A 69,964-nucleotide genomic window follows, 5' to 3' on the forward strand; every position below is an offset into this window, starting at 1 on the left:
GTTCCAGAGACCATAAAAATGAGTGAGGCAGAGTTTTTTAAAAAGAATGTATAAACTGGTATGTTGAGCAAGTTTCCTGACTCTGCCTTATATTCATGGCTTCTAAGTTTTACTCAGATGTTTCTTTCTCAGAAATGCCTTTTCCTCATCTCTGCCATGAAAATATTGTCTGTCCTTCAAGATCCATTCAAATGTGGGAAGAATTGGGACCACATTCCCTATCAGCACCCTTCCAACCCCACATTCATTACACAACCCAATACTGTAGAATCCACCCTTACAATATGCACATCACCTCTCATCTCCTTTTTAGTCTCATCTCCCCCTCATTAGCTCACCTGAACCACTGAATGGCCTTTAAACTCATCCCTCCCGCTTCATCTGTCCTCCTAACTCCAATGTATTCTTTATGGTTCTTTTAATCTTGCACAGTTCAATTATAACTGTTTTCTCATATTGCAAATAAAAGTTTACTGTTTCCCCGTTACCGATAAATTAGGGATAAAAATGCTCCAGTCTAGTATTCAAACTTCTGTATCAATTAGACTTCCTTTCGTTGTAAGCAATAGAACCAACTCTGACTAATTTAAGCAGAAAAAAGGTATAGGCTAGTTCACAAAATTGAAGTTTCAATCATTTCCCTTCTTTGTATGATTCTTCTCAAAATTCTCATTCTTAGAGAATGATTAATTAGACATATTCCCAACTGTTATTAATAGAAACACAGGGAACACTGACTGAAAGACCACTTAACAATTATGCTCACTGGGTAAAGATAGTTCTTTGAAAACAAAATTAGGGTGCTGTCACCAAAAGGGAAAGTGAATGTTAGGATCAAAACCAAGACATGTCCACTACTCCCAAAATATGGCCCCAATCCAACTGAAGTAAAACTGACAATGACAGAAGTTCTGTGCTTTCCTTTTTGAGGAAAATGGGGAAAAAAGCAAGGCAGCTAATTCTTGGTAGTCTCAATGTTCTCAGGGTTGGAGGAGAAGAGGCTAGTGCTTTGAAGTAAATGTGTAAACAACGTGTGGAATGATTCAAGAAGTAATTATGAGTCATGAGGGTAAAGATAAACAGTTTTCATGTTTTCTGTCTGTGAACAAGCAATTTCTATAGAACTACAGTGTCCTTTGCCAAACAACCAATAGTATTTTTTGGAAAAATATGTTAACCACCATAATACAAGAACAGCCAGAATTTTATTAAGGAGAGAGTCAGTAGGGTAACAGTAACTTCTATAACTTTAGGAGGGTAACAAGTCTTCCACTTCCAAGTTCAAGAAAGGAGCAATTATCTCCCGTAGTTCCCACATTCTGCGGTGTCCAAGCATTGCTGGGAGCAAGCTTTCAAAGATAAATGTAGCATCAAAAAATAGTATGTAACATGAAAGTCCAGTGAAGGTGAGGACATAAAACATGATGAAAATCCTCAGTGCACGTTTCCTGCAAGGAAAGAGAACATCTGTGTTAAGAACATTCTGAAGAAAACCACACTGACGAGACTCCTGGTTCCTCCACCCAGTTAGTTCTATAATGTCAAGGAAGTAACTGAACTTCTCTTGACCTCAGTTGACATCCACAAAAGAAGGAGCTTGGACTAGTTGAGCACTTAAGTCCCTCCTACGGCTGGCATTGGAATTCTAAGGTTTTATAGCCATGAAACAATGAAACCCTGGAAATTATGAGACTCTTTCCTTTGAAATACTCTTCTCACACTCTAGCAGACTATTGACATCTTTTCCTCACTTGTGAGGTATATGACACAGATTTGGAGGGAAATAAAGGACCAGGCAGTTAGATTTTCTGGGGATATAAAATGCAATGTGACAAATGGAGTCTAGCTCTATCACTAGTTTTATTCTGGTACCAGACTTACCCTTTTAAAGTAATATAAACTTTCTCAAGTCTTTCAGGACTCCTCCTCCTAGGCTGGACCTATGATCTATTTCATTTATTTGCTTTTACATCCTTGCATTATTATTTTCTAATTATCAATGCAATACATGATTAGGGTAGAAGATCTGGAAGATCCAGAAAAACACAAAGAAGGAAAGAAATGCCACAGATAATCCAGCTACCTGGAGATAATGACCATCAATAACGTATTTTAGAAGAGAACATTTAGAGCACAGTTACACCTAGTTATGGATCTATTTTGTGATCCAACTCAGTGGATTCTGTAAACCTGAGCCAAGTTGTTTGGCATTATTGCCACTGCTTGTCTCTTGGTAGTTACACAAATAATTGCTTCTATTTCATACATTTTTTTAAAATTAAAGATTTATTTATTTATTTCAGAGAGAGAGGGGGAGAGAGAGAGAACATGAGCAGGAGGGGCAGAAGGAGAGGGAATCTCAAGCAGACTCTGCACTGAGTGTGGACCACCATGTGGAGCTCCATTCCACGACCCCAAGATCATAACCTGAGCTAAAACCAGGAATTGGTTGTTTAACCAACTACGCCACCCAGGTGCCCTATCACACATTTTATGAAAGAGCCAATGTTTTGAAAAATACTCTAGTCAGAAAAAGCTTTGAGGGCTGCTAAGATGAAGCAGAGATGCCCTGCCCTCAAGAAGTGCTAAATCTAGACGTGTTTTTTCTTATGAAAAGAAAAATGACTCACTACCAAAACATAGCTAGTAAATAAACACTGTTCTTCTTAAATTCTAAAATCAATCATCTTTGGAAATACCAAACTGGAACACTTTCAAAGAGAAACATTTTAACATTATGTTTTAAAGAGAAAAATAGTTTTTCTAAATTACAGATAATTTGGAAAACAGAGAAATGAAAAAATTATAATCTCATCACCCTAATACCATTAGCTCAGTTTTCTTTCTTTCTTTTTCTTTCTTTCTTTCTTTCTCTTTCTTTCTTTCTTTCTTTCTTTCTTTCTTCCTTCCTTCCTTCCTTCCTTTCTCTTTCTTTCTTTCTTTCTTTCTTTCTTTCTTTCTTTCTTTCATTTTGTATTAATTTTTTAAATTTTTTGTTTTGTTTTGTTTGCTTTGCTTTTGGCTTATAGTGTGCTCTTCCAGTTTTTTCTTTTCTTCACCGAACACTCTAGGTATGGTTGAGTTCAGATTTACGTATTTATTTATATTGACTTATCTTTCGGATTTATTTATTTTTTTTTTTATTTTTATTTTTTTTTAAATAATGTTTTTATTTAGTTATTCATGAGAGTCAGAGAGTGAGAGAGAGAGAGAGAGAGAGAGAGAGAGAGGCAGAGGGAGAAGCAGGCTCCCCGCCCAGCAGGGAGCCCGATGCGGGACTCGATCCCAGGAACCTGGGATCATGACCTGAGCCGAAGGCAGACGCTTAACCATCTGCGCCACCCAGGCGCCCCGGATTTATTTTTTAACACTACTGAGTCATTTGATTTTGATTTACAAGTCAATATAACTTAAAATATTTTTCAGATTTTCTATTATAAAGCAAAAGAACATGTGCAATATTTATTTTTTAAAGTGTAGACATTTTTCTTTGGAAAACATCATAGCTACTAATTCAAAATAATTTCTTTGAGGGATGCCTGGGTGGCTCAGTCAGTTAAGCATCTGCCTTTGGCTCAGGTCATGATCCCAGGGTCCTGGGATTGAGTCCCTCATCAGGCTCCCTGCTCAGTGGGGAGCCTGTTTCTCCTTCCCCCTGCTTGTGCTCTCTTTCTCAGACAAATAAATAAATAAAATCTTTGAAAAAAACAACAAAATAATTTCTTTCATATCACTTGTGTGGAACCAAATATTAGTGTCATTAAACATTTTATTCATTTTGAATTTACCTTCTTTAAAGAATAAAAATATTCCTTTGACTTTTTAAATACTGTTTATGTATCTATTTACATGTTTATTTTTCAAGATTAGCCATGCATAAAACCTTTAATCTTTTCCAAAATGTTCACATTATTTGTGGAAGGTCTATAAGGGAACTGTGGAATTGGGGATTATGACAGGAAGAGGTACCCTCTGAGCCTAAAAACAACAAAACCGATACGTAATGATTAACTAAGTCTGCAAGATAAACCTCCTCAAAAAGATAATGTATAAACCAGTACATTTCCAGTTCTTCGAAAGAAATTGGTCAAAGCCTTAGGCGGTCTTAACTAGAATATAATGATGTGATGAAAGATGGCCAACTGAACTGGATTGTAATCTGCCCATTTAACACAATCAAGTGATGATCAAGAGGCATTTACTTACTTGTTTGATTTTTGAGATATAATTTGCATGCCATAAAATTTACCCTTTAAAGTGTATAATTCCATGGCTTTTAGTTTATTCACAGGATTGTACAACCATCACCATTATCTAATTCCAGGAAATTGTCATCACCCCAAAAGGAAACCTGTACCCATGAACAGTTACTCCCTATTTCCCACTACCCTAAGGCCTTGCAACTATTCATTTACTTACTATCTACATGGATTTTCCTATTTTGGACATTTCACAGGAATGGAATCATGTAATAGGTGGCCTTTTGTGTCTGACTTTCTTTCATAATGTTTTCAAGGGTCATCCACATTGTAGCATTCATTAGCATTTTGTCCTTTTTTGTGGATGAACAATACTCCATTGTATGGATATACCACATTTTGTTTACCTATTCATTAGTTGATGTATATTTGTATTGTTTCTATTTTTATGAATAATGCTGCTATGAACATTCATGTACAAGTTTTTGTGTGGACATATATTTTCAATTCTTCTGGGTGCATACCTAGGAGTGGGTCAGATGGTAGTTCTATATTTAACATTTTCCAGAACTGCCAACCTGTTTTCCAAAATGGCTGCACCATTTTACAATCCCTCTAGCAATGTCTGAGGGTTCTAATTTCTCCACATCCTCTCCAATGTTTGCTATTGCCTGTCCTTTCAATTATAATTATCTTAAAGATGTAGAGTGGTAGCTCATGATTTTGATTTGTATTTCCCTAATGACTGATGGTGTTGACTATCTTTTCATGTGTTTGTTGGCCTTCTGTGTATCTTCTTTGAAGAAATGTCTATTCAAGTCTTTTGCTCATTTTAAAAGTTGGGTTGTTTCCTTTTCTGTTGTTGAGTTATAAGACTTCTTTATCTATTCTGGATACTAAATCCTTAATTTCCAGGGTTCTGAAAAAGTTGATTCTGACTATTTTTTTCAAGCTCTTTCATTGATTTTTATGGAGGAAGAAATTTTCTGGGGTTTTTACTCCACTATTTTCATTGACATCCCTCCTCACTTATTAATTTAATATCTGCTCAGCATGGTGAAGATGTTTTATATTTTAGGTCCCAAAATGATGAAGATACCTGCCGTCTGGTAGCTCATGGATTATTAGGAGGAGACAGATTTGAAATAATTTAATTGCAATAATATACTGTGGGTTCTATGTCAGGATTATGTGTAAGGTAGAGTGCACACACAAGAGAGGTTGCTGAACATTCTACTTGGATTGGTAGTTGGGGCTAAAGAACCAGAAAAGTTTTTTTAGAGGAGGGTATTACTCCAGGAATATATGATGGTGTGGCATCTTCAGAAAGGGATCCAAAGAGTCAGAATTTGCTAAGATGTATGTTTTTAATACCATACAAGTGAGAGGCATCCTGTCCAGTGAACAAAGGTTTTCAAATCTGCTTAGCAGGAAGGTTCCTTTGGTGGAGGTAAATGCATCATAGATTGCAGACACCATCTTTTAAGATTTATGTACACATAGTTACCTAAAGCAATAATAAAGAAATCTATATCTATATATCTAATGTAATAGATCTACAGCTAAAAATAATATGAAAAACACTATGACTCCAATAAACACATAGACTTTTAAAGAACAAGAAGAAATAATTTATAAAGGAAGGTAAAACAAATTTTTAGTCATTCCTTGAAGAAATTCATCATACTATGCTTCATACATTTTGGGGCCTTTGTCCAGCCCCAAAGTCCCCTTTCTCTGACTTACCACATTGTAATGCTGGCAGGAGTGTTCTGGACTAAAGGGGGTGGTGGAGCCTCAGGAAGCTGGGGCTCAATTTCTTCCATATCCATTTCTTCAGGACTCTGAAAGTCTGTTTTCCTTTCTTGCCCTTGGTACATTCCCAGCTTTGTACTCAGCAGAGTCATGTCTTTGTAAAAGTTCTGAAAAAAATAGCAATCAACTGTCACTTAAAAAAATGATTTTAGAGGTCTGCTAGTCTTATTGTAGATGATGCACGGTGCTTTTCCTCCAGAACACCTCAGGAGCCCACATTGCCAATCCCATGTGAGTCACATGAGGAGATCATTGGCAAGTGCATACTCACCTAGTAGAAAGAAACTTAAACATTCACAAAATAAGGTAGCAGCATGGTAGACCCACATGCTAATCTCTAACTACTGACTTATTCATGTAGGAAGATAATTATCCTTATATTGAATTCATCTGTTCAATTTGTTCATCTATGCAAAACATATTGATTCCCACCAGGCACTATTCTAGGATACTGTGGTTAACAAAATTGATAAGGAATGTGCATTCTATTACATGTGCATTTTCAAACCAAATGGATAAGGAATTACATGCACGTTTATAGGGACTGGGGGAAAAGCAATAAACGACTAAACATATATATATACACACACACACACACACACACACACACACACACACATTAGATATTATAGATTAGGATACATGCTAAAGAGAAAATAAATAAGATAATGATATAGAGTAGCTGAAGTTTGTTGGTGGGACACCTACATCAGATAGGTAGGACGATTAGGCACCTCTGAACAAGTGACAGGTTGACTCACTCATTCATTGCTTCTTTCACCCATTCACATTTACATCAACATATTGTGGGAGGAGTTCAGGTATGGAGTTATTTTTCTGGCTAGGGGAGATTATGGGAGGTCTGGAAGAGGAGATGACATTTGAGCTGAGCCTTGAAGAATACATAAACTGTCGACATAGAGGTTTAGCTGTAAATGGAGGAGATGTAGAAGCAGACCATGAGATGTTCTGTCCACCCAAAGCAGAGGGCCAGGAAGGGGAGAAAAAAGTGATAATGAAAGAGAAAGAAAACAGTAGGTGGAAAACCCTAACTTCTAGAAAAAGAATTATCCCTATATTTAGATTTTATCATTATTTGAACTTGAGTAACTGTGAAATCTTACCTTTATTCTTGCAATGAGTTTCTCCTTTAATTCATGAGCTTCATTACAAGCAGCTTCCTGAAAAGACACCCACAATTTTGGGTAAAATAGAAATATATTTTTCTGGTTTATACCATAAAACCTCACTCAGGTTGACACCACTTAGTTGTAAAGTGGCTTCTTTGAAGCTTACTTTTACTCAGTAAAATCTTTCCTCTTACAGCAAATTCATAATATAATCATGATAAATTGCAGGAGGAATAACTAAAAGATTAGTATAATTATTTTTAACACTTTAGAAGTATAAATTTATACAATAGCAGCTTATGATAAATCATCTTTTTCTCTATTCATTATTCTTTCCTTGTGCCTTAAAAAACTTCCAAGACACTAGGGGCTCCTGGGTGGCTCAGTTGGTTAAGCGTCTGACTCTTGATTTTGGCTCAGGTCATGATCTCAGAGTTGTAAAATTGAGCCCCATATTGGACTCCATGCTGGACGTGGAGCCTGCTTAAGATTCTCTCTCTCCCTCTCCTTCTCCCTCTGCCTCTCCCCACACCTGTGTGCATATGTGTGCTCCTTCTCTCTAAAAAGAAAACAATCTTCTAAGACACTAGCTGGACAAAAAGTATGTTTCAGAGAAAAAAAGAAAATTGTATTTCTTTTAAGTATTTTAAAATTTATAATATAAGTTCTTGTTATGTTAGTTTGAATATTTGGACTTTATAGTTTAGCAAAAGAGCTATCCACAAAAAATGTCTGGTTCCTCTTTTCTTCCCATCTCATGTAGGTCATCATCAGGTAGAGATAACAGATGGTTTTGGGTGGTTTCTATCAGTAAGTTCAAGAGCCAGGCTGAAAGCAAACTTTCTAAGACATGGATGCCAATTATACATATGTCAGGGGTAAATAACTCTTGTAAGGTTTTTGATTAATCATTCTATAATAGACCTGCAGGATACTTTGAAAGGCAAAACTATAGCAGGAAGAACAGTGTTCTGGGATTCAAGAAAGATGGGTGCTAGAGGTGCCATTTCTAGAAATTTTCCTTAAACAAGTACTTGCAAAAGCAAGCAAAGATATGGATTGGTGAGGCAAAATTTGTAATAGCACACATTTATTATAAAGCCCCAAATATGCAGTGAAATAAATTTAATAAATCCAAAAATCAAATCCTGCATTATATAAACAGTGAAAAGGTAAAATGGCAACTAGTGGCATAGAAAGTTGCTGAAGAAAAATGCTAAGGGAAAACAGCAAGTTGCAAAACAATATATATAATATAATCCTATTTAAATTATAACAACAACATGTAAGTACCTGTATAGGAAAATTTAGAAGAACATAAATATAATAAAATATTCACTGTGTTTATCATTGAGGAGTGGGATTATTTTTCATTTTCTAAATGAAATAGTTTTATGTTTTAATTATTAAAATAAGCATGCATTACTTTTGTTAGAAAAAATACACATATTTTCATTTTTTAATGGGAGAGCAAGAACAAGACTAGTCTTTTCATCTAGAAATATGGGCAAATCACGTCATGTTTTTGAGTTATGCTTTTCTCCTCTGAAAATGAGGGTATAGACTACAAGACAGTTCCCTGCTAGGTCTAAAACACTGAGTCTATCTTTCATCCAATTTTGGATTCCATTCACTAAAATTCCCTAGATCTGAGATTCCCTTGAAGAACTGGTTTTCTTCCTTAATTGTAACACCATTATGTCATTACCTGGACATATTTGTTATCTGTTTCTTCTATTTGCTTTTTAATTTCCATGATCTTCTCCTTTAAAACAAAAGGGCATAAATCAAAAGTTTTAATGAATGATGTGTGGAATTGAAACAAAGTGGAGATTTTTAGAGGAAAGCTCATTCATGATCAAAAAGTTTGAGATTTAATAGCAACTGTTTTTGTGTGTTTTTTTTTGATACTGCTCTGGGTATTGATCTCCAAAATCAACATTAAGTTGAATCAACAAGATACAGTTGTCCACATCCTACGTTAAGTGGCCCTTGAGCTAGGCATTGTGCTCGTTGGAAACATGTAATGAGCATTTGCCCTCAAACCGCTTCCAGAAAGGGGCACCTGGGTGGCTCAGATGGTTAAGCGTCTGCCTTCAACTCAGGTCATGATCTCTGGGTCCTGAGACCCGTGTTGGGCTCCCTGCTCAGTGGGGAGTCTGCTTCTCCCTCTCCTTCTGCCTCTCCCCCTGCTCATGCTCTCTCTCTGTATCTCTCTGTCTTAAATGAATAAATGAAATCTTAAAAAAAAAAAAAAGCTTCCAGAGAATGTATAGTTACACCCTTCTTTTACCAAGTTCATCCGTCACCAACCCCTGAATTGTGTGACTTAATTATTTAGAAAGGAGTTGTGATCTTCTAATCACATTTTACTTGGTACCCTGGTTTATTTATATAAAAATATCTTTACACGGTACTTATCTAAGATAATTGTATCAAAGATAATAGATAGGAGACAGTTGCAGAATGAAAGTCTGTCATTCATATCAAGTCATGTTGATATGGGGATCTCAGAAAGCTTCGTGAATTTGGGGGTTAAATATCAGGCAACAGCCAAAGGCCACCTCAAAGTCCTTTCCTCATCTTAAAATTCTTTAATTTTGTTTCTGCTGTGTGTGTATTTTTAAAGTGATTTTACCGATTTTTCCCTCCTCTCTCTTTCATTCCTTTCTGAGTCGTTCCATTTCTTCACAAGATATAAATGAGCCAATACATGTAGTTTTATTTTAACTTTATTAGCTTATTTCTCCTTTGCCCGCACCACACTTTGGTTGTTGTTTCCATATCTAAAACTCTCCATTTCCCTTTACCAGAGTGAACCTACAGCCATTCCTACTGACTTTGCTTCTGTAATACTTATATTTAAAATTTCTATTTTAGGGACGCCTGGGTGGCACAGTCAGTTAAGCGTCTGCCTTCGGCTCAGTTCATGATCCCAGGGTCCTGGGATCCAGTCCCGCATCCAGCTCCCTGCTCCATGGGGAGTCTGCTTCTCCCTCTGCCTGCTGCTCCCCCTGCTTGTGCGCTTGCTAGCTCTCTTTCTCTGACAAATAAATAAAATCTAAAAAAAATAATAAGTAAATGAAGTTTCTTATTATATTACTGCATTTGCTTTTATGTGGCCTTTCCCATCACCCTTTAGACTTATTGAGGACAGACCTTGTGTCCATTTTTAAAAAGTCATGTGTATTGAGGTATAATTTACATATAGTAAAACTCACTTTTTAAAGGTGTACTGTTCTATGAATTATGACATAATCAACAGAACAAGATATGTAATATTTCCATCATACCCCAAATTTCCTTGTGCCCCTTAGTCAATCCCCCGCTCCCTTTCCCCAGGCAATTCTAGCAACCACTAATCTCTTTTCTGTTCCTATAGTTTTGCCATTTTCAGAATGTTATGTAAATGCAATCATGAAGTATGCAATCTTCTGGATCTGGCTTGTTTCACTCAGCATAATGCGCTTGAAATTATTTCATGTTGTTGAATGAGTAAGAAGTCTATTCCTTCTTACCGATGAGTAGTATTCTATCATATAACATGTACCACAGTTTATCCACATACCTGTTGGTGGATATTTGGTGTGTTTATAATTTTTAAGTCATGCTGTTTTTTTTTTTTTTAAGTGCAAACAAAGCTGTGCATCTCCAGGCCAGAGAATCTCCATATCTATTTGTCATGCCTTCCCTTTTCATATTATCCCAAGCCTTTGTTGGTTTCTTTTTTAAATCCCATTTTCATTTATCTTTGTGCTCTTCTATCTTTCTCCTCATTCCTTTGATGCGCATTCCTCCCTAACCCTACCTTCTACTGAAATCCACATCCCTGTAACACAGCTGACTCTTGGAGAAATTTTCCAAGGCAGAATATTTCTTGGCCTTGTCCTCTTCCCTTTTCTCATAATTTGCAATTTCCAAAGCCCAAAGATAGTGAAAAAAACTCGTGACTTTTCATCCAGCTAAAAATGAGGTTGCTACTTCAAAATTTTGGACTAAATCATGGCTAAAAGTATTCCCCCTCCCCCCCCCCCCGTGTTAAATTTGTGCTGATCTGTAGTTGGCTTTTAGTATGTGAGGGGTCTAAGTAAACATTACCTTCCTGCAATAAAAGAGACATTTCTTCTTTATTTCCTCCAAAATTCACTTAATTTAAGCTTTTTGGCTTGAGCTAAAGCAGAGGAAGTAGATAGACACGGGTTTCTCCTTTCTTAGAGAATTGTTTTTCAAAGGCATGAAGTTTAGAAACACTGTCAGCCAGGGCTCTGAAGTCTAATTCTTATCCAAAGTTGGTCACTACCTTTCTAACATCCTATGACTCTTTAAAAAAGGGAAATTCAACCTTTCTCAGAAAAGAGTCTCTCGGCAGTGCAAGGCAAGAAAACAACAGAAAAACTGGAGATTGTGAAAACCAACACAAGAACTCTTCATGAAAGCATCAAAGATGAGCACAAATATATCTCTTACATTTTAAGGTTGCAGTTATTCATAAATATTTAATCCCTGGATATCTTCTTGAACTGTTAGGTGCTGGGATACAAAGATCAAGAAGAGAAGTCTTCTGTTAAGGTACTCATCATGGTCTTAAGATGGCATCAAGATATAAGCCTATCAAACTGAGTTTCTAGGTAGAATTAAGAACTTGTCTTTTTGCGTTGTCAGAGAATAGAAGTGGTGGGACCCACATGACAGGTGCTCAGACCTGACCACCAGAGAGCACTCCTCCTCATGACAAAAGATGGGTTTTAATTCTTATTACGGTCGGTTAAATAATAGAAGGGGTGGGAAATGGTGGCAGAGTCCCCACAACCTCCCCGATTATCTTTTCCAAGCCTCCAGCTTACCTCAATGTTTGCTCCCTGATCAGGGTCAAGGTCTTGGTGTGACTCCAGCTTTCCAATTTGGTCCTCCAGACACATCACCTCATTTAATAAGCTGCGAACAGATCAAGAGATGGACTAAGTCCTATGGATTAAGAAAAATCACCCAATAGACAATCTTTTTTGATTTTTCAAGAATGATAGCCTATTCTTACATAAGAGGACTCTTGCGTTGTGGTTGTGTTGGAATGGGATGTCACAAATGCAATGCAAGAAGGTAGAAAACACTAAATAATCTAGATAATAGTAAAGAAATGTAAGGCCTAATTGGATACAGGAGCAGAAAATTTAAATGATTAAAATGGAAGCTTAGCTAAATTTCTAGAAAAAAAAAACCCACAGAATATCTTTGGGACTTACGACTAGGCAAAGATTTCTTAGACTTGACACTAATAACATTACCTATAAGAGGGAACATTGATAAACTGGACCTCACCAAAATTCAAAGCTTTTGTTTGGCCAATGACTCTGTTAAATGGATTCACTTGTCAATATCTGGCAAAGGTCTTATATCTAGAATATATGAAAACTTCTTAAAACTCAACATTAAAAAACCAAACTATCCAATTCAGAAATGAGCAAAACACATGCACAGACATTTCACTAAGGAGATATATAAATGGCAAATAAAGACATGAAAGGATGCTCAGCACCATTAGCCATTAGAAAAATTCAAATTAAGACTATAATGATATATTACTACAAATTTATCAGAATAGCTAGGATGCAAAACAGTGATAATGCCAACTGCTAGTGAGGATGTGGAGAAATTGGATGACTCAGACATTGGTGGTGGGAATGTAAAATGGACAGCCGCTCCAGAAAATAGCTTGGCACTTCCTGTCAAAACTAAAAACAGACTTACCATGTGACCCAGAAATTTCATTCTTGGGCAATTATTCCAGAGAAATGAGGACTTATTTTCACACAGGAATTTGTACATGAATGTCCAAAGTAGCTTTATTCATAATAGTTGAAAATTAGGAATAACATACTCGTCCTTTGATGGGTGAATGGTTAACCAAACTCTCTCTCTATATATATATCCCCATACCATGGAATACTACTCAGCAACAAAAAGAAAGGAACTATTGATATACAGGCAACAACTTGGATGAACCTTAGGAAAATTATGCTGAGTGAAAAAAATAAATCTCAGAAGGTTACATAATGCATGATTTGATATAGCTAACCTTTATGAAATAACATAATTATAGACATGTGGAAATGATTTGTCATTGCTGGAGATTAGGGGTCAGCTTAGGTGTGGCTACAAAGGGCTAACACAAAGGAGTCTTGTGCAATGGTACAACTGAGATTCTTGATGTGGTGGTGGCTATGTAAGGCTACCCATATAGTAAAATTGCACAGAACTATACACACACTCCCATGCACAAGTGAGAATACATATAACTGGTAAAATCTAAATAAGCTCTATTCATAGTGCCAAGGTCAGTTTCTTGGTTTTGATGGTGCACTAGAGTTGGATAAGATATTACCATTTGGAAAAGCTGAAGGAAGATGAAATGGGCAAATTCCTCAAAAAATACAATCTACCACTAACATATACCCAACGGTTCAGTAGCCTGAATGGCCCTATATATCATTAAAGAAATTAACTTTGTAGTTAAAAGTTTTACTCTAATGAAATATCCAGGCAATATGGCTTTGCTGGTGAGTTCAATCAAACATTTAAGGAAGAAATTATGCCAGTTCTACACAAATTCATCCAGAAAATAGAACAAGTGGGAAAATGCCCCAATTTTTACTATAAGGCAAGTTTTCTGATACTAATACATTACAAGAAAGAAAAAGGCCAATATCTCTCATTGACATTCATCCAAACATTCCCTTTTAGTAAACAGTATCCAACAATATATAAAAAGAATAATATATTATGACCAAATGGGGTTTATTCTGGGAACTCAAGGCTTGTTCAACATTGAAAAATCAGTCATTATAATTTGCCATATCAGGAGACTATGAACAAACAAACAACATGATCATTCATAGATGCAGCAAAAGCTATTGAAAAAATTTAGTATAATACCTGATTTTAAAAACATCTCAGTAAACTAAGAATAGAAAACACTTTCTCGATCTCAAAAAAAAAAAAAAAAGCAAAACACCTTACATCACAATGCTTTTACTGTAGGACTGAAAACAAGGTAAATATGTCTAGTGTCTGCTGTCATTCCTCCTATTCAACATCATACCCCAAGTTCTAGCCAATATGATAAGGCAGCAAAAAGAAGTAAAAGCTATGCAGATAGAAAAAGAAGATATAAAGCTCTCTCTATTTGCAGATGACATGATTATGTGGAAAATCCCAAATAACTTACAAAACTACTTGGAGCTGATAAATGAGGTTAGCAAGGTCACAAGACACAAGACCAATAAACAAAAACTAATTGCATTTCTATATCCTGGCAACTAATAATTAGAAATTTAAAATTTTAAAGTATAATGGCACCAAGAGCACGAAATACTTAGGCACAAATCTAACAAAATGTGATATATCTGTACCCCGAACATATCACAATACCAATGAAAGGAATTTCTTTGACTCCAAAGCCCCTTCTCTTTATACCAGTGACTAGAAAAATAATAATTACTCTTACCTTTTCAGTTTCATCTTAAAACTTTCCACTTAAATTCAGAAATGCATTAATTTAACAACCATACTTTTTAATACTTTTTTCATATCGTTGGCTCCCTTTGGACAATACTGGCTAAAGCTCAAGGGGTTATTGGAGACTCGAAGTCCTTCCTTTGTTGACCATTAACACAGTTTCAAAAAAAGCCTATGAGAGAAGTCCTTTCCTTGAGAGAAGAGAGAGCAAAGATGCAGATAACTTTGCAACAGGCTTTGAGATTTTGTGATATTGACTTCAAAACGTAAGACTTGGTACTTCTTATTCTGAAGATATGCCTAAAAGACTTTACCACCTTAAACCCAGAGTTTCTGAAGCTATGAAAATTTTCAATATTTTCTGACCAAACCCAATACCCTAAAATTACCTCTTCATTGTGTTTTCTGTTAGGTTTATTTTTTGTATAATATTGTTGATTTTCTCCATCCAGCTTATGTGATCAGCTCCAAGTTCTTTCACTTGTAGACCCATCTGTGTATTCCAGTAGTTTAGCTGGAAGAAAGTGTTCTCCTGACTCCTGCAGAAATATTATTATGATCAGTTTTAAGGTAAGAAATGGGAAACATCTTCAAATGGCCCAAAACCTTCTTTCTTTGAATGGCAAGTTGGTATGCTGATTCATTTCCTGTCACCAAAATGGGCCAGGTAAACAGTTAGGCCTCAAGAAAAAAGTTTGAGCACTTATTTGATATCCATTTTAGCAGATCTTCATAAGACTGGAGAAAATAAAATGTATTTTACATTTAGTAAAAAATAATGATATATTTTTAATTTTCCTGCATGGAATGAATGTTAAGAATTACACTATCCTAATGAATATAAGGATAGTGATCACATCTTGTTAGAAGCAGAGAGCTATGCAGCAGGGGAAGGGTCTACAAGAGCTTAACAATACATTTATATTGATAATTATAATTCTTTTCTTTTTTTAAAAAGATTTTCCTTATTTATTTGAGAGAGAGAGGGAGAGGCAAGTGGGGGAGGGAGAGGGAGAAGCAGACTCCGCACTGAGCAGGGAGCTTGATCCCAGGACCCCAGGACCCCAGGATCATGACCTGAGCTAAAGGCATATGCTTAACCCACTGAGCTTCACTGAGGAGCCCCCATAATTCTTTTCATATCCAGAAAATTATCTGAGAGTGACAAGATATGCATTAATTCCAGTCTCCAAAGAAGAGTTTGCAAAGAGAAACCCATGGCTCGGCCCACGTCTGTAGAAATACATCTACTCCATATTCTTACTAGAATACGTAGGTAGTTACTTGTGCACATGAGTGCTTAAAGGTTTAAGACATATGGATTTTAAATCTTCCAGGCTTTCCCTAAGTGCTCTGCTAAATTTCATTTTCTCCACAGAATACTATTATTTTATTTTTTTCTTTAAAGTTTGACTAACATACAGTGTTATATTAGTTTCAAGTGCACAATATGATTCAAGAGTTCTATATGTTATTCAGTGCTCATCACAATAAGTGTACCCTTAATCCCGTTTATCTATTTTACTCAGCCCCCCACTCACCTCTCTTCTGACAACTACCAGTTTGTTCCTGTACTCAAGAGTCTTTTTTGTTTGTTCATTTGTTTTTTTCTTAAATTTTACATATAAGTGAAATCCTATGGTATTTGTCTTTCTCTGGCTTATTTCACGTAGCATTGTACCCACAAAATATTATTAAATGATTCCTTTTGCATGTGTCAAGGCTTACAGTTCAGGGATATTCTCCTTGGAAAACTGCAAAGATGTGGATACATGAGGATCCTCTTGTTGGACATGATTTGTTTCTTGCTCATTCTGTTCATTCTGTAGGTCCTGGTGATGCTCAGCCTCCAGCTCCAACATATTCTGATAAAGATTATGAAAGAAGCAAAGCAGAAAAAAAGGGTTATAACAAGAGGTGATGATCTCTTTAGCTTATTTATGTGCTTTTCTCTGGGGGCAAGCACATAGCCCTCTCTGAGGCTGGGGCTTCCTACTGCATTTATAAAATAAGTAGACATGCCCTCCCGCTCCGTTGACAGAGGAAGGCTGGGCGGGGATGCATAGAACATCAGTGGCCTCATGCAGAGGTCTTTTCAGTGCTGATGAGTAACAGAATTCCACCTGACCATGGACTCTAGCACCCCACTCCAGATGACTGGTTTCCCAAAAAGTCAATGTGAAAGGAAAATAAAAGGGGATAGAACTGTTTTATGTTAAGAGAGTCTAAAGAGATATATAACAGCTAAATACATTGCATAAATCTTGTTTCAATGCTGATTTTAAAAGTACAGGCATTTTCTGGGTTTTGGCACCAAAAAATTTTTAAATAAATAGAAGTATGGGCATTTGAGGGACACCTGAAAAAATTAGAATTCTCAGAGAATTGAGGATAGTAGGTTACATCATGGAATTATTGTTAATTGTCCTGACGTGATGATGGAATCTTGGCTATGTAGAAGAAAGTCTTTATTTTTAAAAATGCTGTCTGAAAATAAACAGGGATAAAGTCTCATGCTGTCTTTGACCTACTTTTAAATGGTTCAAAAAATTCCATCTATTTACATATGTAAAGATAAAGCAAATGTGACAAATGGCAACAATTTTAAAATCTAAGTGTGAGAATATGGTTGATCTTCATATAATTCACTTAAGTTTTTTTTTATTTAAAATTTTTCATAATAAGAAGTAATAAGGGAGGGGAAGCCTACTCTTATCAGCTTGACCCACAAAATTTGTTTCTTTGTTTCTTTATTCTTTGCCTTTTTCTAGAAAAATATTCAAGTCATTTTCTGGTATTTCACTTCTATGCATGCACAAAATTGACAGTAATTTATCTTTGAACATTTCTCTTCTTTAGTAATGACATTGTGAAATATTTCTCTGTCCTTTGAAGAAGTTTGGTCTGAAATCCTTGTGTTTCAGCAAAACTATTTTTAAACTGGAAGGAGAAAAAGTTGGAGTGCAGATCAGGCTGTTATTGAAATGTCTGGATAAGTTGCTGGCCACATTCACCAGGAATAACTAACATTCATGTAACTCTTTACAAACTTCTTTCATGTGCCTTCTTTCTTTTAATTCCCATGATAGACTTGAGGTAGATAAAGTCAGGTATTGAAATCCCCTAGGTCAGTCACATTAATGAGTAGTCCAAGGTCATATGGTGTAGTGAGTTAAGTGGTCACTCCAAAAAAGATATGTCCATATCCTAATGCTAAGACCCTGAGAATGTGACCTTATTTCAAAGAGTCTTTGTGGATGTAATTGAGTTAAGGGTCTAAGACGAGATTATTTTGAATTACCTGGGTCCTAAATCCAATGACAAGTGTCCTAATGAGAGACAGAAAGCACCTACACAGAGGGGGAGGTCATGTGAAGACAGAGGCAGTCACGTGCCAAGGCATGCCTGGAGCCACCAAAAGCTGGAAGAGGCAAGGAAGGATTCTCCTATAGAGTCTTCAGAGGGAGCGTGGCCCTGCTGACTCTTTGATTTCAGACTTCTGGTCTCTAGAACTATGAGAGAATACATTTTGTGTTGTTTTAAGTCACCAAATTTGTGGCCATTTTTTACAGCAGCCTTGGGCAACTAGTACATATGGCCAGTAAGTGTGTGGACTAGAGCTTGAAGTAGATTTTCTGATTCCAACACCGCGACTATTTTCATCTTATCTAGTCCTTGGATTCATGTTAAGAAATATCTAGTCCCTACCACTATCACTTCCACAACCCAGTGGCACCTTACTAGTGAGGTAAGGTTTATCATCACACTTACAGATGAACAAATGAAGGCTAGATTTTCCAAGTACTAGATGACTCCACTATATCTTACTTCTTTGTGAATAAACAGCATTCACAATTTCAATTTCTTCCCACCTAATCTTTTACGAAGGCAGTAGGAACTCTGTGATATAGAGGAAAAACACTTCATTGGGTATGGAGAACCTGAGTTCTAAGCCTTGTTCTATTCCGGTGGATCTTGGGCCACCTAACCACTCTGAAGCTCAGTTTCCTGTTCTGTAAGAAGAAAAGGGAACCAGATCATCTCCAGAGTTCTATGTCCAAAAAATCTACAATGACATTTCTAGTTTTCATCAATCATTTTACCATAATGGTTAGCACACTGCAAAAGAGTCAAAAGTCAGGAAGTAGAAATAAAATATTTTTTAAAAGCTTCAGGATTGAACAAATAAAGAGTTGTGTGTGTGTGTTTTCATAACAAACTGAAAGTGTGCTTGCATGATATACAAAGCCTACAGGCATTACTTTCCATTTTTGTGCAGCTCTTTGAAAAGCTCATATGTCTCTGAGTGTTCCACAGGCACCTCAAACTCAGCAAGCAGAGAACTGAACTCATCATATTTCCTCTCTACCTTGTCCAGGTTCCCATCCTTACATATGTTTCCCCGATTTATCCAGATGCTTCTGCAGGAAGCTGGAAAGGAGTCCCTGAGTTTGCATGGCAGATATTCTTTTCCCTCTTCATTACTCATGTCACATCTACTTGGTGTCCAAGCCCAATAGCACCTATCTTTTATACCTGTATACTCTTCTCTCCATCTCCATGGCTGTCAGTCAGTTCTTGCTGCGGTCCTCACCACTTCTTGCTTCCTAGCGACATCCTGGTTTCCAGCCTGCATCCTGTGCTATCTCCACCTCCTTAGGGTCCTTGCTGCTTGCTTGTTCATCACGCCTTTTCTTTCACACTTCCTCTCTCAGAACACAAGTTCCCTTTGGCCTCTTTGCCTTTGCATGTACTGTCCCTTCTTTCTAAAATGCTTTTCTTCTATCCAGTTTATCCTTCAAGACCCAGTTTTCATATTCCTTGTTATCGGCTTGTAGAGCACCGTCATGTACTTTGTAGCACGTCTGCTACTTCTAACGTGGATTTATCAGGCATAGCCATTTTCTTGTCTGAGTCCCTACTAGTGTGTGAGCTCACCGAGGGAAAAGATTTTAGACAGAGATATCCTCAACACTTTACAGTGCCTAGAACACAGTGGTTGCTCAATACGTGGTATTAGAATAAATAGATGTCCGATGTTCACTGCAGCACTATTTACAATAACCAAAATATGGAAGCAACTTAAGTATACATCAATATATGAATGGATAAAGAAGATGTGGTGTCTCTCTCTATATATATACACACATATACACATATATGTGTGTACACATACACACACACACACACACACACACACACACACACACACAAAATGGAATATTATTCAACCATGAAAAAGAATGAGATCTTGTCAATTGCGACAACATGGATGGACCTAGAGGGTATTATGCTAGGAGAAATAAGTCAGAGAAAGACAAATACCATATGATTTCACTTACATGTGGAATCTAAAAAACAAAACAAATGAATAAACAGAACCAAACAGAAACAGATTTATAAATACAGAGAAAAAACTAGTGGTTGCCAGAGGGCAGGAGTGAAGTAGGGGAGGGGATGGAGAGGTACAAACTTCCAGCTATGAAAAAAAATAATAAAAAGATTACAGAAGTAAGGAAATACATTCTGCTTGTGAGAGATGCAGAGAAAAGCAGGAAATAGGAAAGTCTGCTCACTCACTGGGCACCCGAAATCAACACTATACATACCATTCCAGAGATTGGAAAATGCGAAACCAGAGCAAACTATTCACTTCTAAACATTTTGATGGCTTTGATGGTTAGATATGGCAATTTTGGCAGCCTGGCTAAAGTCTATTTTGTTAATTAAACCAACTGATTTTTTTTTTTAAAACTTCTGTTAATTCTGTCCTTTTTCTGAACCTTTAAATAGTATGGTCTTATTAAAAAAACAAATGTGAGATTATACAAATTAAAGACCTTCTGTTTTGCTTCCAGAGAATGAGAAACCGTTTCTTTCCCAAGAAGTCACATATTTGTCCTTTTATTGGCAAAGAGGAGAGTTTATTAATACTTCGGTTAATTACGTAATTGCACGTGATTTATTTTTATGTAATTGTAGAATTTGCCACATAAAGAAATATAGCCAAAATTTTTAAAAAGCCTTTTGGCAAACCTTGTACTCTGACTTGGAGTTTGTAAGAAATAGTCTTTTTGCCTTATACCCTGAGCATGTGGACTATTTGGTAAAAATAATTCACTCTTACAGAGTGAATAATTTTATTCTCTAATTAGACTTACTCTGATCTGATCTGAACTGGGTCAACAGGTGATGTTCACTGACAGACAGGATTCAGCAGGGCACATTACACTGTGCATTCAGGGAAGGTGTCCTGGCAAAGTGGGTTTAATGGTAGCAGCCCCTGCCTGGAGGCCAGGGACAAGGCCTGGACAAGGCCCCACCCCTCAAAAAATCAGATGATATTATTTACAGAATAATACCTTCAATTCCTGTGTCCCCTAAGATCATAGGGCCTCATACCTCAATTGCCCTATTTCCTTTTCTCATCTTCAGCTTTCCCCAAAACCCCATCCTAAGTCTCCCCTTCTCATTCAGTTCCTATTTTTTTTTCCCGTAGAAGGTGTCTGTCTGTATGTCCTTTCACTCCTTGTCTGTCTCATTTTATCTATTCTCCACATCTCTAATTCCATCCCCTCATGCCTTCTAGCCCCTTCTATTTCTTTGTTTGCTTACTGAAGAGTCCTTAAAGATAAGGTCCAGTTTAGGATACTCTTTGGTGGCCTTTCCTTCTATGGATTGACAGAATTAGTCATCCCTGAATCCAAAATATATTCAGAGTATTCAAGTAGACAATGAGCTCGATCCTGAGCTTCCTTTTGGGGCTGCATAGGCCTGGGAGTGGACGTTCCCACTCTATCCTTCCCTTATGTTTTTTGGACTGGTTGAAACCCGTGGTCAGTGGCCTGGGGAATCTATGGAGAGATTTGCTCAATGATAATAAACTGTCTCAGCCATGACTTTGCTTTGATCTAAATGGTGGTGAAAACATAAACCCTTTCCAGAATAATCTCAGGCTTTTGTTGAAATTTCCTCCATTCCACGTCAGCTGGATGACTGAATTTCAAAGACAGAGAGATGTTCAGACTGAATGAAGAGTAACTAGATCTCTCTCATGCTTCCTGTTGGAAGACAATCTGTGAGCAGGGGGCAATTTGACACATGGCAATTTACTCCGAGGTGAAAAAGGTCACAGTGTTTTCACAAATCCCAAGGCCCGAAGTAACATATAATGTACAAGTTATTGCGTGGGAGGGTTAGCAAGTCCCTCATGTGAGAGCAGCAACCCTCAGAGTAGACACTACCTCCTTCCTGGTTTCAAGCTCCAAACACCCTGCACCGACCACAAGGAAACCCTCAGGTATTTCCTGACCATGTTGAGGTAGGAGATGTCAAGTTACTCTCTTCACCCAGCGTGACATTTAAGTCTCCCCCTTACCCATTTTGTAGTCTCTGTCTCATGAAGAAAGTCGGTTTGCGGCTTTTTGGAGAAAATGTTGTCCTTATCATCTGATCTGTCCAAGACGTGGTCCATTTTGGTAAAATCCCTTAGCAAACTGTAAGCCACACAGTCAAAACAGATGCTGTTATTATGCTGTAGGTGTACAATGTAGGCCTGCCCTAAGCATTTCTGGAGGGAGAACACTGGACTCTTTCCCGGCCCCCAGGAGCACCCGCTGCCCCTGTACTGATCTGATCCTGTGTGAATCACGTCGGGCGCAGTATGCTGCACAAAACAGGAATGGAGGGGCTGGATAAGTATTTGCTGACTGAATCTAGAAGTGATTTAACAGTGAGATTTCAAATTCCAAAGCCATTGCAGCTGTGTAGCTGTGTGTGTGCAAATGTGTGCAAAATAAACAAAAAATAAGTAAATACTCTTTAAAAAAAAAGTAGAGTTAAAAAGTGCCATGTAGTTCAAAGACCATGCAGAACGGACTAAGTCTGTGATCCCATCTTGACCTCTAGGCCCCAGATGTCCTCCCCACATTTGCTAGTTTCTTCTTTCACAGAGATTCCATGCCTAAATAAGCAGCTATGTTTATGTAAATATACATGTCTCTTAAATAGGTGTGAGAGAATATTATACACACTATTCTGTACCCTATATTTCTTTTTTAACAGCCTCTTGGTGTCCATTTCATTTCAGTACATGCAGAGCTGCCTCATTTTATTTTTTTTTTTGAGATTTATTCATTTATTTGAGAGAGAGAGAGAGAAAGACCACAAGTGGGGGAAGGGGGAGGAAGAGAGAATCTCCAGCAGACTCCCCACTGAGCGTGGACCCGGGGTGTGGGGCTTGATCTCACAGCCCTGAGATTATGACCTGAGCCAAAACCAAGAGTAGGACACTTAACTGACTGAGCCACCCAGGCGCCCCTGCCTCATTTTTAAAAGTGGTTACATGGTACTCCATTGTGGGGCCATATGCTAATTTGTGAATCAGTTCTTTATTAATGCATACGTAGGTTCTTTCCAGTTAATTGCTACTACAAACAGTGCTGTAATGACCATCCCGACACATCTATGTGTCGATGTATATGTGTCCAAGTATATCTATTGAATAACCCTAAAAATAGAATTGCTGGGTCAATAGATACATATGTTTTCAATTTTGATAAATGCTACCGAGTTATGCCTTAAAGAGGATGAACCCATTTATACTTCCAGCAAAAATGATGAATGTGCCTGTTTTCCACTCTTTTTCTACAATCATGTATCATTAAAGTTTTTAATCTTTGCCAATTCCATATGCTTAAACTGATATCTCATTTTAGTTTTAATCTTTTTTTATTAGTGAGGTTAAGCATCTTTGCCTCTGTGTATAAAACTCATCTGTATTTCCTTTTCTACGGTGTGTTAATATCCTTTGCCCATTTCCTGTTGGACTACTGTTATTTCCTGGAGGGCACCGTGTGTGTATATGTACACACACACACACACACACACACACATGCTCACACACTCACATATACTTCTGAGTGAATCACAGTCAATTTGTGATGGAGGTCTATGGTGGGAGTCTCCAGTCTGTGGGTTTTCAACCCGGAGGTGGGGCGCACTTTACACCTACCCTGCATAGAAAGGGTTTTGGGAATCTATAAATATTCCTATAGACTGAATAAATATTGCTTACATAAATAAATACTGCTCAGTTTCCAAATGTATATACAACTCTTATTAATAAATTACAAATGCATTTTAAAAAATGAAGGGGGGGAAACCAGAAGGGGGTGACAAACCATGAGAGACTCTGAACTCCGAGAAACAAACTGAGGGTTCTAGAGGGGATGGGTATTAAGGAGGGCACGTACGGCACGGAGCACTGGGTTTTATACGCAAACAGTGAGTTGTGGAACACTACATCAAAAACTGATGATGTACTGTATGGTGACTAACATAATAAAAAAATTTTTTTTAATGAAAAAAATTATCTCCCCTAATACAGTAAGTTATGTAGTACCATTAATGACACTGATAGATTCATCTTCACTTGTGGAAATAATTACTAATAATTCATAATCCTATATTAAAGGATTATTTAGCTATTTAAAAAATAAAAATAAAAACATCTTTGATGTCATAATAGCTTTTTTTGACATACAAGGATTCTGGAAAATCTTTTACTTTAATAAATTTCACCCTATTTAAAAAGGTTGTTAACCATTGGTTTATATTATAACACATTTTTATCATGTACTAACAAACGCATATGTATATTTACATGAACCCTTTGTGCTTTGTCTACTATACAAAGCATTGTAAATGGTTTATATATTTTGCAGGTGAAGATAATAAAGGCACAAAACAATCAAAGTATTTTTGCAAATTGAGATTAGAGCCTTGACCATTTCTATTCAGCTGATGTCTACCTGGTTCATGACCGTAGGTCCCTTTAGTGTCTCACAAAAAATATTCATGAGGTCAAAATTAGAAGAATCGTAGAGAAGACGGTTAACCCCACCCCGGAACTTGGCAGTCTCGTTATTTGCATTCTGCTGTCCCGAGGAGGTGTCCGGACAGGACCACAGAAACTGCCCCCAGGGCCCAGGCTTCACTTACTTCTGCATTGCACCTTCAGCCACATCCATATTTTGGAGAAAGCCATTGTTTTTCTTGGTCAACTGTTGTTCCTTCCCAACTGTCATCATCTGCAGAGATGTCCTGTCACTTAGCTTCATGAGCGCCATTTCTTCAGCACTGCAGGGACAATGATGGCAACAAGATGGCTTTCACCACAGGATTGGCAACTATATGCCCTTCGCTGATACACTGAGAGCAGGTGTATTAACCCTTCTCCTACCCAAACTGGCCTTCAATTGTAAGGGACCCCAGAGTAAGTTCTTAAGTTACTCTGTTCAAATATATACAGGAAAGTTTCTGTGTGTGGCTGTCCCTTAGGACATCTCTGGTGAACATGAGGGTTGTCTGAGCCTGCAAATGTGTATTTTGAATCTTTGAATGGGACTATTAGAGAGCAATTTAAAAGAAGCAGGCTAGGGAGATGGGAAACTTCACTTTCATAATCTTTTTCTGATCATATATATATGTACATTGTAAAAAAAAATAGAAAAGGAGAAAGAAGGAACTAGAAATCAGTGGTACTCTGGAGATAACCAGAGATACCAGGGAGATATCCAGACAAAACCACTGTTAATATTGTGTTGTATTTATTTCCATTTCTAAATTTGATATTTCTTATTCTTTTCCTATTGTTGACAAATAGGTTATATCTAAGTTTTTACTAATATAAATAATATAGTAATGAATATCCTTGCTTAGTAATTTTCAGTGTATCTCTATTATTTACTTAGGATACTTCTTTAGAAGTAAAACTACTGAGTCAAGTGTATATGCTTTTTTTTTTTTAGAGAGGGAGAGAGCGTGGGGTAGGGGAGAGGGGGAGAGGGAGAGAGAGAATCCCAAGCAGTCTCCACACCCAACATGGAGCCCAATTTAGGGCTTGATCTCACAACAATGAGATCATGACCTGAGCTGAAACTGAGTCAGTCACTTAACTGACTAAGCCGCCCAGGCACCCCAAAGTGTATATGCTTTTCTAATTTTATTTATTTATTTATTTATTTATTTATTTATTTATTTATTTAGAGCAGAGGGAGGGGCAGAGGGAGAAGGAGAGAGAGAATCTCCAGCAGACTCCCCACTGAGCACGGAGCCTGACACAGGACTTGATCCCATGACCCTGAGATCATGACCTGAGGTGAAGTCAAGAGTCAGATGCCCAAACGACTGAGGCACCCAGGTGTCCCTGTAAAGATTTAGAAAAATATTCCCAAACTACTTTTCTAAAGTTTCAACCACTATCCACCACCAGCAGCTGTACAGGAGAAGGGGAACTTTCGTTCCAGCCAGGCAGGCAAGTGTTAGCAGGTGGCAGAGGAGTGAACTGTTAGAGTACTGAAGTGGTGAGAGATAGAAAGGTGGAAGGAAATAGAAAGGGGGTAGAGAGGTGTGAGACAGGTTCTAGAAAGCTCATATGAAAAGCTATAAGAAAGGATCCATATGAAACATAACTCCTAGTTATTGGCAGGAATCACAAGGAGTACCCACCACCAAACAGGAGGAAACTTTCTCCTCTGGAGTGTGGCCTGGCCCTAGGGCCCTAAGAGACAGGGTCCCTGAGGGACCAAGGGTACTATAGACTCATGGGAAGGAAGGGATAAGCAGGGATTTCCCTGGAAGAGGAATGGTAGGAGTATCGAGGGTTGGGGAACCCAAGATTTTGGAATGATCCGGGCAGCCAATGGCCTGGTCCATCACTCAGTGGCAAAATTCCGTTTTGTGTTTGACAAGTGTGGGGATCTGCAGTGGATGTGGTACAAAGGGGACTCCTGTGAAGGAGGAGGAAAGGGAAAGACTAGAACGTTTGCTGTGAGATAGCTCCATACTTCTTAACTTTGAGTGTGACAAACAAGAATAAAAATTTGATCTCTTTCAGGAGAGACACTGTGACCTGCCCAATTTCATCACTGTTCCTATCTGGACAGTTTCATCTGTTTCCTGAAAATGTTAAGCATTACTAAGGCAAATGCAAGCTCTGAAAGATGAATGGCCATGAAATCTGCCTGGTTTCATGTCTCTTTCCTGTCCAAAAATTAGAATACTGTGCAAATAATATTTCCTTATTTTGGTAATTTTTTGACATCCTAATAGCTTCTATTGGGTGATTTAAGAGAAAATCTGCTTCTCTCAGTTCAAGTACCTACACAAATTCTACGTCCATACATTTTCTCTTATTTCAAATAACAGAATCCTAATGATGGCTTATGTTTGTACAGCTCCTAATAGATTACAGTGCCTTTCACATATTATCTTATTCAGTTCCCACAACAACATGGTGAAGAAGGGATTATTCCTGTTTTATGTGTGTATGGTCTGAAGCTCTGGGAGATGGTGTGATTGACTTAGAGTCATACAGCTGGCTAACTAGCAAAACTAGGACTCAGAATTTCCATGTCCTCACAGCTACTTGTAAGGGATTTCTCCTCCACCCTGATCTAGACCAGGGCTCCCCTATAAAACTTCGTTATGTTGGAAATCTCTATACTGTTTAGTACAGTAGGCACCAGCCCCCTGTGTCTATTGAGCATTTGAGATGTGGCTATTGCAACTGAGGAATTGAAATTTTAATTTAACCTAAATAAATTTAAATTCAAATAGCCATGTGTGGCTGGTGGCTACCATATTGAACAACTCAGAATTTTCTAGACCAGGAATCAGCAAACTATAACCTGTAGGCCAAATCCATCCAGTCACTTGTTTCTTAAATAACATTTTATTGGAACACAACCACACCCATTCCTTTACCTATTGTCTATGACTGTTTCTGTGCTGCTAAGACAGAGTTGAATGGTTGCAAGAGATGTAAATTTGGCACACAAAGCCTAAAATAGTTACGAACTTGATCTTTACGGAAAAAGTTTGCCAACCCCTGTTCTAGACCATCACATTCTTCTGGGTTGATGGGTGTTTTCTACAATGAATCAACTGGATGTAGTGAATAAGAACTTGAGTTTTGGAGAGTCAGGCTGAGTTCATATCACAGCATCAACCCTTAGCAGCTGGGCATAATCTTAATATCCTAGGTCTTACTTTTCTCATTGGTAGAATTGAGCTAACATTACTATCACTAGTGTTACGAGAGTTGTGAGGAGTAAATCAAATAATTCCTATTGTACTTAACACAGTGGCAGATAGATGCAAACACTTGGCAATGTTATCTATTGAAATAAAAACAGTAGAGATGGGAGCTATTGGTAAGGTTTCTTTAGCTCCAAATAGAATAATAATAATAATAACAACAATAATAATAATGCTTACACATATGCAGCACCTTTAGTTTATAAAAAACTTTCACAAAGTTGTTTCATTTGATTCTCACATCTGCCCTGAATTGTCAGGCAACCCAGGCAGATCTTATAAGTTCTATTTTTTAGATGTAGAAACAGACTCAGAGAGGGCCCCTGATTTGCCCAAAGTTTTATTGCTAGAAAATGGTAGAATCAGGACTTAAACCTGCAAGTTTTGGTTACAAGTGTGGCAATTATCCTACTATTATACATACATTTGATGCCCAATATGTTTTAATGGGTTACTTAATAGCCTTCTCACCTCAAAAACAAGCTACTTTTTAAGCTACCTTTTTTTTTTTTTAAAGTAATCTCTACACCCAGCATGGGGCTTGAACTCAAGACCTGGAGATGAGGAATCACATGCACTACTCACCAACCCAGTCAGATGCCCCTGAAGCCAACTCTTGACTAGTCGTATAGCTTTGGTCCTTGCTACTCAAAGTATGGTCTGCAGACCAGCAGCATCAGCATCATCTGGGAGCTTGCTATAAACACCCAGAATCTCAGGTCCTACCCTAAACTCACTGAATCAGCAACTGCATTTTCACAAGATCCCAGGTGATTCATATATGTATTGAAGTTTGGAAGTATTCAAACTCTAGACCTTTGAAACTCGAATCTGTCTTCTCCATCCTACACCCTATCTCTTCATTCCTGTATGTTTACACCACTAACCTCTAGGATTGTTTGGTACAACTGGAATGAATCCCTCCTCCCTTCCCCAACCTCATCAAAACCTTTAAAATTACAAATTTGGTGGGGCACCTGGGTGGCTCAGTTGGTTAAGCATCTGACTCTTGGTTTTGGCTCAGATCATGATCTCAGGGTCCTGAGATCGAGCCCCATGTTGGGCTGCATGTTCAGTGCAGAGTCTGCTTGGGATTCTCTCCCTCTCCCTCTCCCTCTGCCCTTCTGCCTCTCCCCTGACCCCATGCTCAATCTCTCTCTCTCTAAAATAAATAAATAAATCTTTAAAAAATATAAATAAAATTATAAATTTGGACAAACATTATTCAAAAGGAACAGATAAACTATTTTAAAAGACAGCTTGTGAAATCTGTCACTTACATTTCGTGGGGGACTTTCCAGGCCTGACCACTCAGATCACCCTTTTCAGTACCTGTTAGCCAGACAATTTGGGTTCCCAGAAATTTTAAAGCATGGTTGAAATAATCAAGGATTTGATGTCACCATAGGCTTCTGGCCAGGTGAGTGAGGTGGTGGTGAGATGGTACAGCTGTGAAATATCTATGCCTGGTGATACCTTGTTCTTCCCGATTAGGCAATCACAAATAACCTCTCAATTCAGTGGGGTCGACTAACAACAGTTAAGTTTCCCTGGAAAGTTCTGGTAATGCCAGGTCCGCCTTTCCCCAGCACCAAAGGCAGAGATGAGGCCATTTATGAGTGGTACACACCTAGGCAGGAGAGTTTGCAGTTGGACTTGCCCTCTCTGACATTCCACGTGGAATGTGGCACATGCAATGCTTCAACCCCCTCTCATAAGGTTCCAGGGGTGCAGAGCTCTCCTGCTTTCTTTTAACTTACATCTCCAGCTTGTCTCCCAGCTTCCTTGCTTCTCCTGTCAACACTTGGGAAACTAAATCCAGCCCTCTGCCCATCTGTCTACCGACACGACGATGCTCTGGGATGCTCTGCCAACTTCAGCTGCTTCTGCCATGCCCGCTCCTTTCACCTTCTTCTCTGAACAAGGCATCCCAGATCTTCTGCAATGGAGGACATGACTTCTCCCATTTCCCCCCACTTAGCAGGAATGAGGAAGCCATTGATCTGGCAAACCAGGGCTACTCCTACTTTATGGCTCTGTCATCCATTCATCTTTGAAATCCATACTTCCTCTTACCATTCTCTACACGCACTTTCACTTCTTCCAAGACTTCGGTGCCAAGTTCACATTTCCTTTGGTACCTCATCTTCTCCCCTCATTCTTGGGGAACTCAGCACCCATTGGAGAGGGCTAACATTCTGACTTCAGGGGTCCTAAGCCGCCAACTCTTAAAGATTTCCTCTACAACTACCAACATTATTTGGCAGCGTGGTGATGAAATCAGAACAACTTTTATATGCATGAACTTTAGAATGAGGTCAGTGTTTCAAACCTGGCTTTGCCCTTTATTAGCTATTTGGTTTGTGGCAAAATATAATTTCGTTGTCTAAAAAACATGCTTGAGAATACCTGCCTACTTGGTTTGTCAAGAAGATTAAGGCAATAATTAAGGCAATAATGGATGATTGCTAGTGCTCTGGCTAGAATGTAGACTCTATGAAGACAGCGATGGCTGTGTGCTTTGTGGACTGCTATACCCCAGCACTAGGCGAGTGGCTGGTAATAGGCACTCAAAAAAATTTTGCCAAAGAAATGAAATGAATACATATATGGTAGCCATGTTTTTTCTATGTCAGTATTTTAGGTCTTGTCATAACCCTAAGTATTTCCTCAGCTAAAAGCTCAAGGTCAGATACCTCACCTTTCTTCTTCTGGGCTTTCTATGCTCTCCACCTAATTAGAAACCCAGATTCCATCACCTTGTGACCTCCCATAGTACCTGCTGGGCCAATCTTCGGTCTTGGGTTCCTGCCTCATAACACGACTATGCTCATACCTTTGGTTGTCCCAAGTAACCCTATGCTTCTTTAAGAAAAATCACAGACGCCTGGATGGCTCAGTTGGTTAAGCATCTGTCTTCGGCTCAGGTCATGATCCCAGGGGCCTGGGGTGTGAGCCCTGCATTGGGCTCTCTGCTCTGGGGGAAGCTGCTTTTCCCTCTGCTCCCTCCCCGCTCCCCCTCTTGTGTTCTCTCTCTCAAATAAATAAACAAAATATTAAAAAAAAACAGATAGAAAAAGAAAAATCACAAGATTCTTATGAGTGGTTCCACCACAATTTAATAACAACAACAATAACAGCTAACACTTACTGAGTACTTACTAATGTGCCAGGCATTCTTCTAAGTGTTTTACATATATTACCTAATCCAATTCTTACCACCTTTCAAAAAGGGAGGATGTGGGATTCAAACCCAAACCTGGTTAGTTTGGCTCCAAGAACCATACCCTTAAGCACCACTGTATATGACTGTTCTTCACATTGGGTTCACACTGTTACCCAGCAAAACTTTACACATCTCTTGTTGCCTCCCAGACATATGGGGCCAACAGCTGTTTTCTGTCTTGCTTGGTTCCTCTCCCTCTCTGCCCCACTCCCAAAACGCAGCCAGCTCCCTCTGTGAGCAGTGACCCAGCCTCCCACGTTACTGCACTGATGGAGGCCACCTGATGGGAGTGCTCTCCACTGCCAAACAGCTCCCTTGTGTAGCCTCGTCTCCATTCAGAACATTCGTACGTTTTCCTCTAGTTGCTATTTCTATTGTTTGTTACATACTCTTACCCTAAATGTTTCTAAGATGGCTTCTTGATTACAAGGTTTTTTGCCTTTTTTTTTTTTTTTTTTGTATTTTTAGAGCCTTTAATAATCTAATTTCTTTGGTGGAGTGGATGCTTTTTTTTTTTTTTTAAAGATTTTATTTATTTATTTGAGAGAGAGAGTGATCGAGAGAGAGAAGGAGCAGGGGGAGAGGCAGAGGCAGAGGGAGAAGCAGACTCCCCACTGAGCAAGGAGCCTGATGTGGGACTTGATCCCAGGATGCTGGCATCATGACCTGAGCCAAAGGCAGACGCTTAACCGACTGAGCCATCCAGGTGCCCTGGATGCTGATTTTTGCATTTACTTTAATAATCCAATTTCTTTGATGAGTGGAAATAGTACATTTTGTTTTTCACACTTATTTGATCCCAGAGGTTTTTCCATGCTCAAAGCACTGTGTTTCATGGACCACACTTCAGGAAATCCTTTTTAAAAATTATAGGTAATGTAAGTGAAGTTCCAGGCACACAGGAAGGTCTTGTAAGCAGTAACAACCACTACTGACGTCATAGGGCATCCCCATTGTTGCATCTTGGATATCATGACTGGGCAGCATTCTCGAACTATTTCTAGTCCAGTGTCATAATCTCTAAATGCTCAAAAAACCTTCCCCTGAGGCCTGAAGCTAGGTCTATCTGCCCAGCATTTGTTCCACCCCAGGAAGAGGTTCTGGTTCTGATCCCTGTTTAACCTCCCTGTCCATCACCAGGCCACCTCCAGCCCAGAGATAGACATACATCAAGAAGGGCGTTAGAGGGGCACCTGGGTGGCTCAGTCAGTTAAACGTCTGATTTCAGCTCAGGTCATGATCTCGGGGTCCTGGAATCGAACCCCATGATAAGCCCCGTGTCAGGCTCCGCACTCAGTGGGAAGTCTGCTTGTCCCTCTCCCTCTCCCTTTTCTTCTGCCCCTCTTCCTGCTTGTGCTCTGTCTCTCTGTCTCTCTCTCTCTCTCTCTCTCTCAAATAAATAAATAAATAAATAAATAAAATCTTTTAAAAAGTGCGGGGCATTAGATTGCTGTGAAAACCCTACGCTGTGAAAGTATTGGCAAAAGGCCTCATTGAGAACCTAGAGATTTCAGGAATTAAACCTAGAAAGGAGTAAATAAGTGTTTATTAATCAGAACCTTTTAATGAATACCTTTCCATGGAGGGTTTTGTACTATTTTAACACACTCTCTAACATTGTTATGAAGCCAGTAGTCAGATCAAATAATCCGCCTTGAATGTGCCTCTTTTTAAACTTTGCCAGGACAGAGAGATATCTGTGAGTTACTTAATATCTCTGAGCTTCCCTTTTCTCACGAACAAAATAGGGAAATGTCTACCTCGCAGGCTTATTGTGAATAGGAAGCGGGATAATTGTGTATAAAGCATTTGGTCCAGTCCCTGGAATGCAGCAGGCACTGAAAAAGAGAAGTGAGAGCTTGGAGGAATAAAATATGTGAAACCTCAGGTGGTGAAGGTCTTGACCACCAAGATAAGAAGAGCATTAGTCATCCTACATCTGGGAAGCCCCAGGCTCCCAGCCCTTTAACAAAATGATTCTCGCTGTTTTTAAGAAAGAAAAAGTTGAAAGAAAGAGAGAAAGAAAGGAAAACTACTGTGTCCTGTGATATTCAGGAAAGGTCTCAGAAGCCAGGACTCTCTTATGAGACCCTAAACAAGAGTGATGTCAGATTTGGAGCTACAGGAAGTGGTAGAGAACACATATAATGAGAAAGATTAGGTAAAGTAGTGCCTACAGCTTCCCAGATATTTAGGAATAAAACATCAGTGTGAAGTCCTCTTATATGGTGGTAACAGCATCCTCATCTCTACTATCAAATATTTATCAGCTGCTTATTGAATCTAGGACACTGTGCTAAGTAAGGCGGAGGAAGAAAGGATGTGCCAGACAGTCTTTATCATCAGCTTAGAGAAAGATAAAAACAGTAACATTAATATATGTTGAATGGCAAGAGTTGAGTGGCATTTACAAAATTGTTGTAGCATCGCAGAACAAAAGGATTATTGGAAGGACGCCTACCTAGGGGTAGGGTGGATTTTTTACTACTTTTAAAGAGGTTCCCATAATAAGTATGACTGCATCAAATGTTGTTCAGATAAATGAAGAATAGGGAAGAAAGTTTTCTAGGGAATGGGACCTGTTTTAAACACATAGGCATGCCAACGCAGAGAGTTCGAGCTTAACCAGAATTTGATGAGATGTTTTCCTGACAAATTTCATTGCATTTTATCCAGATGTAATTTAATTGCTGTTTTAACCAATTAACAGAAAAGAAGGCAATGATGAAAGACACGTTTATGTCAATACATATTTATAGCCATATTGATATTTTTTCTTTTCATAGAGAAATAATGCACAGGATGTTCATCCAAAGGTTAAAAGTGGCTTTTTTGGAGTAATGGGAATTTTTGTGATTTTTCTGTCCAGTGCAGATTGCAGAGAGGAGGTAAGAAAGGAAGGCAGGCAGACAAGCCTGCCGGTGATGGGGAATTAACAAAGATTCCTGCGAAAGGACAGGCCATGACCCAAGTCATGCTCTAGGAACACAGCAATTTCAGGCAGCATTTTAGAAAGGAATAGATGGTTTCTAAGCAAGCTGTTAGCAAACGAAGCAGTGGTTTCTGGGCACTGATGCGGGTTTTCCAAGACAAGCCCTGTGAGACTCATTTCCTTTCCTGTTGTATGACAGATGCAATTCATCTTTTCTGTGCACAAAAGCTTCTCTCAAACATTTAACAATTCAATTGACACAGAATGAGAAAAATTGAATCATTTGGAAGCCCAAGAAAGTAAGTCATAAGAAGGAAACTTAGTTTTTCCACTAATGGAAAAAAAATTCTACCGTAGCCTGCAGATTTTCTCTTAGTCATCCTCTACCTGACACATCAGTCATCCTACCTCCTCTGAGAGGAGATAACATGAAAGTATTACATTTCAAGTTTAACCAAGATTTCTAGGTAGAGTTTTCATTTGTTATGTCATAGGCAGATTTTGGCTTTACCTGTAAGCTTAGGGAATTTCTACAGAAATCAGGAAGACATTTGGAATGAAAGGCTGTGCAACACAAGTGGGATGGATGTGTCTAGCACTGGCATGCCTTGACTGCAAAGATGAGAGCCCGTATATTGCCTGCGATCCTCAGTCATTTCAAGCTGTGATTTCTTGGGGCACGTGGGTGGCTCAGTCTGTTAAGCATCTGCCTTCGGCTCAGGTCATGATCCCAGGGTCCTGGGATCGAGCCCCGCATGGGGCTCCCTACTCGACAGGAAGCCTGCTTCTCCCTCTCCCACTCCCCCTGCTTGTGTTCCCTCTCTCGCTGTGTCTCTCTCTGTCAAATAAATAAATAAAATCTTAAAAAAAAAAAGCTATGATTTCAGGGTGCTTGGGTGGTTTAGTTGTTTAGGTGTCCCACTCTTGATTTCAGCTCAGGTCATGATCTCAGGGTCATGAGATTGAGCCCCCGGGCAGGCTCCATGCTCAGCATGGAGTCTGCTTGAGATTCTCCCTTTCCCTCTGTCCCTCATCCCTCTCTCTCTCTCAAACAAACAAACAAACAAATAAATAAATAAATAAATAAATAAATAAATAAATCTTAAAAAAAAGAATTAAAACACTATAAAAAAACATAAACTAAAAATGAGAAAACTTGCCTTATAATCCTTCTCCTCCTCAGAGACATCAATATTTTGATGTGTATTCTTTCCAGATACTCATGTACTCATATATACATTATCTTGCATATTCAAATGCTTTTTTTCTTTTTAAGTAGGCTCCCTGCCCAGTGCAGAGCCCAACACTGGGCTTGAACTCATGATCCTGAGATCAAGAGTCAGACACTTAACTGACCAAGCCACCTAGCTGCCCCCATATTCAAATGCTTTTTATAAAATATTACTGTGCTCATACTGTATATTATGTCCCACACATGCTTTCCTTTTTTAATATGTCTCAGAACCTTCTAAGTCAGTCTTTTACATCTTCCTCATTCTTTTTAATCATTGTGTAATATTTCATACCATCAACTTCCATAGAGTATTTTAACCATCCAGTCTCCAAATTCTTTAATATTTAATTTGTTTTCAAGAGGACATTAAGAAAAATTATATGCCAACAAATTGGACAACGTAGGAGAAATGGATAAATTTCTAGAAGCCCATAACCTTCCAAAATTGAATCGGGAAAAAATAGAACATTTTGAACAGACCTATTACTAGCAATGAAATTGAATCTGAAATCAGAAAACTCCCAACAAACAAAAGTCCAGAACCAGATGACTTCACAGGTGAATTCTACCAAACATTTAATGAAGAGTTAATACTGATTCTTCTCAAACTATTCCAAAACATAGAAGAGAAAGGAAAGCTTCCAAATTCATTCTATGAGGCCAGCATTACCCTGAAAACAAAACCAGGTAAAGACACCACAAAATAGAGAAGTACAGGTCAATTTCTCTCATGAACATGGATGCAAAATTCTCAACAAAATATTAGTGAACTGAATTCAACAATATGTTTTTAAAAAATCACTCACCACAGTCAAGTGGATTTATTCCCAGGATTCAAAGGTGGTTCAATATTTGCAAATCAATCAGTATGTTACATCACACCAACAAGAGAAAGAATAAAAACTATATGATCATTTCAATAGATGCAGAAAAAGCACTGGACAAAGTACCAATCCATTCATGATAAAAACTCTCAACAAAGTAGGTTTAGAGGGAACACACCTCAACATAGGGAAGGCCAAATATGAAAACTCCACAACTAAGATCATAATCAATGATGAAAAACTGAGATATTTTCCTCTAAGATAAGGAAAAAGATAAAACATCCACTCTCACCACTTTTATTCAATATGGTACTGGAAGTCTAGGCACAACAATCAGACCAGAAGAAGGAATTAAAGGCATCAAAATCAGTAAAGAAGAAGTAAAACTCACTATTTGTGGATGATGTGACATTATATAGAGAGAACTCTAAAGACCCCACCAAAAAACTACTGGAACTAATAAATAAATTCAGTAAAGTCACAGGATACAAAATTAATATACAAAAATCTGTTGTATTTCTTTATACTAATAATGAAGTAGCAGAAAGAGAAATTAAGGAAATAGCCCCATTAACAATTGCACCAAAAAGAATAAAATACCTAGGAATAAACTTAATCAAGGAGGTAAAAGGCCTGTACTCTGAAAACTATAAAACACTGATGAAAGAAATTGAAGATAACATAAACAAATGGAAAGAGATTCCATATTCATGGATTGGGAGAACAAATACTGTTAAGATGTCCATACTACCCAAAGCAATCTACACATTAAATGTAATTCCTATTAAAATATCAACAGCATTTTTTGCAGAACTAGAACAAGTAATACTAAAATTTGTATGGAACCACAAAAGACCCTAAACAGCCAAAGCAGTCTTGAGAAAGAAGAACAAAATTGGGTTGTTGATCTTGCTATGAACAACACTACAGTGACTGTCCCTGTACATGCCTCTTTGTGTACATACAAGACTGCTTTCTTGGATACATATCTATAAGTGGAAATACTGGGTTGAAAGGAATTAAGTGGCCAAAAATTTACCCCCCAGCACACAGGTTTTAATGGTAAAGTCAGTTTAAAAAAAAAGATATTAAGCTTGGTAAAGATATAAATTGTGTTAACTTTTGAAAAACAATTTAGGAGTATATCCTAAAGGGCCTAAGAATGTATCACATGTTTTGACCCAATAAATGTCCATCGAGGAGTAACCAGAGATCAATACAAAGATATTTCTGTGCAAAGATGCTCATAGCTGTTGTATTTGTAATTTTAACAAATTTTAACAAATATTCTGATATTCAGGAAATTAGCACCTATGGATTCTTAAAATATTGAAAATCTTTTGTTAGGCTGATAAATAGAGCTATCTGAAGCCCTCCCTGCAAGGCCTCCTCTGCTTTCTAGATCCTGCTCTATAGGCCCCTGCTGTTTAAACACTAAACTGAAGTTCATGCCTGGCACAGGCTGGGGCCTCCAGAACCCAGCTCTTGTCTGACTGGCTGGTCATTCTGATTAGTTGGTCTATGCCTGTTGGTTTTTAAATGTCTTCTATGTGTTTTGAGTATAACCCCTGGAAATCAGGTGAAAACTCAACAGTGGGGATTGATTAAGAGAATTAGGAAATGAGAAGGTCATGCGGCTTGGTGGTCTGGAGAATATTGATAATGAGGGAGTCTACGCATATGTGGGGGCACTGGGCCGTACGATAAATCTCTGCCCCTTCCACTCAAGTTTGCTCTGAACCTAAAAACTGCTCTACAGTATAAAGTTTATTTTTTAAAAAAAATGATGGTCTGAAGATATGTGATACCATGGAAAATATGTGGAATGTATTGCCAAGTGGGGGGAAAAGGCAGTATACAGACATTATACCCAATATGATCCCACTGGAAACATATTTATTCATATTGATTCACAAAGAAAGGCTAAGAGAAAACAACAAAAGTGTCAACAATGATTATATTTGCATAATGGGATCATACTTGATTTCTGTCATTTGTTTCATTATTTATCTGCATTTTTCAACATTTTTTTTCACAATGGGCCTGACAACTTTTGTAATTAGAAAAGAAAACGGTGTTATTTGGAAAGTAAACTAAAACGACACTTAGCTAGGAAAGGGCAATCTTTCTTCTTGATTCATGCAAGATTTGCCGTACTCGCTTGAGTAGAGTTCCCCCGGGGAGCAAGCCAAAGAGTAAGCCAAGAAGGCTTGACAGAAGCTCAGCAAAAACATCTGTAGCGAAGGAGGCTGGGGGCGGAAGGAAGGAGAGGCCAAGAAATCAGCCAGCATCCAGTCTCCTCTCATTGTTTCTACCTCCTTTTGTTCAGGAAGTTCATTTTGGTGAGGCCACAGGCATTTCTGAAATTCTGCAAGGTGGGGAGCCGCCAGGCTGTTCTTTCATGTGTGAGCCTATGTGACTGGTTTTCAGGGAAGACCTACAAGGGAATGTTTCACTCTCTAGCTGGGCTTGATTCCAAGGTCTAGATTTACAGAGCTGTGTACAGAGCCACTGAAATACCACTTACAGCTCCCAGCGTGGGATGGGGCAGCGGCTTTTATCTCGGCAGGCTCTGGTTAGAGTTATCTTTTCATAATGACAAACCTTTAAACAATAGGTGGCAGGCCCAAACCATGCTAAAGAATCTTGACCACATTTGAAAGCTGTCCTGGAACAGTTTCCTGTCCAGCCAGCTCCTGGGAGAGATACTCTCAAGGCCAGGCATCTCCTGTGGTATAATAGATGCTCAGCCCCAGGCTGGTTGGAAAACTTGGGGCCAATATCCTTGGACACTGGGATGGAAGCTTGAAATACTCATGGGACCCCAGGAAAAGTAGGTAGTGGATTCTCATATTCTGAGACTGTTGACACCAAACAGAAGTCCAGAATCACGGACTTTCACAGGACGTGTTTTATAACCAAGAGCCTAGGAGGGAAACTTCAGTTCCCAGAGCAGGTGCTCCCTTATATGATATGATATCAGAAATGTGCCTTCTTTACCTTCATTTCCTCTATTATCTACCCACCACTCTGAAATCCTATTAAAGTTTCATTCTCTATGATTAAGGAAAAAACAGATTTTGCAAATTTATCATGCTTTCTGGAACAGGTGTCATATCAGCTATGACCTCTTAAATGTGACTGAATTTACCGTATCTAACTCCTGCTAGCTGACAAGTGTTCCCTGGCTGCAGAGAGTGATAGTTATTAGGTGACTAACTGGAGTAAAGGAAAAGATCCTGTTAAAGACTTTGCTTCAGGAAAGCAGGCCCAGTAGGGTTCCAGAAGCAAGTTATTTAAATCCATCAGGTAACCCACTGAGTAGCCCAAGAATGAGGAAACTTAAGGGAGAGGTGGCCTGGGGACCAAGAATAGACAGTCAGTCTTCATTATTGACAAGTTCCATATTTGTGAATTGACCTACTCACTAAAGTTTATTTGTAACCCCCCAAATCAACCTCTTGGTGCTTTTGCGGTCATTTGTGGGTTTTCACAGAGCAATGAGAACTTTGAGTCACCTGACATGTTCCAAGCTGAGGATGGACAAGGTGGTGCTCTACCTTCTTATTTCAGCTCTCATACTATGAAGTGTCCTTTTCACAGACTATAATGGTGCCAATTTTTACACTGGTGATTTTTTTTTTTTTTTTTTTTTTGGTTGGTGATTTCATGGTTTAGATGGCCCTCAAGTATAGTGTTAAAGTGCTGTCTGGTGTTTCTTTGCACAAGGAGGCTGTCATGTACTTTATAGAGAAAAAGCATGTGTTAAGGAAACTTCATTCAGGTATGAATTATATAGTGCTGTTGGCTGCTCGTTCAATGTTAATGAATCAATAATATACATTAAATATGGTATCTTTAAACAGAAACACACAAAAAACAAAGTTATGTACTGATTGGTTGATGAAGATGTTGTGAGCAGAAGCTCACAGGAACCTAACCCTATATTTCCCCTAGGAAAACTCTCAAGTATTTGCTAAATTGCTGCATTCTCAGAGACTTTATAGAATATAACTACCGCAAATAATGAGAATCAACCGGGATCTTAAATTTTGGAAGAAGAAAGAGCAACTGGTAAATAGCTATCTTTAGTGATAAAATAAATGACATGTATTTGCATCTTCCTATTATTCACATGAGAAAAGATTATTGAGAGCCTCAATGTAGCTGTTTGTAAAGCTTATCAAAATCTAGAATTCCTTGGAATATATCAATATCTCATAAAGGTTCTAAAATTTCTCTTTTACTTCCCCCAAGGAATTGTTCAGGGCAGTGATTCTTTCCCTGTGAGGATAACCTCCTTCACTGACATCCTGTTGGGGTACTTACTGTATGAAGCCAGTAATACAAAAATACCAAGGAACTTCTACCTAGAAAGATTTAGCCCATTTTACCTTAACATTTACCTAAAATTTTATTATTTTATTTATATGGCAGTCTAATTTGCCTGAAATGCCATTTTTAAATAACTACAGGAATACTCCTTCACCAATAAACATTATTTTAATATCTCTTCAGTAATTAAGGAATTCTCTGTTCCAGACTTAGATAAAGATTCAAAGTGCTGTTCTTTCTGTGAGGGCCCTGGATTACAGTCCTGAGCGTGCTAATTTACAAGGCCTAAAGTATGGATTCCCAGGGGTTGGGGGGGCATGTGTAGATGAATGTGTATTGACCCACATATCCATCAGGCAATTTATACTGAAGCCGCAGTCCTAAACTTTTGTAGTGTTAGAGTCTAACAAACTTTAGACAAGAAGCCTCAGCTGATTGATAACATACATTTATGATGAGTACACAAGTGCTTCAGTGAAAACCAGGCATCAGAAGAAACAGAGGTCAGGTCAAGTGGTGCCCATCAGACAAGCTGGCCGGGTCCACAGGGGCGGGGTTGTGGGGTGGAGTGGGGTTGGCCAACGTGGAAGAAATAGGGTACTTGTCTCATACTCAAGGAAGCCATAAGGCCTAAATCAGCACTAGAGAGAGGCTCAACAGCCTTGAGTGGTCCTCAGGACAGCCCTGGCTGAGGCTGCCTGGGGCACTGACCTCCACACACTTCTCTCCTAAAAGGAACGGAGCTGAGCCCTGGATGAACACTGTGTCCCTGCACGAGGTCCACATCATTCATTCCTCACTGAATTTGATAAGATTGCCTTAAGAGGCTGTTCTGGTTGGAGTAGGGGCCAGGAGCCAAAGCTGGCAGAAGTGAGTGAGAGAGAAGAGGCAGCAAAGCATGGAGCCAGCTGCTCCGGCCTGAGAAATTCCATAGAAGTGGCTTGTCTAGAAATGTGAGACCCAGGTAGTCAGTCAGGCATTTAAGTCAACTGGGCCATTGCCTTCTTTGATTTTTTTTTCTTAAAAAATATGGTTCTACTATGGGAGGAATAGAAGTACCTAGCCAGAGAAAAGGAATTACAATGTGCAAAGAGGAGAGTGAGACATATTTGTGTTACTGGTGGATTACTTGATGGCTTTGTATCAGGGATTTTAACATTTCCCCCCTTCGGAGAAGCAGATGAGAACTAAGTCTGCATAAATCCTCTAGAGTTATCCTTAACTCACTCAATGCACAATAGATTTTAAATCAAATTTCTTCTATGCAGGAAGTTTCCAGGAAGGCAAAGCAGGGAGAAGAGCCTCATTATTCTTTTCTGTCAGTCTTTTAATCCAATCTCGATAAGCGGTTTCCTGTCTTATAAGTCAGAGTTCTTCAGAGAAAACAGAAACAATAGGACCTATATGTTTTATCCTATTGGTGTTACTGAATCATGCCACTGGCTTTTTTCCTGGGTCTCCAGCCTGTAGATGGCAGACTTGGGTCTTCTCATCCTCCACAATCATATGAGCCAATTCCTCATAATAAATCTTGGGATGAGAAGACCCAAGATCTGCCATGTGCAAAGCTGGAGACCCAGGAAAGCTTGTAGTATAATTCAGTCTAAGTCCAAAAACCTGAGAACCAGGGGAGCCAGTGGTGTAAATCCAAGTCCAAGGGTAGGAGAAGATGAGATGAAATGTCCAGCTTAGAGAGGCCGAAAAAGGGGGTTAATTCCTCCTTCCACCTTTGTTCCTTTCAGGTCCTCGGTGGATTGGATGATGCCCACACACAATGGAGGGGGAAATCTATTGAGTGCACAAATCCAAATATCAATCTCATCCGGAAACACTTCATAGACACACTTGGAAATGTTTAGAGGCATCTGGGTGGCTCAGTCAGTTGAGCGTCTGCCTTCAGCTCGGGTTATGATCCCAGGGTCCTGAGATTGAGCCCAGCATCGTGCTCCCTGCTCAGCAGGGAGCCTGCTTCTCTCTCTCCCTCTGCCCCCCCCAACCATTTGTCCTCTCTCTCTCAAATAAATAAAAACAGAAATAAATCTAAAAAAAATATTGTTTTATCTGGGCACCTCATAGCCAGTCAAGATGACACCTAAAATTAACCATCACACTCTATTATTTACAATTAATTTCAATAACTTACTTTTTGCAGAGATGCTTTTGTAGCTGAGAAAAATTGTGAAATTGTTTCTACCCATTAATTTTTCAAAAGTATGCAGTGGATGATGGATGACTTTGTCCCTTACACAGATAAAGATAACTAAAGCATAAAATGTTTGTGTATCCAAATGTTGTTTATGCAAAGACCCTAGCAAAGTATTTGGTTTGTATAGAGCAGTTGAAAGAAACATTGTTCAGACATTTATGGTTCATCTAGTCACTCTAACTTTATATTCCGCTCTTGTGGAAGTGGGGGTGGCATGATTTACAACAAAACCATCTTCAGGTTAGCCAGTCTAGCACAACACTTCAGGAGAATGTGACTTCAGGTCAGGTAATACAGTTTTCTGGCCCACACAAAACCAAGAGCATAGCCAAGATTGGGGGTGGCCTTATGGCCAACGTATTGTCAAGTCTTCGGGGGACGAGAAGTCTCCTCTCCTTGCCTTCTCTTTCTCCTCTTACCCACTTTCTCCTCTAATTCACTCGGCCCTTTTAACCCTTTGATTCTGGTGTTGATAATTTCACCCCTCTGTCCTTATTAGCTCAACTATTAAAAAGCTTGAGAGCCAGAGACCGAGGGGATTGGAATCATGTGTTTGGAGAATGAGGGAGCAGGTTATAAGAGTGGCCTCAGGGTGGACTATCAAAAAGATGGTGACTTTTCTTAAGGCAAATTAACCTCCAGCTAATATATCTAAAGTACAGTATTCTGCTTATAGGTCATTTGTTTGCTGCCCCACCCTGAATCACATTATAAAAATTTCCTTTATTTACTTTTCTTTAGGACATTGGTGGACAGAAATGGGGAGAGAGGGTTAAATAATTAAACCCAGGGGGTCTCAGAACCTGGCTGGGATCCCTTATGTAGGTCCTTAAAGACCAGCATGTCTGGTGGCCCAAGTTTGGATTTTGTCTTTCTGACACAAAGCAGAAAAGAACATTGATTCCAGGTCAATTCTCACTTTTACTGACTTGTTTTTGCTTTTATGCAGTGGGGAAAAGAACAGGAAGAAAAATGGCATTTCACTCAAGTATAGCCCATCTTTCTATATCAATAAGTAGTATTCTAAAAGCTTAGCCAAGTCTGACCACTTGGGTGAACTAAGGGAGAAGACCACTCCCACTTCCTGTGCAATTCTGATGTGGCAGGCATTGTGTTCTGGGTTTCTATGTATTATATCGTTAATCCTGACAACTTTATAGGATAGTTGATGTGATTCTCATTTTACCAGTGGCTAGCAAGTTCTAAAAGGTGAGTCACTTGTCCAAGTTTCTACACCTAGTAAGCAGCAAAGCAAGAATTTAAGTCCCAATCTCTTAGGAACACTAATGCTTTGTCTGCTTGCTTTAATTTAGGAGCACCTGGGTGGTTCAGTTCGTTGAGTGTCTGACTCTTGGTTTTGGCTCATGTCCCGATCTCAGGGTCGTGAGATCGAGCCCTGCATCCGCCTCCCCGCTCAGCACAGAATCTGCTCAAGATTCTCTCTCTCCCTCTCCTGCCCCTCACTCTCTCTGTCTTTCTCTTAAGTAAGTAAGTAAGTAAATACATAAATCTTTTAAACAAAAAGCTTTTATTTAATCAACAACTATTTTTAAGCATCCGTTATGTGCCACGTCCTGTGCTACTGTAGAGAATACAAGGATAAATAAACATACAGTCTTGCCGCCAGAGAACTCACAGTCCAGTGGATGATGGGGCACGCGGTGCAGTGTGTTAGGTGCTAGTGAAGACTGCCATGCACGCACAGAGGAGAGGCACCTGCCAGAGTGTTGGGGGATCAGAAACATCAAGCCAGAGAAAATACATCTACAGGAGTTTAAAAAACAGTACTTCTCAAATTTTAATGTAAAAATGAATCACTCTGGGATCTTGTTAAAATGTAGGTTCTGATTCAGTAGGTTTGGAGCGAGGCCTGAGATTCTGCATTTCTAACAGGTGCCCAAGAGAGGCTGATGCTGCTGGTCTGTGGATCACACTTCTTAGTTGTAAAGATCTAAAGGGAAAGGAAAGGTTAGCCAGGTGAAGATGTGTGTTGGTGAGAACTTTCCCAGGGAAGACACAGAACGTGCAAAGACTCAGAGAGAAAATGAACAAGAGCAACTTCAGGGAACTGCCATTGATCCAGTAAGCCTGGATTATATGTCATGAAATGGTGAGCTAGCCTGACATGAGACTAGAGGCAACAGCAAACAAGTAAGCTGGAAGCACATTATGTAGGCTCTGTTAAGACTTGGTAAGAAGCTCTGTCTAGTGCTGAGGGCAAGTGATATGCCAGTCAATGTTTTCAACTGATGAGTTCCTTTCTCAGATTTAGGCTTTCCAAAAAGCATACTGGCTATAGCATGGAAAATGCCTTAGGACAATATTCTCAACCCTGTTGCTTGTTAGAATTACCTGAGAGCTTTAAAATACCAATGCTCAATCCCCACATAAGACACAGAGGATCTTTAAGGCAGAGCTTCTCAAAATGTGGTCTTTGGATCAGCAGCATCAGCATCACTTGGGACCTTGTTAGAAATGCAGATTCCCTAACTCCAACCTACATTTACTGAATCAGGAACTATGAGGATGAGACCAGCAGTCTGGATTTTAACAAGCTCTCCCAGGTGACTGTGATGTAGCTAATGTTTGAGATCCATTAGATTAGAGGGAGAAAGGTAGGGAGAGGGAAAGAGGCTACTACTTTACCGTTAGGAAGCAGAGAGGTGATGGTGCTGTTTTAGCCCTAAATCAGATTTTATTTTATTAACCTTGTTGAGCAAGGGAGTATACCATCTTTATGGAATCCCAGTAGTGTCTCAAAGCAGGGACGTTAGCATGCCGATTAGTCATGGGTAGTTTCTGGATGGAAGTTAGTAATTGACATTTGGGCAGGGATAGGTCCAACTTATAAACTAGGTAAGCTTCTGTCTTATGAACTGAATTGTGTCCCCCCAAATTCATATGTTGGAGCCCTAAGCTTCAATGTGATGGTATTTGGAGGTAGGGCTTTTGGGAGGTAATTAAGTTCAGATGAAGTCATTAGGGTGGGGCTTTATGATTGAATTATTGCCATTAGAAAAAGAGGCACCAGAGGGCTGGCAAGATCTCTTTTCTCATCACATGTGAGGATTTAGGGATAGGGCAGCTGTCTGCAAGCCAGAAGGGAGTGCTCACCAGAAACTGACAATGCCGGTACCTCCATCTTGGATTTCCTAACCTCTAGAATGGTGAGTCAGTAAATTCCTGTTGTTTAAGTCATCTAGTCTATGGTATTTTGTTATGGCAGCCAGCCTATGCTACAACAGTTCTGGGACAGTAAGCAATCTTACTGTGACACGTGGGTCACTGTGGAGTTACTGTTAAAATAGTTATCTTTGAACTTGTGGGCATGAACTAGCTTTAATCATAATAAATTGAGCCTAGATAGCTTGTGTTGTAATATCAATTTTGCAATTGTGGCTTTTGTTTGATGTTTTTTTTTTTAATCTTAAACTAAGGATGGTATGAGTAATTGGAATTGAAAACCTATAATAGCATTGCCAGATAAAATATAGGATGCCCAGTTAAGTTTGAATTTCACATTAACAGGAAATAACTTTTTAGTAAAAGTATGTCCCAAATAGTGTAGGGGTTATAATTACTCTAAAAGATTGTTCATCATTTGTCTGAAATTAAAATTTTACTGGATGTCCTGTATTTTTATTTACTAAATTGGAAATTCTAACCTGTAACAAATTAATACAGATCAAGAAATATTTATCAAATGAATGATGTGGTTGATTAGATGTATAGAGTAAGGGGAATGATGAGTCAGTGATGCCTTGAAAGTTTCTGGTTTGGAAACTGGGTAAATCTTGATACCCTATAGGAAAATAGGGGACCCTGAAGGGATAGTTGATTGGGGAGGAAGGGCAAAGTGATGAATTACGTTTTGGAAATGTGGAGATTAAGGTCGCTCTGGAATATATATGCAGATTTAATTAGTAGGCTTTGGAGATAAAGTTCTGGAACTAAAGAGAAGATCAGGTTGGAATCACAGGTTTAAGAATCATAAGCAATTAGGGCACCTGGGTGGCTCTGTTGCCTTCCGCTCAGGTCATGATCCCGGAGTCCCGGGATCGAGTCCCGCATCGGGCTCCCTGCTCGGCGGGGAGTCTGCTTCTCCCTCTGACCCTCCTCCCTCTCATGTGCGCACGCTCTCTCTCTCTCTCTCTCTCTCTCTCTCAAATAAATAAATAAAATCTTTAAAAAAAAAAGAATCATAAGCAATTAGATGGTAGGGAAGCTCTAGGAGTGGATGAGATCCCAGAAAATAGGTAGAAAAGAGGGAGATGTTGAAAATAGGATGTAGACTGAAGAATCTGAGGTGTTGGGAGACCAGATGTAAGCCTAGAACAGCTCTTTGGTCAAGAAGAGAAGCCCCCATCGTTTTGACAGGAAGGAGGGTGGAGGGGATGGCTGTGCATGCAGGTGAACTGGTAGGTTTTGTGGAAGGAAATGGACTTGTGGCAGGAGCTCTGCATTGAGTCTCTTGGCAAAGGAACCCTTTTCCCTTTGTGACCTGCTCATTCTGGTTGTGCTCATTGTATTGAATAATGTAAAATGATGGAATAAGAGTTTAAAATAAAATCGTTCTTTTTATGAAAGCTAAGCTTTGGAAAAATCTTAAAATGGCAAATTGCACTTTTTTGTTGTTAAAGTAGGTGTGGATAACACAACTGTAAACATTTGGATCTTAAAAAAAAGGAAAAGCCTAGTAGGATTTTGCACCATATTGCTTCACCTACAGAAATTCAAACTGGACACACAAATGAGAAATCATTTTTGTGATTTCTGCAGAACTCCCATTAACAGATCCCCTGCAAAATGCCACGGTCCTAACTCAGACGACTAACAAATGGAGGCATACTTTTTCGGTTAAAATAAAATGTAAATTACCTATGTTACCATTTCTTAAGTGATTCAGTGTTTGGTTTTGGTTTTGTTTTTAGTATATTTCCAACAATTCTTTCTAGTTTAATTGCTCTATGATTGATAAAAATTTCATATATTTAAGGTATATATGTTTATATATATATATATGTACATTGTGATATGATTACCATAACCAAGCTAATTAAAATATCAATCACCTCACACAATTACCATTTTGCCTGTGTGTGATGAGAACTTGAAATCTACTGTCTCAGCAAATTTAAATATACAGTACATTATGAACTATAGTCACCATGTTGTATGCTAGGTCTCCAGAACTTACTCGCCTTATAACTGACAGTTTATACTTTTAAAAAAATTTAGTATTTAAATTCAATTTAATTAACATATACTATATTATTGGTTTCAGAAGTAGAATTTAGTGATTCATCAGTTGCACACAATACCCAGAGCTCATTACTTCAAGTGCTGTCCTTAATGCCCATCACCCAGTTACCCCATCCCCCACCCACCTCCCCTCCAGCAGCCCTCGGTTTGTTTCCTAGAATTAAGAGTCTTTTATGGTTTGCCTCCCTCTGTTTTCATCCTATTTTATTTTTACTTCTTTTCCCCCATGTTTATCTGCTTTGTTTCTTAAATTCCACATATGAGTGAAATCATATGGTATTTGTCTTTCTCTGACTGACTTATTTTGCTGAGTATAATACGCTCTAGCTCCATCCACATTGTTGCAAATGGCAAGATTTCATTCTTTTTGATGGCCGCGTAATATTCCATTATATTCCATCATATATATGATATATTCTATATATATATATCACCAGAATGAGCAGGTCATATATATATATATATATATATGGAATGGAATATATATATATCACATCTTCTTTATCCATTCATCTGTCCAAGGACATTTGGGCTTTTTCCATACTTTGGCTATTGTGAACATTGTTGCTATAAACATTGGGGTGCATGTGCCCCTTTGAATCACTATGCTTGTATCCTTTGGATAAATACCTAGCAGTGCAATTGCAGGGTCCTAGGGTAGCTCTATTTTTAGCTTTTTGAAGAACCTCCACACTGTTTTCCAGAGTGGCTGCAATAGCTTGCATTCTCACCAACAGTGTAAGACAATTCCCATTTTTCCACAACCTTGCCAACATCTGTTCCCTGAGTTGTTAATTTTAGCCATTCTGACCAGTGTGAGGTGGTATCTTGTTGTGGTTTTGATTTGTATTTGTATTTGATTTGAATTTGCTGAGTGATGTTGAGCATTTTTTCATGTGTCTGTTGGCCATTTGTATGTCTTCTTTGGAGAAATGTCTGTTTGTGTCTTCTGCCCATTTCTTGACTGGATTTTTTGTTGTTGTTGTTCTTTTGGTGTTGAATTTGGTAAGTTCATTGTAGATTTTGGATACTAGCCCTTTATCTGATATGTCATTTGCAAATATCTTCTCTCATTCCATAGGTTGCCTTTTAGTTTTGTTGACTGTTTCTGTTGCTGTGCAGAAGTTTTTATCTTGATGAAATCCCAATAGTTCATTTTTGCTTTTGTTTCCCTTGCCTTTGGAGACGTGTCTAGCAAGAAGTTGCTGTAGCCGAGGTCAAAGAGGCTGCTGCCTGTGTTTTCCTCTAGGATTTTGATGGACTCCTGTCTCACATTTAGGTCTTTCAACCATTTTGAGTCTATTTTTGTGTGTGGTATGAGGAAATGGTCCAGTTTCATTCTTCTGCATGTGGCTGTCCAATTTTCCCAACACCATTTGTTGAAGAGACTTTTTTCCGTTGGATATTCTTTCCTGCTTTGTTGAGGATTAGTTGACCATAGAGTTGAGGGTCCATTTCTGGGTTCTCTATTCTGTTCCATTGATCTGTGTGTCTGTTTTTGTGCCAGTACCATACTGTCTTGATGATAACAGCTTTGTAGTAGAGCTGGAAGTCCGGAATTGTGATGCCGCCAGCTTTGCTTTTCTTTTTCAACATTCCTCTGGCTATTCGGGGTCTTTTCTGGTTCCATACAAATTTTAGGATTGTTTGTTCCAGCTCTGTGAAAAATGTTGATGGTATTTTGATAGGGATTGCATTGAATGTATAGATTGCTCTGGGTAGCATAGACATTTTAACAATATTTGTTCTTCCAATCCCTGAGCATGGAATGTTTTTCCATTTCTTTGTGTCTTCCTCAATTTCTTTCATAAGTGTTCTACAGTTTCCAGAGTACAGATCCTTTTACCTCTTTGGTTAGATTTATTTCTAGGTATCTTATGGTTTTTGGTGCAATTGTAAATGGGATTGACCCCTTAATTTCTCTTTTTTTCTGTCTCATTGTTATTGTATAGAAATGCAACTGATTTCTGTGCACTGATTTTATATCCTGCCATCTTGCTGAATTCCTGCATGAGTGCTAGCAATTTTGGGGTGGAGTCTTTCGGGTTTTCTACATAGAATATTGTGTCATCTGCACAGTGAGAGTTTGACTTCTTCTTTGCCAATTTGGATTCTTTTTGTTGTCTAATTGCTGAGACTAGGATTTCTAGTACTATGTTGAACAATAGTGTGAGACTGGATATCTCTGCCATGTTTCTGACCTTAGGGGAAAAGCTCTCAGTTTTTCCTCATTGAGGATTATATTCACTGTGGGTTTTTCGTATATGGCTTTTATGATAATTGAGGTATGTTCCCTCTACCCCTACACTGCAGAGAGTTTTTATCAAGAAAGGATGTGTATTTTGTCAAATGCTTTTTCTGCATCTATTGAGAGGATCATATGATTCTTCTTTCTTTTATTTATATATTGTATCACATTGATTGATTTGTGGATTTTGAACCACCCTTGCAGCCCAGGAATAAATCCCACTTGGTCGTGGTAAATAATCCTTTTAATGTACTGTTGGATCCTATTAGCTAGTATCTTGGTGAGAATTTTTGCATCCATGTTCATCAGGGATATTGATCTGTAATTGTTCTTTGTGGGGTCTATGTCTGGTTTGGGGATCAAGGTAATGCTAGCCTCATAGAAAGAGTTTGGAAGTTTTCCTTCCATTTCTATTTTTTGAAACAGTTTCAGAAAAATAGGTATTAATTCTTTAAATGTTTGGTAGAACTCTTCTGGGAAGCCATCCAGGCCTGGACTCTTGTTTGTTGGCAGATTTTTGCTTACTGCTTCAATTTCCTTGCTGGCTATGGGTCTGTTCAGGTTTTCTATTTCTTCCTGTTTCAGTTTTGGTAGTTTATACGTTTCTAAGAATGCATCCATTTCTTCCAGATTGCCGGATTTGTTGGCATATAATTGCTCATAATATTCTCATTATTGTTTGTATTTCTTCAGTGTGGGTTGTCATCTCTCCTCTTTCATTCGTGATTCTATTTATTTGGGTCTTTTCTCTCTCTTTTTAAGATTTTATTTATTTTGAAACAGTACACGAGAGAGAGCATGTGCAGGAGTGGGGGAGGGGAGGGCAAGGGAAGGGAGAAGCAGACTCCCCACTGAACAAGGAGCCCAATGCAGGGCTCCATGCCAGGTCCCTGAGATTATGACCAAGCTGCAACCAAGAGTCAGATGCTTAATGGCCTGAGGGACCCAGGCTCCCCCCTTTCTCTTTTCTTTTTGATAAGTCTGGCTAGGGGTTTATTGATCTTATCAATTCTTTCAAAGAACCAACTCCTAGTCTCATTGATCTGTTCTACTGTTTTTTTTTTTTTAATTATATATCATTGATTTCTGCTCTAATCTTTATTATTTCTCTTCTGCTGGATTTAGGCTTTATTTGCTGTTCTTTTTCCAGCTCCTTTAGGTGTAAGGTTAGGTTATATATTTAAGACTGTTCTTGCTTCTTGAGGAAGGCCTGTAGAGCTATATACTTCCCTCTTAGGACCACCTTTGCTTCATCCCAAATGATGTGAACTGTCTGTTTCTGGAATGTAACTTCTGGAAGTTACATTCTGTAACTGGAATACATAAATTCCATGTATTTTCTTTTTAATTCTTCTTTAATTTCCTGGTTGACCCATTCATTCTTTTGTAGGATTCTCTTTAAGCTCCATGTATTTGTGGTCCTTACAAACTTTTTCTTGTAGTTGAGTTCAAGTTTTAAAGCACTGTGGTCTGAAAATATGCAGGAATGATCCCAAGCTTTTGGTACTGGTTGAGACCTGATTTGTATTCCAGTATGTGATCTATTTTAGAGAATGTTCCATGTGCACTTGAAGAATGTGTATTCTGTTGCTTTAGGATGGAATGCTCTGAATATATCCGTGAAGTCTATCTGTTCCAGTGTGTCATTCAAAGCCTGTGTTTCTTTCATCTAAGCAGAAGATCTGTCCATTGCTGTGAGTGGGGTGTTGAAGTTCCCTACTATTATTGTACTATTATCAATTTGTTTCTTTAATTTTGTTATTTTTGGTTAATATAATTGGCTGCTCCCAAGTTAGGGGCATAAATATTTACAGTTGTTAGATCTTCTTGTTGGATTGACCCTTTTATTATGATATAGTGTTCTTTTTCATCTCTTATTACAGTCTTTTTGGTTTCAAATCTAGTTTGTATGATATAAGGATGGCTACTCCAGCTTTCTTTTGATGTCCATTGCATGATAAATAGTTCTCTACCCCCTCATTTTCAATCTGGAGCTGTCTTTGGGTCTAAAATGAGTCTCTGGCAGACCGCATATCAATGGGTCATGTTTTTGTTTTGTTTTTTTTTTTATCCAATCTGATACCCTGTGTCTTTTGATTGGAGCATGTAGTCCATTTACATTCAGAGTAATTAATGAAAGATATGAATTTAGTGTCACTGTATTACGTGTAAAGTCGTTGTTCCAGTAGATTGTCTCTGTTCCTTTCTGGTCTTTGCTACTTCTGGGCTCTCTCTTTGATCAAAGGACCCCTTTAATAGTTCTTGTAGGGCTGGTTTAGTGTTCACAGATTCCTTTAGTTTCTGTTTGTCCTGGAAGCTCTTTATCCAGAACGGCTGTCATTCAGAATAGAAGGAGAGATAAAGTATTCTTGGTGGCATATTTTTCCCATTTAGCACATTGAGTATATCAGGCTAGTCCTTTCTGGCCTGCCAGGTCTGTGTGGACAGGTCTGCTGCCAGCCTTATGTCTACCGTTGTAGGTTAAAGACCTCTTGTCCTGAGTTGCTTTCAGGATTTTCTCTTTTTCTCTGAAATTTACAAGCTTCACTATTGTATGTTGAGATGTTGACCTTTTTTATTGATTTTGAGGGGGCTTCTCTGTGCCTCTTGAACTTGAATGCCTGTTTCCTTCCCCAGATTAAGGAAGTTCTCAGCTATAATTGGACTCAGTTTGCAGCCAGCTTCTCAGCTCTGATGCTTTAGAACTCTACTGCACTCAGGCACCCCCGTTCTTCTTGTGACCCTGGGGATCCTGTGACTATGCTTTCCCACCTGGGATTCTGCCTGGCTTCTCTACTTGAGCACCTTTAAGCCAAGTGTGTCCCCCACTATAGCAGACTTCTAAAACTTCTGATTTTGCCCTCTACTTATAATACTTTGGGGTAGCCTCCTTTAGCCAGCTCCCTCCCCTCAGCCATATCCTCTGATATTCTGCCCCAGAGTCAAGTCTCTGCACTTCCTACCTTCCAAAAAGTGGTTGCTTTTCTATTTGTAGAATTGCAGCATTTCTTTTCTCAGACCTGATTTTGCAGGTGTCCAGAATGGTTTGATAAGTATGCAGCTGAATTCCAGGGACCAGATGAAATTAGGGTTCCCTACCCCTCTGCCATCTTAATTCTTCCCCTTGACAGTTTATACTTCTTGAAGAACATTTCCCTTTTTCTCTCCACCTCAGCCCTTGGTAATCACCATTCTACTCTCTGTTCTTATGAGTTCCATTTTTTAGATTCCCCATTTAATTGAGACCATGTAGCATTTGTTTTTCTGCATCTGGCTTATTTCACTTAGCATAATGTCCTCCAGGTTAATTGATGTTGTCACAAATAGCAGGATTTTCTTGTCTGAATAATATTATAGATACCACATTTTCTTTATTCATTCATTCACTGACAGACACTTAGGTTATTTCCACATTTGGCAACTGTGAATAAAACTGCAGTGAACATGGGTATGCAGATATCTTTTTGAGATACTAATTTCATTAACTTTATTTTTTAAAATTTCATTAACTTTAAATATATGCCCAGAAGTGGAATTTCTGGATCACATGGTAATTCTATTTTTTTAAATTTTTAAAAAAGATTTATTTATTTGTTTTAGAGAGATTGAGAGAGAGAGAGAGAGAGAAAACTCACAAGTGGGAGGGGTAGAGGGAGAGAGAATCCCAAGCAGACTCCACACTGAGCTCTGAGCCTGATGCAGGGCTTGATCTTATGACCCTGAGATCACAAGGTGAGCCAAAACCAAGAGTCAGTCACTTAACTGACTGCACCATCTAGATGCCCCAGTAATTCTATTTTTAAGGAACCTCCATACTGTTTTTCATAGTGACTACACCAATTTACATTCCCACCAGCAGTGTACAAGGATTCTTATTCCACATCCTCATGAGCACTTTTATCTCTTGACTTTTTGAGAATAGCCATTCTAACAGGTATGAGGGGACATCTCATTGTAGTATTTGATTTGCATTTCCTTGATGATTAGTGATGTTGAGCACCTTTTCATGTACCTCGTAGCCATTTGTATGTTTCTTTGGAAAAATGTCTGTTCAGGTCCTCTATTTTTTAATTAGATTATTTGGTTTTTGTGTGTTGAGTTATAGGAGTTCTTTATATATTTGGATATTAATCCTCATCAGATATATCTTTTGCAATAACTCTTCTCATTCAGTAGTTTGTCTTTTCATTTTGTTAATGGTTTCCTTCACTGTGCAAAACTTTTTAGTTTGATGTACTCCCAAAGTTTATTTTTGCTTTTGTTTCCCTGGCCTGGGGAAACAGATCCAGAAAAATATTGCTAAGGCCAATGCCCAAAAGCTTACTGCCTATGTTTTTTCCTAGAAGTATTATGGTTTCAGGTCTCACATTTATGTCTTTAATCCATTTTAAGTTTATTTTGTGTGATGTAAGAAAGTGGTCCAGTTTCATTCTTCTACATGTAACTGTCCAGTTTTCCCCCAGAACCATTTATTAAAGAGACTATCTTTTCCCCATTGTATATTCTTGCCTTCTTTTGTCATAGATTATTGACCATATAAGCGTGGGTTCATTTCTGGCTCTCTGTCCTGTTCCACTGATCTATGTGTCCATTTTTGTGCCAGTACCACACTGTTTTGATTACTACAGTTTTGTGGTATATCTTAAAATCTGAGATTAGAGTATCTCTAGCTCTGTCTATTTCTTCCTTCAGATCTGTTAATATTTAGGTACTCCTATATTGAGTGCAGAAATAGTTACCAATATAACTTCTTTTTTTCCTCCTATTTATTTAAAAAAATTTTTTTTATGTTATTATGTTATGTTAGTCACCATACAATACATCATTAGTTTTTGATGTAGTGATCCACGATTCATTGTTTGCATATAACACCCATTGCTCCATGCAGTATGTGCCCTCCTTAATACCCATCACCGGCTAACCCATCTTCCACCCCCTCCCCTCTAAAACCTTCAGATTGTTTCTCAGACTCCATAGTCTCTCATGGTTCGTCTCTCCCTCCGATTTTTCCCCCCTTCATTTTTCCCTTCCTTCTCCTAATGTCCTCCATGCTCTTCCTTATGTTCCACAAATAAGTGAAACCATATGATAATTGACTTTCTCTGCTTGACTTATTTCACTTAGCATAATCTCCTCCAGTCCCATCCGTATTGATGTAAAAGTTGGGGTATTCATCCTTCTGATGGCTGAGTAATATTCCATTGTATATATGGACCACATCTTCTTTATCCATTCATCTGTTGAAGGGCATCTCGGCTCTTTCACAGTTTGGCTATTGTGGACATTGCTGCTATGAACATTGGGGTGCATATGGCCCTTCTTTCACTGTATCTGTGTCTATGGGGTAAATACCAGTAGTGCAATTGTCAGGTCCATAGGGTAGCTCTATTTTTAATTTTTTGAGGCACCTCCACACTGTTTTCCAAAGTGGCTGTACCAACTCGTATTCCCACCAACCGGGTAAGAGGGTTCCCTTTCTCCACAACCTCTCCAACATTTGTTTCTTCCCTGTCCATTTTTTGCCATTCTAACTGCGTAAGGTGGTATCTCAATGTGGTTTTGATTTGAATTTCATCATCATTAGCCATCAGGGAAATTCAAACCATATAACTTCTTGAAGACATTCTTCAATAGAATTGACTTCTTCATTATATAATGACCTTATTTGTCTTTTATTATAGTTTTTGGCCTAATGCCTTTTTGTCTGATGTAAGTAGAGCTATGCCAGCCCACCTTCTAGTGTGTGTATGTATATATTTGTTGTGTGTGTGTGTGTGCGCACACCCTCCTTTACCCTTTTATCTATTGATGCACACTTACATTGTACACTGAAAACTATGAGATATTGATGAGAAAAATTTAAGACACAAATAATTGAAAGACATTTTCTGCTTATGGTAGATTGGTAGAATTAATATTGTTAAAATATCCCTATTACCCAAAGCAATCTACAGATCAATGCAATCCCTCATCAAATATCATCAGCATTTTTTTTTTTACAGAACTAGAATACTAATTTTTCTGCTCTAATTGTAAATGGGATTGTTTTCTTAATTGCTACTACTTCATCATTAGTGTATAGAAATGCAACAGATTTCTGTATATGGATTTTGTGTCCTGCAATTTTACTGAATTTATCAGTTCTGGAATTTTTTTTATTGGACTCTTTCATGTTTTCTATATATAGTATCATGTTATCTATAAATAGTGGAAGTTTTACTTCTTCCTTACCAATGAGTTTTATTTCTTTCTCTCATCTGACTGCTATGGCTAGGATTTCCACTATTATGTTGAATAAAATGGGTGAGAGTGGACATCCTTGTCTTGTTCCTGTCCTTAGGGGAAAAGCTCTCAGTTTTTCCCCATTAAGGATGATGTTGTGGATTTTTCATATACGGGCTTTATTATGTTGAGGTATGTTTCCTCTAAACTGACTTTGTTGAGAGTTTTTTATCATGAATGAATGTTGTACTTTGTCAAATGCCTTTTCTGCATTTATTGAAATGATCATACGGTTCTTACCTTTCTCTTCTGGTGTGATTTGTGAGTATTGAACCACTCTTGCAACCCAGGAATAAATTTCACTTAATCATGGGGAGTCATTGTTTTAATGTATTGTTGGATTTGGTTTGCTAGTATTTTGTTGAGAGTTTTTTGCATCCATGTTCATGAGGGATATTGGACTGTAGTTCTCTTTCTTTAGTGGTGTCTTTATCAGGTTTTGGTAGCAAGGTAATTCTTGCTTCATAGAATGAACTTGGAAGTTTTTTTTTTTTTTCTATTTTTTGGAATAGTTTGAGAAGAATAGGTATTAACTCTTCTTTTAATGTTTGGTAAAATTCATATGTGAAGACATCTGGTCCTAGACTTTTGTTTCTTGGGAGTTTTTTAAATTACTGAATTACTGATTCAATTTCACTGCTAGTAATAGGTCTGTTCAAATTCTCTATTTCTTCCTGTTTCAGTTTTGGCAGGTTATTTGTTTCTAAGAATTTATCCATTTCTCCTAGGTTGTCCGATTTGTTGGCATATAGTTCTTCATAATATTCTCTTATAATTGCTTATATTTCTGTTATTTCTCCTCTTTCATTTCTGATTTTGAGTCCTTTCTCTCTTTTTTTCCCCTGTAAGTCTGGCTGGAGGTCATCAGTTTTCTTTCCTTTCCTTTTTTTTTTTTTTTTCTTTCAAAGAACCAGCTCCTGGTTTCATTTATCTGTTTATTGTTTTGTTTTGTTTTTTGCTTTTGTTTTGGTTTCTATGTCACTTATTTCTCTTCTGATCTTTATTATTTCCTTCCTTCTGCTGGTTTTAGGTTTTGTTTGTTCTTTTTCTAGCTCCTTTCAGTGTAAGGTTGGGTTGTTTGAGATTTTACTTGTTTCTTGAGGTAGGCCTGTATTGCTATAAACTTCCCTCTTAGAATAGCTTTTGCTGCCTCCCAAAGATTTTAGGCCATTATGTTTTCATTTTCATGTACCTTATTTTTTTTTATTTCCTGGTTGACCCATTTATTGTTTAGTAGCATGTTATTTAGCCTCAGTGTATTTGTGGTCTTTCCAGATTTTTTCTTGTGGTTAATTTCTAGTTTCATTGCATTGTGGTCAGATAAGATGCATGGTATGACTTTAATCTTTTTGAATTTGTTGAGGCTTGTTTTGTGAGCTAATATGTGATCTCCTCTGGAGAATGTTCTGTGTGTACTTGAAAAGAATGCATATTCTGCTGTTTTAGGATGGAATGTTCTGAATATATCTGTTAAGTAAGTCCATCTGTTCCATCGTGTCATGCAAAGCCATTGTTTCCTTGTTGATTATCTGTTTAGATGAACTGTCCATTTTGTAAACTGTGGTGTTAAAGTCCCCTACTATTATTTTCGATTAGTTCTTTGTTTGTTATTAACTGTTTTATGTGTTTGGGTACATAAATATTTACAATTGTTAGATCTTCTTTTTGGATTGTCCCCCTTTATTATATATTGTTCTTCTTTGTCTCATTGCAGTATTTGTTTTAAAATTCTATTTTGTCCAATATAAGTATTCAAGCTTTCTTTCTTTTTTTTTTTAAGATTTTATTTATTTGACAGAGAGAGACACAAGAGAGGAAACATAAGCAGAGGGAGTGGGAGAGGGAGAAGCAGGCTTCCCGCAGAGCAGGGAGCCTGATGCGGGGCTTGATCCCAGGACCCTGGGATCATGACCTGAGCAAAAGGCAGATGCTGATTGCCTGAGCCACCCAGGCGCCCCTCAAGCTTTCTTTTGACATCCATTTGCCTGAAAGATGTTTCTCCATCCCCTCACTTTCAGTCTGCAGATGACGTCAGGTCTGAAATGATTCTCTTGTAGGCAGCACATAGATGTGTCTTGGTTTTTTTATCCATTCGGTTACCCTGAGTCTTTGATTGGAGCATTTAGTCTACTTACATTCAAAGTAATTATTGATAGATATGTATTTATTACCATTTTATTACCTATTTTGTGGTTGTTTCTGAAGATTTTCTCTGATCCTTTCTGGTCTTTCTCTCCTTCATGGTATGCTGATTTTCTTTAGTGATATATTTGGATGTCTTTTTCTTTATTCTTTGCCTATTTCTTAGTGGTATTAATATATGATTAACCATTAGGTTTTCATATAACCTGTTCTGCAAATAGCAGTCTATATTTAGTTCATGGTCATTTACGTTTGAACCCATTCTTTACTCCTCTCCTCCCTATGTTTTAGGTATATTGTGTCCTACGTTATACCCTTTTATTTTGTGAATCTCTTCACTGATTTTTTTTTTTAAATAGATCTATTTAGTTTTACTGCTTTTGTGTGTCCTACTTCTCTTACTTCTGCTCATGGTCTTTCCTTTCCACTCAAAGAGTTCCCTTTAGGGCGCCTGGGTGGCTCAGTTGGTTGGGCGACTGCCTTCGGCTCAGGTCATGATCCTGGAGTCCTGGGATCGAGTCCCGCATCGGGCTCCCTGCTCAGCGGGGAGTCTGCTTCTCCCTCTGACCCTCTTCCCTCTCGTGCTCTCTGTCTCTCATTCTCTCTCTCTCAAATAAATAAATAAAATCTTCAAAGAGTTCCCTTTAACATTTCTTGTGGGGCTGGTTTAGTGGTGATGAACTCCTTTAACTTTTGTTAGAAGAGAATTTCTCTCTCCTATTCTGAATGATGGCCTGCCTGAATAGAGTATTCTTGGCCTCAGGTTTTTTCTTTCAGCACTTTGAATATATCATGCCACTCTCTTTTGGACTGGAAAGTTTCTGCTGAAAACTCAGTTGATTGTCTTATGTGGTTTTCCTATGTCTTTTCTCTTATTGCTTTTAAAGTTCTGTTTATCACTACTTTTTGCCATTTTCATAACTATGTCTTGGTGAGGAACCTCCTTGGGTTGGTTTTTGTCCGGTGTTCTCTGTTCCTCCTGGATCTGGATGTCTGTTTCCTTCCCAGATTTGGGAAGTTTTTTCAGCTATTAGTTCTTTAAATAAATTGTCTGTCTCCCTTTCTCTCTCTTCTCCTTCTGGGATCCCTATAATGTGAATATTGTTAGAGTTAATGGTGTCACTGAGTTTCCTTAGTCTATTTTCATTTTTTAATTTTTTCTCTCTCCTGTTTAGCTTAATTGCTTTTTATTACTTTGTCCTCCAGGTCACTGATCCATTCTTCTGCTGTCTCTGGTCTATTTATTCCACCTAGTGTATTTTTAATTTCAGTTACTGAGTTTTCCATCCCAAGTTACTTCTTTTTTGTTTTCTATCTCTTTTTTGAGGGTATCACTAAGAGCCTCTATCTTTTCTCCAGTCCAAAGAACATTTTTATGAATGTTACTTTAAATTCTCTATCAAGCACATTATTAATCTCCATTTTGTTTCACCCACTTGCTATGGTTTTTGCCTTGTTCTCTCCTTTGAGACATATTCTCCTGTCTCCTCATTTTGTCTAACTCTGTGTCTGTTTCTCTGTGTTAGGAAAGTCAGCTATGTCTCCTGTTCTTGAAAGCAGTGGTCTTATGAAGAAGAGGTCCTATAGTGCCCTGCTGCATAATATCACCAGTTTACCAGAACCTGGCCCTTCAGGCATGTCTCCTTTGTGTGTTATGTGTGTCCTACTGTTGTGGCTGAGCCAAATTTGCCTTCTGCTCTGTTGTCTGCAGTGGCTTTCTTTGCCTGTTGTGGACAGAGTTTGGTCCTTGTGGGCTAGTCTGGGGCAGACTTGAGCTTGAGCTGAGTCAGATCAGGTGTTTGCCAGAGATGCCATAGCACCAACGTGCAAGGTGTTTTCCCTGTGTTGTCCCTTGAGAATCTTTCATTGGTGGCCAGGGCCTGCTGTCACCAGATGTTTGCCCCTAGCTCACTGCTGGGGCTGCAGTTGGATTAGTGTGTATGATTATCTTCCCCTGTGCCTGGGGCAGGAGTCACTTTGGGATGATACTGGCCCTTTGTTGGGGCTGCTTCCATGCTCTTAGGCTTGTGGCACCACTTTGGATGGACTCCTGCCAAGTGTGTTTGGAGGGGACAGACCTGCAGGAGAACATAGGGGTAAGACCCATAGTACCAGCAAGGTCCCTGATGGTCTGCTGCAGGAGAGGAACTGTAGATGCCTGGAAGAACTCCTGCCCAAGCTGGAATGGATGGGATGAGTCTACAGAAGGGCAAGGGGCCAGGGCGTGCTGTTAGCAAGCTAGGTGGAGAGTGTTTGTGATGTGCTGGTTCCTGCAGGTATCCATGTATCTAGTCTGGGGAGTAGGGAGAGAAATGGCACTGACCAGCTCTTGGAGAAGTCTCCTAAATGTCCCTGGCCCTCCAGCACACATTCTGGGATTAGTAAACAAATCTTCCTTCTATATACCTCAGTAATTTTTTAAAATTGCTGCTTCTATGCTGTATCTCAGCAGGGTTCTTTGTTGTGCTGGCCCTTTAAGGTTGGAGACTCACTTTCCAATTGCCCTCCTACTCCTCCAGAGCCAGTCCCACTGATTTTTCAAGTTCCCAATGTTGAGCCCCACTGATTATAAGAACTTGTGAAGTTAATTCCCTCTTGTCTTCAAAGCCAAATGTTATGGAGGTTGGTCTTCCCAGTGTGGATCCCCATGCCTAGGGGACTGGAGTGGGGTCTGCTCCTCTCCTTTCTTCTCCATGCTTTTTGGTGTTCCTCCCTCCTGGAGATAGTCTCATGAGCCAGTTTGGTTCCCTACTGTGTCCCTGCCCTTTTTTTTTTTTTTTTTTTTTTTACACATGGCCTCTTCTCTACTATTAGACTATTAGCTGTGGATGGTCTGGTCTGCCAGTATTTGGGTCATTTTCTGGGTTTGTTACACTGATGTGGTGCTATCTAGGTGTATTCATGGGAGGAGGTTAGCTTAGGATCATTGTAATCTGCCAACTTCTCTGTTTTAAAGTGTACTTTGATATAACTATTGCCACCTGTTTTTGTTTTGTTTTTGCTTCCATTGACATCATCCATTCCAAGGCATTTCCATCCCTTCACTTTGAGTCTGTATGTCTTTAGGTCTGAAGGGAGTCCCTTGCAGACAGCATATAGATGGGTTTTGTTTTTTATCCATTCAGTCAGCCTATGTCTTTTGATTGGAGCATTTAGTACATTTATTAAAGTGATTATTAATAGGTTATGACTTGTTTCCATTTTGTTAATTGTCTTCTGATTATTTGTGTAGTTCCTCTCTATTTCTTTCTTCTCTTCGTCTCTTCCCTTGTGGTTTGCTGGCTTTCTTTTAGTGTTATGCTTTGTTTCCTTTCTCTTAATTTTTTGTATATCATAGGTTTTTGATTTGTTGTTACCATTAGGTTCATATATAACATTCTTGTGTATTCTATAGCAGTCTATATTAAGTTGCTGGTCACTTAAGTTCAAACACATTCCAAAAGCACTACATTTCTACCACCACTGCCAGATTTTATGCATATGATGTCATATTTTACATCTTCTTATTTTACTATAATTGATATTACTGCTCTTAAGTTTTAACCTCCATACTGGCTTTATAAGTGGTTAATCTACCACGTTGATGGTATGTTCGCTTTTACTTGTGAAATATTTCTCTTTCATAATTTTCTTCTAGTTATGACCTTATTTAATTTAGAGAATTCCCTTTAACATTATTTGTAAGGCTGGTTTAGTGATGATGAACTCCTTTACCTTTTGTCTAGGAAACTTTTTATCTCTCCTTCAGTTCTGAATGATAGATAATCTTGCCAGATAGTGTTCTGGGTTGTAGGTTTTTTCCTTTAAGCACTTTGAATATATCATGCCACTCTCTTCTACTCTGCAAAGCTTCTTCTGAGGAATCAGCTGATAGATTTATGGGGTTTCTCTTGCATGTCACTGTTTTCTTTTACCATGCTGCTTTTAAGATTATCTCAACACTACCATTCTGCCATTTTAATTATGTGTCATAGGGTGGACCTCTGTGGGTTCATCTTGTTTAGGGCTCTCTGATTCCAGGACCTGGATGTCTGTTTCCTTCCTCAGATAACAGAAGTTTTCAGCTCTTTCTTCAAATAAGTTTTCTCCTCTCCTTCCCCCCACCCCTTTCTGGGATCCCTATAATGCAATGCTGTCAGGCTTGATGTTGTAGAGTTCCCTTAACCTATTCTCATTTATTATTATTATTATTTATTATTTATTATTACTATTGCTCTTCTGCTTGGTTGCTTTCCATTACCTTGTCTTCCAGGTCACTGATCTATTCTTCTACCTCCTCTAATCTGCTGTTGATTTCCTCTAGTGTTTTATTCTTTAGTTTGAATTCTTCCACACTATTTTGAAATATATTTTCTCTTCATTTTAGTTTTCACTGAGTTCATTCACTCTTAAGTCCAGTGAGCATTTTCATAGCTATTACCTTGAACTCTTAATCAGGCATATTGCCTATTTCCATTTCATTTAGCTCTTTTACTGTGATTTTTTTTTTTTTTTTTGCCTGTTCCTTCATTTAGGACATACCCCTGTCTCATCTTGTCTAACTCTGTGTTCATTTCTATGTATTATGTAGGTCAGCTACATCTCCTGGTCTTGAAAGTAGGTCTTGTGCCTAAGAAGTCCTGTGGTGCCCTATAGAATAATATTCCCTGGTCAGCAGAACCAGGTGCACCCGGGGTGTCCCCTATGTGGGATTTTATGTGCCCTTCTATTGTGGCTGAATCATGAATGCCTTTAGCTCAGCTGACGGCAGTGACCTGATTTGCCCGCTGTGAGTACACTGCACAGGGTCTGCTTCCTATTCTGTTGAGAGGTCTGGCTGTGGCTGCCATGGGCTCATTGGTGGGGTGGGTGGGCAGTCAACTTAGCTGCAATTAGCCTCTCTGCCACAGCTGCAGGCACATCAAGGCCAGAGCTTGCTCCTTGAGCAGCCAGCCCTCTCAACTGCAGGAACTGGAGGCATGCTGGTATGTGGGGTTATCTCCTCCCCCTCCCAGTCCCTTATCCAGGCCATGGCTGCCTTTCAGATGTGGTGGGACAGGAGCCACTTTGAAGGGATGTTTGCAAAGGTGGACAGTTCTGCAGAGGAACACCTGGGTCTTGCATGTGGTGCTAGCATGGTAGATGGAGAGTGTTAGCACTGCCTCCCAAAAACATCCAGCCAGTCTCTAGTGCATAGGAGGGGAAAGAAATGGTGCCCTCAACCACTTTTGTTTTTGGAGAAGTCTGCAGATCCCTGCCCCTCCAGCACACATACTAAGATTAGTCAATAAATCCGCTTCACATATACCCCAGGTGCTTTTCAAACTGCTGCTTTGCACTATCTTCTGGGCTAAGTTATTTAGTATGCTCTCTTTAAGAGCAGGGACTGGGTTTTCTATTGCCCTCTGGCTCTCCTGGAATTAATCCCAATGATTTTTAAAGTTCTCAGAGTTAAACCCCACTGATTTTTTTCAAAGCTAGGCATAATGGGGACTCATCTTCCTAATGTGGGTCCCTGTACCAAGAGTGCCTGGTGTGATTTCTGATCCTGTTCTCTGTGCTTGTGATGTACGTTCTGTTTGTGGCTAGTTGCATTGGAGGTTTGGTTCCCACCGGTGTCACACCCCTCCTCTCGTTTTCCATCTGGCCTTCTCTCTACAACTAGCTGTGGAAGATCTGTCCTTCCAGGGTTCAGGTGCATTGTCAAAGTTAGTTGTATGATGTAGTCGTTAATTGTAGTATGTCTGTGGGACAAAGTGAGCTCAGGGTCCTCCATTTTCCTGCCAGCTATTATGTTTTAAATTTTCTAATAAAGAGTGAACTCACAAAACCCTAGGGAACTTATCCTTGACATCTCCTTTTTTTTTTTTTTCTTGTCTACCCATCTCTTCTAATAAATCCATCCTGAGTGTGCCCCTCATGGTCAAGGCTGGGGAAAGGGCTATTCTTGGCTCATTATGGCAGAGTAAGGGTGGATCCCCATGGTTGGTCACTATTTATAGTTAGTTCTCCATAAGATCCTCTCCCTCCACTCACACATTTTCCATTCTTCGAAGTGAAGTATTAATAAGGTAGACTCTAAGCCAAATCAAATAAAAACTTTTTGTTAATATCGAATACCTTTTCTATGTGTATTAAGAGTCCCCCCCTCAAGGTGGGGATGGGAAAGTTTGAAGTGTGTGAAGAGAAACAAGAACCTTGTGTTGCTTCACTGAGGCTCATTAGTGGGAGATTGTGAATTGATGCAGACCTACAGTTTTCTCAAGCAGTATTTGGTAACCTGGGGTAGGAATTGGGTTGTCAGAGAGCTGAACTCATCCAGAGCTGGGATTTTCTGAAGTTAAGTGAGATCAAAGGGCAGAGGGGCCAGGAAGTGTAGAACATTGACAAAAAAAAAAAAAAAAAAAGTGAAATGATAGCCTTAGAGGACCAGTCCATGTACGGAAGGAAGTAAAGACTTTGTGTGTGGAGGGGCGTGTGGAGGGGGTGAAGGAAGCATGAGGAATGGGGATGAATAGGAAAAGAATTAGGGCTATCAGAGGAGTGGCCATCTTAACGAAGATTAAAGAACAGAAGGGAGGATTTTTTTCCTACCCTCTTTAACAAAAAGAATATAGCTCTCTGGGGGAAGTGGTTCTCAACTTGGGATGCAGAAGAGATTGTGTATCCTCCCCCTCAGGACATTTGGCACTGTCCAGAGACATTTTTGTCGAAATAGGCTTGTTGCTGGCATCTAGTGGCTACAGGCCAGGGATTCTGCTAAACATCCTACAGTGTATGTGATAGACTCTCACATCAAAAACGATCCAACCCAAAATATCACTAGTGACAAAGCAGAGAAACCCTGCTCTAGAGAGTGTCACTGTAATCTGAAAATTATGAAATGTCCCTCAAAATGGAAACATCACCCAGGATTTTAAAGACCCGCCTAGCTGAGGAACCGACTTTTTTTTTTTAAAGCACATATTGCTATGAAGGTGAATGTGAAGGTCTATAAAAGGGTGGGTAGTTTTCAGGAATCCCTTGGAACATGGTTGTGACTGGAGACTTTAAGCCACCAGATGCCTGGTACCAGATGCTCCTGCTATATAGCAGACAGCCTCCCACAGAGGCTCAGCCACTGGGATCTGCCCATGGTGTGGGATGTCCCTCAATCGGCAGAGCAAAGATGCCCTTTTATTTAACTTGGAGGCATCCCCACTACTTAAAATGTCCTCTTTCTATTTACGTAAGTTGTGATTTCTTTCTGAGCTGGGGAATGGCTCCATTATTTTCTCAAAGTGCCACAGATACTTGTCAACTTCATAGTTATACTCTTATCCTGTTATTTTTTTATTTGTTATTTATAGACCAATCATCTAAATCTAGTGACAAAAGAGAATGAATTGTTTTTGGTTGGTTGTTTTCCTGAAAATGCTAGCAAATTCTTTTTGTGTCTTAAAAATACTAGACAACTTCTGTACTCTATTTTTTGCTAAGAGGGAGGGTCATTTCTAATTGTTCATTAGATGTTACATTTGGAAAATTGTCTCTGTATTCTCCTCAAATGTGGGGAAATTCCATTATTACCAAGATCACAGGGAGTGATCAAACCTCAGGGAATCTAACTAGTAGCAGACAGGAACAAGAGCAACAGTTCTCAAACTTGTGTGTATTGGAATCACCTGGAAGGTTTGTTAAAACACACAGATTGCTAGGATCCCTTCAGAGAGATGCTGAATCTGACCTAGGGTGAAGTCTAAGAATTTGTATTTCTGACAAGCTCCGAGGTGATGCTGATGTTGCTTATTTGGGATCACATATGGAGAACCACTGTGGATTTATACACGAATTTTCATGAATTCTTCTGTTTCAATGCTAGGTTATACTTAAGAAATCCTCTCTTACATTTCAGTACCATATAATATGTTACTGTTTGAAAAAAGCTACATTGAATTCTTTTAACAGGTATTCCTGTGAACATACATATCTGAGAATGAAAAACATTAAGCCTTAAGATGTTTTGCAAAGTTGCATGTTCATAGCAACTGTTGCTATGAATTTAATGACTTATTTCCTAAAATCTCTTCAAAAGGAGTTTAATAAAACTGGTCCTTTTCACCAAAACTGCATCTTTTTTTTTAGATTTTATTTATCTGAGGGATGCGTGGGTGGCTCAGTTGGTTAAGTATCTGCCTTCCGCTCAGGTCATGATCAAGGGTCCTGGGATCGAGCCCCGTGTCGGGCTCCCTGCTCAGCGGGGAGTCTGCTTCTCCCTCTCCCACTCCCCCTGCTTGTGTTCCTGCTCTCACTATCTCTCTCTCTGTCAAATAAATAAAAATTTAAAAAAAAAGACTTTATTTGAGAGAGATTTGAGAGAGAATGTGAGGAGGGGCAGAGGGAGAGGGAGAAGCAGACTTCCCACTGGTCAGGGAGCCTGCGATGTGGGGCTCAATCCTAGGACCCCAAGATCAGGACCTAAGCTGAAGGCAGATGCTTGCTTAACCAGTTGAGTCACCCAGGTGCTCCCTACAACCATATCTATGTAAACACCTAAATATCTAGAGCTAAAATGAGCCAGGTTCCAGGTAGTATACCTGAGTGGCCTGTTCCTCCTTTGTGTAATATACCAGGTGGATACCCTATAAATAATGACATCCCTTTTGGGGCATCTGGGTGGCTCTGTCGGTTAAGCATCTGCCTTCAGCTCAGGTCATGATCTCAGGGTCCTGGGATTGAGCCCCGCTTCTCCCTCTCCCTCTCCTGTTCCCCCTGCTTGTGCTCTCTTGCTCTCTCTGTCAGATAAATAAATAAAATCTTTTAAAAAAAAAAAGAAAAAGAAAATGGTGGTACAAATGCCATCTATGTATTTGCTATATTTCTTCTAAATATTTAGAGGGACAGGTTTTTTCCCTCATAATCTTATGCAATTGTATAAATTAGTTCAGCAAAAAAATGATTTGTAAATAAAATTTCCTTACTTATTTCAAGAAATTCCCTAAGGTTTACAAAATTCACTTCAATAGGAGTCCTAGTTACAACAATCAGACAAGAAAAAGAAATAAAATTCATCCAAATTTGTAAGAAAAAAGTTAAGCTGTGACTATTAAAAAAAAAAGTCCTTATTTGTGGATGATATGTGACACATAGAAAACCCTAAATACTCCACCAAAAAACTATTAGAAGTAATAAACTCAGTAAACTTGCAGGATATAAAATTAATACACAGAAATCCATCGTGTTTCTATATACTAATAACTGAGTAGCTGAAAGAGAAATTAAGGAAGCAATCCCATTTACAATTGCACCAAAAAGAATGAAATACCTAGGAATAAATTTAAGAGGGTGAAAGACCTTTACTTTGAAAACTATGAAACATTGATGAGAAATTGAAGATGATCCAAACCATGCTCATGGATTGGAGTAATTGCTTTTGGTAGTGTGGACATTTTAATAATAGCCATCTATAGATTAAATGCAATCACTATCCAAATATAAACAGCATTTTTCAGACCTAGAACAAATAATCTTAAAATTTGTATGGAATTAAGAAAAACTCTGAATAGACAAAGCAATCCTGAGAAAGAAGAACAAAACTGGAGGTATTACAAACCCAGATTTGAAGATATATTACAAAGCTGCAATATCAAAACAGTATTGGACTGGCACAAAAAATAGATATATAAATCAATAGAACAGGATAGAGAGCCCAGAAATAAACCATTAATCTATAACAAAGGAGGCAAGAATATGTAATGGGAAAAAAAGTCTCTTCAACAAATAATGTTGGAAAAATTGGACAGCTACGTGCAAAAGAATGAAACTAGACCACTTTCTTACACTGTATACCTCAAAAACCTCAAAATGGATTTAAGATCTGAATGTTAGGCCTGAAACCATAAAAAAATCCTACAAGAGAGCACAGGCAGTCATTTCTGACACCAGCTATAGCAACATTTTTCTTTTTCTTTTTTTTTGTATAAGATTTTATTTGTTTGTTTGAAAGAGAGAGGCCATGAGCGGGGAGCTGCAGAGGGAGAGGGAGAAGCAGACTCCTACTGAGCAGGAATCCCGACACGGGGCTAGATCCTGGGAATCCTGGAACATGACCTGAGCCAAAGGCAGATGCTTAACTGACTCAGCCACACAGGTGCCCCTGTAGCAACATTTTTCTACATGTGTCTCCTGAGGCAAAGGAAACAAAAGCAAATGCAAACTATTGGGACTACATAAATAAAAGTTTTTGCACAGCAAAGGAAATAACTAGACTGACTACCTATTGAATGGGAGAAGATATTTGCAAATGATATATCCAATAAAGGGTTAATATCTAAAATATATAAAGAATTTATATGAGTCAACACCAAAAAACAATCCAATTAAAAAATGGGCAGAAGACCTGGACATTTCTCCAAAGAAGACCCACAGATGGCCAACAGACACATGAAAAGATGTTTAACATCACTCATCAGGGAAATGCAAATTAAAACCACAATGAGCTATCACCTCACACCTGTCAGAATGGCTAGAATCAAATACACAAGTGTGGTGAGGATGTGAAGAAAAAGGAATTCTTGCACACTGTCGGTGGCAATGTAAACTGGTGCAGCTACTCTGGAAAACAGTATGGAGGTTTTCTCAAGAAATTAAAAATAGGATTACTGTATGATCCAGTAATTCTATTACTGGATATTTACTCAAAGAATATACTAATTTGAAAAGATATTTGTCCTCCTCTGTTTACTGCGGCATTATTTACCATAGCCAAATTATGGAAGCAACCCAAGTGTCCATCCACAGACGAGTAGATAAGAAAGATACGGTGTATATTATACAATGGAATATTACTCGGCCATAAAGAAGAGTAAAATCTTGCCATTTGCAACAACATGGATGGACCTAGAGAGTATAATGCTAAATGAAATCAGAGAAAGGCAAACACCATATGATTTCACTCATTTGTGGAATTTAATAAAACAAATGAACAAAGAAAAAGACAAAAAACAGACTCTTAAATATAGAGAACAAACTGGTGGTTACCAGAGGGGAGGTGGGGTGAGGGGATGGGTGAAATAGATGAAGGAGATTAAGAGTACACTTACCGTGATAAGCACTGAGTGATGTATAGAATTGTTGAATCACTATATTGTGTACCTGAAACTAATATAACACTGTTGGTTACACTGAAATGAATGAATAAATAAATGGCAACAGACTTGAATGGACATTTCTCCATAGAAGATACACAAATGACCAAGAAGCATATGAAAAGATGGTTAACACCATGCAAATCAAAACCACAAGAGACCACCTTACACCAATTAGGATGGCCATTATTAAAAAAAAAAAAAAAAAAGAAGTGTTGGTAAGAATGTGGAGAAATCAGAACCTTAGTGTATTGGTGGTAGGAATGTAAAATGGTGCAGCCACTATGGAAAACAGTATGATGTTCTTCTAAGAATTAAAAATAGAATTACCATATGATCCAGCAATCCTACTTCTGAATATATATCCAAAAGAATTGAGAGCAGAATAATCTTGAAGACCTATTTGCACAC

The 69,964-nt window shown here is 38.7% G+C and overlaps 1 protein-coding gene across 4 annotated transcripts; it reads right to left on the reverse strand.

Moving 5' to 3' along the window:
* Positions 1-1,071: 1,071 nt before the first annotated feature.
* On the reverse strand, positions 1,072-29,422 carry SMCO2 (single-pass membrane protein with coiled-coil domains 2). Of its 4 annotated transcripts, none has more exons than XM_027594568.1 (10): positions 29,388-29,422; positions 24,659-24,796; positions 22,035-22,152; positions 16,385-16,521; positions 15,046-15,195; positions 11,989-12,079; positions 8,853-8,909; positions 7,139-7,195; positions 5,946-6,121; positions 1,072-1,448 (listed from the first exon to the last, which is right to left on the reverse strand). In XM_027594568.1, the coding sequence occupies exons 2-10, from the start codon at positions 24,784-24,786 to the stop codon at positions 1,250-1,252; spliced, it is 1,113 nt and encodes a 370-aa protein (XP_027450369.1). In that variant the 5' UTR covers positions 24,787-24,796; positions 29,388-29,422; the 3' UTR covers positions 1,072-1,249. The 4 variants fall into 4 exon arrangements, with proteins under 4 accessions (XP_027450369.1, XP_027450368.1, XP_027450367.1 ...); XM_027594567.1 differs by having other exon boundaries at positions 29,234-29,419; XM_027594566.1 differs by having other exon boundaries at positions 29,038-29,419.
* Positions 29,423-69,964: the final 40,542 nt, after the last annotated feature.

This window comes from Zalophus californianus, chromosome 9 (assembly GCF_009762305.2).
Source record: "Zalophus californianus isolate mZalCal1 chromosome 9, mZalCal1.pri.v2, whole genome shotgun sequence".
NCBI classification, from domain to species: Eukaryota; Metazoa; Chordata; class Mammalia; order Carnivora; family Otariidae; genus Zalophus; species Zalophus californianus.

Bases quoted from the DNA above. Each gene is read 5' to 3' on its own strand.
- SMCO2 (XM_027594568.1), bottom strand. From the start codon at position 24,786: ATGGCGCTCATGAAGCTAAGTGACAGGACATCTCTGCAGATGATGACA. The intron at 16,522-22,034 runs GTAAGGGGGAGA...AATCTTTATCAG, and splicing joins AGACAGAGACTACAAAATGG to AATATGTTGGAGCTGGAGGC. The intron at 12,080-15,045 runs GTAATTTTAGGG...ATCTGTTCGCAG, and splicing joins ACAGAAAACACAATGAAGAG to CTTATTAAATGAGGTGATGT.